Source organism: Hyaena hyaena, unplaced genomic scaffold (assembly GCF_003009895.1).
Source record: "Hyaena hyaena isolate Hyena2069 unplaced genomic scaffold, ASM300989v1 scaffold_54, whole genome shotgun sequence".
Taxonomy (NCBI): Eukaryota; Metazoa; Chordata; class Mammalia; order Carnivora; family Hyaenidae; genus Hyaena; species Hyaena hyaena.
Genome location: NW_024080685.1, coordinates 4,150,996 through 4,211,943, shown reverse-complemented (window position 1 = coordinate 4,211,943; position 60,948 = coordinate 4,150,996). Strand labels below are relative to the sequence as shown.

The window sequence follows — 60,948 nt, the reverse complement described above, 5'->3', positions numbered from 1 at the left end:
AGAAGGGTTCTTTCAAAAAAAAAAAAAAAAGGAAGAGGAAGCATTGCTATGCTCTGTGGTTCATATTCCTAACAGTAATTTTCCAAGCACTTAGATCTTGGTAGTACTTAATCCCACTGTTCATCCAACAGGGATGGTATTCTGCCTTTATCTGGAATGTTTTTGATGAGTATTATGGTCAGAAATGCTGGGTTAACATGTCTTGGGCTTTTCCTTAAAACACTTTGTCTATGGATATTAAACATTTAACGTCATCATTACATTTCATATCATCTATGAGTTTTGAGATGACATTGTTAAACTTTCATTTCAGGGATAGTAAGAAAATGTCACATAGAAAAGTAAGTGACTTAGCTATGTCACAAGTCAATGGCAAAACTGAGACCAATATCCAGTGTTCCTGACACCAGATGAGATTAATTGATCTTCTGAAAATGTTCTGTTTTTCCTTTTTGTATGTCCAAAGCCTCCATTACCTACAAAATAAATACCAGCCCTTTAATAAATACCAGATTCTATTAAGTATTTAATAAGAATCTAATAAGGAGCAGTTCTTTCACACTACATGTTAAGAGGTAAGCCAGCACCAACCTTCCCTTACAACTCCGTAGCCCAGCAAAAGCATTTGCATTGGAGTCAGAAAGCAGAATTTGAATCCCAACTTTGTCTTTGAATTTAGAGATAAAAAATCTTTTCACATCTGTCGGTTTTAGTTTTCTGTAAGATAATAGACACTGTACCTGCTCAGTATTTACTCTTCTTTGTGTCTTCTACCATAAACCTGACTTAGTTCAGAGCTGCAATGTGCCAGGTAGAAACATGGGCTGTTTCTACACTGCCTCACAGGTAGGGGTGCCCACTACCCATGTGATAAAGTTCTGGGCAATGAGTCATAAGCTGAGAGTTTCTGGGAAACTTTGCTTCCTTCAGTAACTGTTCACCCACTCCCCACCTCTTCTTCCTACTTGGCTTTATTTTGCTTTTTTTTTTTTTTAACATGAATATTCATTTCCATATATTTTTTCATTATCTTATTTCATGGATGAAATACCTAGTTAACTATTTGGAATTAGAACTCTTCTTCCCTTTGATACCAGCCAAATGTACATTTGCAAATACTCTCCTCTGCACCTCCCTGGAGAGCCTGCTGAAACTGCATCTTACTTGAAAGCCTGAAGTTTTTATCTCTTTGTTTCCAGAATCTCTCAATTTTTGAGGAACAGCTCACACCTCTCTTCAGAGGATCCAGACTTGATTTCCTTATCTCTCTCTTCCTTATTTTAGTCCTAAAGGTGTTGAGCACCATCTCTGCAAGGGGACAAAGGAAAAGACTGGGTATCTTCTCTTTGTCATTCAGATCCACTCTCAGTTCTTCTCTACTGTGCTTTTGACCCAGGAAATAAGATTGATGGGGTGTATAAAAGGGCTCTCCTCCTCTCTGGCTTCTAGTGGGGCCAATAGGGAACCCTTGCAAAGATCAAAGGGAGGAAGGAATATGAGATCCTGGCTCCCTCCTTTCAATGGGCTGTGTCCCCTCAACTGAGGTCACAGATCTCTCTCATGTCTTCTTTCTGCTTCATTTCTTCACTACAGAAAAACCAACCCAATAGGTTAGAGATTTCAAGTTTTTAATGTTTTAAAATCTGTTCCTGACTAGGACATATAACGTTACTTTGTCCTAAGGTTGTAATAAAGGCATTTCCCTTTGCTAAGATTGAGAAGGTCAGCCTAAGGAAGGACGCTGAATGAATATACATTATCACTCTTCTCAAGGGTTAGTCTTTACCTTTTCAGGCCTCAAAAGTAATGTTCCCGGTGTACTCAGTGAATATTGATTTCATAAGGACTAAGTCACTCTAACCTAAGTAATAAGAAATTGATGTGTAAAACAGAATGCCAACCTACAGTTTAAAATAAGATCTATGATACGGGAACTTTACAAATTCTATAGAAGTCATGGGGACCAGGCAATGAGTATATCACCTACAAGTAACAGGGGAAAAAATGAATTAAACCATAGGAACATTATTTATTGTTTATTCAACAAGAAGAGCAAGCAGTCTCATCAGTGTCACCAATGAATTGTACCGTTTATCATGTTTGCTCATGGCTTCATGGTTACAAGATGGCTGCTACCCTAGACATCAGTACTGCATTCAAAATCAGAAAACAAATAGCTGGTTGGGGGAGAGGGAAAATGCTTTTTTTCATAAGGTTTTGTTTGTCTTTTAGCCCAGTTAGCTTCCCATAAGTTCCATGGGCAAGAACTGGGTCTCATGGTTGTTCCAATTGCCAGGGAGGCTGGGAAAGCAAGCATCTAACTCTCCAGCCACTATTCAGTGGTAGAGTCAGCACTAAAAGAGATTTGGAAATGGCCTTGGATAGTGTAGCAGCTGTGGAGGGTGCGCTGCATAGACTTCTCTTCAACAGAGCTCATGGTTCAGCTTTGACAGAGCAGTTGGCTGACAGCTTCTAGCTGCAGTACCTTCAGGATGAGCCTCATGTTTGATCCAAGGCCATACTGTTCATGGGTAGCCCCTGGCATTATTGTACAAACTGGGAGTACTAGGGTCTGGTCATGTCCACTCCTCTCATCTTTGTTCCAGAGATCTCTATTGAGCTGGTAGAGACTCAGATCCACATCCACAGTCTGAAGCTCTCCCTGCACAATTCTGCTTCCTTCCCCATTTCTTTTCACAGAGGTCAGATCGGCATTGTGTCCAGAAGAGTTTCCCCGCCAGTCTTACTTCCCCCTCTTTATCTTTCATGGTCATTGCTCCCCCCCAATACATCTCTGTACTCCTAACTCTATCTCAGCATCTGCTTTCTACAGGAGCTGAACTGAGAGCAAAGGACTATGTCAGCAGAATTGTTCCCTAGAAGGAAATCTCCATGGAAATCAAATAATATTTGTGTGCTAAGAGAAGACAGGATCAGAACAAACTAGCCTACTCTGACTAATCCATTTTTACCATGAGGATATTCCTAATGTAGGCATTCCTCCCTTGTGTTTCAGAAAGGACATCTATGCTCTCAGCCTATACTGGTGAACACTGGCAAAGTTGGTCACTGATTCTCTGACTTCTGTTTTTCTGTTTCCATTCAAATCATCCCTGTTCAATTGGCTTTTTCTTTCTTGGCAATGTTGATTCCAACATGAAATGCTGGAACCAAACCCTGTTTTTCCCACCTTGGAACCTGGAAGACATTCTATTTTCTCTTCTGTTCATTAGTTTGCTTGTTTTGTTATTGCTTTAAGAATAACACTCCAAAAATCTGCTCTCTTCGATTATGTGTTGACTTTATAATTTCAATACTCTAGGTTCTGAAGAACTCTCACTGCCGCTCCCTTTTGTTTCTTACATGGTTCTGGTGCAGGTCTTTATTTACGTATTTATGTATTTATTTAATTTTTTTCTAAATGTAATTTATTGTCAAGTTAGCTAGTATACAGTATATACAGTGTGTTCTTGGTTTTGGGAGTAGATTCCCATGATTCATTGCTTACATTCAGAACTCAGTATTCATCCCAACAAGTCCTTCCTCAATGTCCATCACCCATTTCCCCCTCCCCCTGGTCCCCCTATTAACCCTCAGTTTGTTCTCTTCATTTAAGAGTCCCTTATGGTTTGCCTCCCTCTCTATCTGAAACTATTTTTCCCCTTCCCTTCCCCCATGGTCTTCCGTTAAGTTTCTCAACTTCCACATATGAGTGAAAACATATGATATCTGTCTTTCTCTGACTGACTTATTTCACTTAGCATAAGACCCTTCCAGTTCTATACCTGTTGGTGCAGGTCTTTAAAATAGCATCAGTTCTAGGGGTGCCTGGGTGATTGCATTCCCCCCCCCTCTCTTTCTCTGTAAATAAACTTCAAAATAAAATAAAATAGCATCAGTTCTAGAACATAATTTCCTCTGAAGAATCCTCAGGTAGCTTCATGTGTTTATTTGTTCATTCAACCTTCATTTATTAAGCAGCTACTAAGTGATAGACCCTCTAGCAGGTGTTAGGCATACACAGGCACTCTTCTAAGAAGCTCATAGAAGCTGTTTTTAAGTTAAACAAAGCTAGAAAAAGGTCAGAAGAGGTGAAATGTAAGCCAAAAGAAGAGTGAATCCCTCATCAGAGCATTTCTTCACCTTAATATTTAAATTTTCCATCCTCTATGAGAGGTAACTTCAGAGGTTTTCAGAGCAATAAGCGTCTCTACATACACTGGATATTAAATATGGATGTGGCTTATTTTCTACCAATCTATGCTGCCTATCACTCTCTGGTGCCACCTTTAGATCCCCTCTGCTGATAGCTGCCTGCCTGAGATGGCTTCTCTCTCATCAGGGCTTGAAAAATAATGCAGCTGCCCAACTGGTGACTATCTCTGCACAGGCACATTTGCAGCAGCCTCACAAGTATGTCCATGTTGAGGCATTTATCCTTGTCTTGGTTTCAGACTGTGTTTGTTCTAAATGCTCTCATTCCCATTTATTAATGTTTATCATTCCATTTTCCCACCGTAATTATTTATATCATTCTTTATCAGTTCTATCCTTCTACGTACAAATTAACAAAGCCCAAGACAGACTTGACTGGATCACAGACTGGATGTAATCCTGAAAGAGATTACAACTAGAAATAATGATAGTCCTCTAGTCTAGGATTTGAGAAATGCTCTCCCAGAAGACAAGAGTCTTGAATTGCTGTAGCATTTTCTTCTAAGTTTTGGAATGAGAATGGCAAACTACAGTGGACTTGAGGAAGTCACCCAGACAAACCTCTTCATTTTTTGAAGAGGAAAATTACCTCCTGACCAATAGATTAACTTGCTTAGGTCAGACGGCTTGACAGATATGGGACTAAAACCCAAGATTCCTTACTCGCAGCCAGGCTCTTTCCAACAGCTGTCCACACTGAATTTGCCTGGCCTCACAGGCTTCCAAGGCTAATTCTGTTTTTTCCATATTTTAATCCCCACTGCCTCCCCCTTTCTTTCATCTTCTGTCATCTGCAGTTTCCTTTCTTTCTCTCTTCCTTCTCCCTCCACAGGATTTTTTGCATTCCTGTCAGCCCTGTGTGTTTCCTACTCCTGAACCTTTTGTTTTTTCTGTCCTGGTGAGCAGCAAAGGAAGACAACCAATATGTGTGTCTATCTTTGTATAGTCTATATTTAGTACTTTAAAAAAAAAAAAGCTTGATGTATATGGAAATACTGAGCTATCTTTAAAATTACAATTCCACAAATATACTATAAAGTCTACTGGAAAAATAATGCTTCTGAATTCCCAGGGCATAATACTAATGCATTTCTGAGACAGCTGAATAGGTTTTGAAACAATTGCATGGGGTATTCAGGACTTCAAGAAGAGCTATAAAGTTCCTGTAAGGGAATTAGTCGGGGCGCCTGGGTGGTTCAGTCGGTTAGGCATCCTACTTCAGCTCAGGTCATGATCTCACGGTCGTGGGTTCGAGCCTCACACCGGGCTCTGTGCTGACCGCTAGCTCAGAGCCTGGAGCCTGCTTTGGATTCTTTGTCTCCCTCTCTCTCTCTGTCCTCCCCTGCTCATACTGCCTCTCTCTCTCTCTCAGAAATAAACAAAACATTTAAAAAAATGTAGGGGAATTAGTCTTCTGTAATATAATCAGATCAAAATGTAATGGATGATATTAACTCTCCATCTAGCAATGGAAACAAATGACTGAGAAGAGTTTCACAAAACACAAACATCTAAGTCCCATCACATTAACTGGAGAAAGCTGCTTGGAAACAAGCGAGGCATCAAAAACCATCAGGTCTGCATGAGATGATACACAGAACCAAAGTATTCTTCTTGGTACATCTCAGTTTCCTACATATTCTGCTAGCAGGAAGGGCATGTTTCTGATGGTAGGCATTAACATTCTATATCCAAGGGAGAGAAACCTTCTAATATAAATTAATTAGTTGGTACCATTATTTCCTTTCCGTGTGCTCCATGTGTTAGAATCTAGCTCTGGGCCTGCAGAACTGATATTCTGACCTTGAACTCTGGTGACCCTGTAAAAATGCTGTCACCATGAGCACAGCCCTAACATTCACCCAGCTTCCCTCTTCAGCATTTTGGGGCCCTTTATAGCTTCTTCAAGTTGATATATTAACAAATAACTACTGAGCATGATTGCATGGCTTTGATTATGGTGAGTTATTTGCTCTTCAAGAGTAGACAGTCTCCATGTAAATACACCAGTAGTGGCTACCAATGTTTTGAGGAAATGGATGATTAGGTCTGCATCCTTCTGTGCCATCTTTTTTCACATTTTTCTAATAGCATCAGAAAAAGGAAGGGAAAGCATTTCTGAGTCATGCTGGGACTGGCCATGGGTAAGCACACAATTCTCTCTGCTCCCCAGACAAAGGAAAAGCACCTCTTGTAGGACCATTTCACTTCTTGCTTGAGTGGCCCTGGCTGTTTCTGAAATCTCAGAGTCCTGGAAACTGTATATAGGAGCTATGTCACTGAACCTTGAATGGGACCCCTGGCCTAAGTCCAGGCAACAGCTGTTAAGCAGCTGTGTCATTGTGCCCTAAAGCCGCTTAGTGTAAGATGCAAATGAAAAGGGGACCAGCTCTCTGAACCTATGTGAAAAATTCTGACCCCTGAGACAACAGCTGGCAGGTAATATATATCATGAAAACATTCATGGCATTAGAATGGATACAAGATGGATGACCTTTATATTTGTATTTTAAGTTTTTTTTCCCCAGAAAAGTTATGCGCCTGAATCTTTTCAATTGAAGCAAAATTAATAAAGGGAATATAAAAGAGGGAAAGGGAAGGACCCTGCAGCTGGCACAGCATGAGCATGGAAGCGGGTAAAATGGGACTCCCTGTCATCCTCACCTCCTTCTGCTGCCTGGTACCCCACCCAAAAATAGCATGAAAGCCTTCCCTGGGGCAACGGGGATAATGTCTGCTCCTGGGGCCAGGCCCCAAGTTCAGGCACAGCACCACTTCTGAGAGTTGGCACCTTGTCTAGCCTTTGATCAACTTTCCTTTGTGGGACACGTCAACCTTGTTCCTCTTTCATGTACAAGATGGGACAAGAGCTCGAGCCGGGCAGGTATAGCTTCAGGCAGGGCTTTCTTCAACACTGGGCAGAAAGGCTTTTGCCTGCCCAGGCCCAAGGAGAGCCCCTACAGTTGTTTGCCTGGCACATCCTGCAAAATGGAGTCCTGGCGTTCTGGTGTCTTAGCTTGCGTGTTGCCCAATGGCAGGCAAGCTGGGACCTGGGACCAAATGGAAAGCAGGCAGCAGGTTATTTTCTAAGCCCAGCTTTGAGGGTCAATGCTTACCTCCCTCCCTCATCCCTTCCACAGTAGCACCTTCCTCTGAGCCTTTAGGAATCTAATGATCCCATTTGCTTTTTCTGACACCCTTCCCCCATCCCCATCAAAACCCTCTGGTGCCGAAGTAAGGAAATGTATTGACATGCTCATTAATGGGAGTATAAATCCATATAACCTCTCAGGAGAACAGGTCAACAATATAAAACGTTTAAGTGTGTATTCCCTAAGAATAAACCCAGGAATTTTACTTCTAGAAATGTATCTTAAAGAGGGGTGCCTGGCTGGCTCAGTTCAGAAGAGCATGCAACTCTTGATTATGGGGTTGTGAGTTTGAGATCCACAATGGGTGTAGAGATTACTAAAAATAAAGAAACTTAAAAATTTTTAATGTATCCTAGAGAGAATATTATATGGGTAAGCAGAAATGTATGGATATGAATGTTTACTGCCGCTTTGATTAAAAATACTGAACAGTTGGAAACAAAATAAGCATCCTTTAGAAGGGGATTTTAAATAAATTGTCACATAAGCATACAATGAAACATTCCACAGCCATTAAAAATAAGTAAGGAGAGGGGCACCTGGGTGGCTTAGTCGGTTAAGCGTCCGACTTTCGCTTAGGTCATGATCTCGCGGTTCGTGGGTTCGAGCCCAGCGTCGGGCTCTGTGCTGACTGCCGGCTCAGAGCCTGGAGCCTGTTTCAGTCTGTGACTCCCTCTCTCTCTGTCCCTCCCCTGCTCATGCTGTCTGTCTCTCTCCTAGAAATAAATAAAACATTAAAAAAAAATTAAAAAAAAAATAAGTAAGGAGATCCATACAATTGACACTGACTTATGCCCTGATACTTTAAGTGAGAAAAGTGGGTTATAGAAGTGTATATAGAGTGAATCCTACTTTTGTTAAAAAGAAAAAAAAGTTTACGGGTGCCGGGGTGGCTCAGTCAATTGTGTCCAACTCTTGATTTTGGCTCAGGTCATGATCCCACAGTTCATGAGTTCGAGTCCTGTGTCGGGCTCTGTGCTGATACTGTGGAGTCTGCTTGGGATTCTCCCTCTCTCTCTCTCCCCCTCCTCCACTCATATTCTCTCCCTCTCTCTCTCTCTTTCTCTCTCCCTCTCTGTTTCAAAATAAATAATAAATAAGTTAAGAAAACTTTTAAAAAGTTTCTATGTATAAAAAAGAATGAAATGATAAATACCATTTTGTTAACAATAGTATCTGTGAGGGGTAGCACTGTAGATATTATCACTTTATATTGTTTACATTTTTAGAAAGGAGATTTATTAACAGAAAAAATATTTTTGATGTACTTTTTAAAACTATCTCTCAGGAAAATATATGAAAAGCCTTCACACTGACAACCACTTATATTTGTAAAGAGCTTCCCAGTTTACAAAATACTCTATTTTCTCCATGAACTCATTCAGTTCTCACAGCACTGTGATGTAGGAAAGGCAGATTTTAGCATTGTCAAAGATTAGCAAAACTAGACATTAATTAAGGCAGTGAAAAGAGACATCAGGAGGAGAAAGAGCTAAGCAGAAGCTCAGTAAAAAATGACAAAGTTGGGGCTCCTGGGTGGCTCAGTCTGCTGAGCATCTGACTTTGACTCAGGTCATGATCTCATGGTCCATTAGATCAAGCCCCATGTTGGGCTCTATGCTGACAGATCAGAGACTAGAGCTCTCTTCAGATTCTGTGTCTCCCTCTCTCTTTCTGTACCTCCCCCACTCATACTCTGTCTGTCTCTCTCAAAAATAAATAAACATTTAAAAAATTAAAAATGACAGACTTGGTGACTGTAAATGTGGTTAGGCTAGCTGTGCCCTCTATCCAACAGCTTTTGAAGTTAGGATACTAGCCTCCCACAGACACTGGGAAACAGAGGCCCTACCCTTCCTAATAATTACATTGCATAGGTTTTCAGATACTTGAGAAAGATATTCCCATGTCAAAGGGTTAGAAAAAGGATTCACGATGGTAAGACCTTTTTAGTAAGGATTGTGAGAAAGGAGATCAGGTGTTGGCTGGAACAGACCATAAATTCTCTTCCCATCCATGGGGGCTGGGGTTGTCCCAGGGACATAGCTGCTAAAAGCCTGCTAAAACTTGCTCAAGTCTCTTAGTGCAGGGGTTTGAATGCAGTGATCTTGCGAAGAATTTTTGCAGTTCTCAGTATCTACCCTTTTCAGACTAAAACACTTGTTCAGAGATGGTAGGTAGGTAGGTAGGAGACACACCACTTGCATCTTTCAGGAGCCACCTCTGCACCAAGCCACACTCTTTGAGAACAGACTCCAGCCAGTGACTGAGCACTGGGGGTGCTGAGTCTGGCCATTTACACCCACCATGGGGCTGTTCTAATGGGCAACTGGAGCTCCCAGTTTGGGTGAGTCTTTGTCAGACCTGCCTTGCAGCCCCAGGCTCTCCCTGCCAACCCGCCTTCCTCCCACTTTCTCATTCACAGGCACCACCCCTAAACAAACCTACTGCCCTTCTGACTTCTTCTCAGCATCTGCTTTCTAAGGTATCCAAACTAAGACGTGCTTCTTGCTCAAAACTATACTCTCACTGAACAGGTATTCAAACCATAGTTTCTGAATCCCATTACAGTGTAAACCCTGCTGGAGATATTTGCATTTGCTCAGACTCAAAGTCTTTAGTTAAAGGAAAGATTTTCCAGAGTGAAAGTGACAGAATGCATTAGAGGGAAACAGGAATGTGAGGGGCACAGGTAAGAGGATGGACCGTCAAGGCCTCCATTGAATGACGGAAATCACGCCAAATGATTCTTCAGAAATCATTTAGGTCTATCCAGAAGATGCTACACTGTGCCTTTAACATATTTCTATTGTTGTGCTTCTTACTTTGCATAGTAATTGATATGTCTGCCTCTCCCTTTAGAGTATGAACTTCTCAATGGTAAGACCTGGGTTTTGATTGCTTTTTGCATTCTCGGTGCCTAGAGCAAAAGTCAGTACATCATAGCAGCTCAACAATAGTTGAATACAGTGAGTCTTAGAAAGGAAGTAAGAAGATAGGGCAAAAGTAGGGTAATAATTTTTATAGCCAATATTTAGTGAGTGCATATCAGACACTGTTTCAAATTCTTTATCTTGTGTCATGTCATTCAGTACACATTGTAACCCCACCAGGCAGTGTTGCTGGTGGTGATGTCCAGGAAGTAGACTCTGAGACAAAGTTTACGGTGCAGGGTGTTCCTTGGGAAGCATCTTTGGGATCAACATCCATGGCAGAGAGGGAAAGGAAGCAAGTAAGGGTGTAGGGAATTGAGCCACAATGCAGGCCCAACAGCAACCTCAGCCAATCCCCATGGGGAGCACTGAGACCAAAATGATCCATCTGGTTTGTCCTGTGTTAGACCAAAGTGACCAAGCCTTTATACCTCCTCTTACCTTAATCTGGCATAGATGTAGGCTCTTCTGGGCAGGGTATGACCTTGTGTGGGGCTGTTCTCTGGGTGTGTCACCCCAAAAGGGTTGTTAGCTGAAAATTTTGTGTCAAAAGCACTCCCAACAGCTGGAGCATCTAGGCAGCATACCTCTATGTCCAAAACAAGTAAGTAATGTTACTGAGCACTTTACACAGAGAAACTGAGGCACAAACACTTTAGTTAACAGTCACTCAGGTCACATACTGAATGGCCAAACCAGGATCAAATCTTGACAGTCTGGTTAGAGAGCCTGTGTTCCTGATCACTATATCTCACTGGTGAATAAGGGGTACAAATTGAGCAGTGGGCTATGGCCCCTGCATGCCTAGTAATGATGTGAAATCCTAACTTTGAGGAGGGTAAATTCATCTTTCCGTGCAAGGAAGTGCATCTCTACCAACTATGAATCACTGCAATCAGGAATGGAAAAGGCACCATCAGGTGTGATACATGTAGAAGATGCTGACACCTGTTTTACCCAGCATTATATGAGGCACCATTAAGGATAAAAAGGAAGCATAACACATGGTCTCTTCTCAAGAGAAGCTTAGATGTTAGGCAAAGAAAGAAACCGCAGACATCTGAAATAATTATTGGAAAAATCCCAGAACAGTAAACGAGTAAGTGGAAGATGATGGTTATGTTGGATAATAGTAAGACAAGCAAAGGGCAAGCAGGCCTTTAACCAAACAGTCCTTTATTAATACAAAGTTCCACTCCCCTTAACACCAAATGACTGTGGGCCTTGGGACCCAAGGTAATGATAAAGCATAAACTATAACCTAAGCATAGAAAGGAATCAGGGATTGGCAAGGGCCCACATTGGGAAGGGCTCAGGTGAGCACAAAGAAGTTTCCAGAGCAAATTAAAATCCCCAGCCTTTGAGGGACTTCATCTTCTCTACCAATATACAGTCTTGAGTTTTTGTATTATCACTTGGGGTTCCTGGGCAGTTAAAGACATTTTAACTCTAAATCTTAGCCACTTTTTCTTTATATGGGTGTGAGCACTCAGAAGTTGAAGAGAAGAATACTGTGATTTATTTTACTGGTATAATGAGTAGGGTTTTCTTTATAAAAACTTTTATTTCATTCATTCAACAACTCTTTAATGGGTGCCATCAATGCTTGGACAGTAGTTTAGCACCCTGGTTAAGAAAGAACATAGGGTTTGGCAGACAAACTTGGTTTAAATTTCAACCCTGCTACTTATCAGATCTATGTTAAAGCACTTCTCTAATCCTTAGCTTCTTTCCTTGTAAAATGGGACCAACAGCAGTACTTGTCTAATAGATTATGGCAAAATTGAAATAATTTGTGTAGGGTGCCTGAAACATATCAGTTGGCCAGTAAAGTTACTTGTTATGAGTATCAGCCAGAAGAGAAGGAGGGTCAGATACTATGCTGGGTGCTGGGGATGCAACAATACATAAGAAAGACAAACAGCCCCAGCCTTCCCAGATCAGACAGGTAAGGTATGCAAACAAGGGAGAGAGACAAGCAGAGTATTGACTGCCAGGATAAGAAATATATAGGTTTAAAACTATCCAAAAATTTGTATGGAACCACAAAAGACCCCGAATAGCCAAAGTAATACTGAAAAATAAAACCAAAACGGGAGGTATCACCATCCCAGACTTCAGCCTCTACTACAAAGCTGTCATCCTCAAGACAGTATGGTATTGGCACAAAAACAGACACATAGACCAATGGAACAGAATTGAGAACTCAGAAGTGGACCCAAAAGTATACAGCCAACTGATCTTTGACAAAGCAGGAAAGAATATCCAATGGAAAAAAGACAGCCTTTTTAACAGATGGTGTTGGGAGAACTGGACAGCAACATGCAGAAGAATGAAACTAGATCATTTTCTCACACCATGCACAAAAATCAACTCAAAATGGATAAAGGACCTGAACGTGAGACAGGAAACTATCAACACCCTAGAGGAGAAAGCAGGAAACAACCTCCTTGACCTCCACCGCAGCAACTTCTTACTTGACACATCCCCAAAAGCAAGGGAATCAAGAGCAAAAATAAACTGTTGGGACCTCATCAAGATTAAAAGCTTCTGCACAGCCAAGGAAACAACCCAGAAAATTAATAGGCAACCAACGGAATGGGAAAAGATAGTTGCAAATGACATATCAGATAAAGGGTTAATATCCAGAATCTATAAGGAACTCACCAAACTACACGCCCGAAAAACAAACAACCCAGTGAAGAAATGGGCAGAAGACATGAACAGACACTTCTCCAAAGAGGACATCCAGATGGCCAACAGACACATGAAACGATGCTCAGCATCCCTCCTCATCAGGGAAATACAAATCAAAACCACACTGAGATACCACCTCACGCCAGTCAGAGTGGCTAAAATGAGCAAATCAGAGAACTCTAGATGCTGGCGAGGATGTGGAGAAACGGGCACCCTCCTACACTGTTGGTGGGAATGTAAACTGGTACAGCCCCTCTGGAAAACAGTGTGGAGGTTCCTCAGGAAACTAACAATAGAACTCCCCTATGACCCAGCAATAGCACTGCTAGGAATTTACCCAAGGGATACAGAAATGCTGAGGCATAGGAGCACATGTACCCCAATGTTCATAGCAGCACTCTCCACAATAGCTAAAACATGGAAAGAGCCTAAGTGTCCATCAACAGATGAATGGATCAAGAAGATGTGGTTTATCTATACCATGGAATACTACATGGCAATGAGAAACAATGAAATCTGGCCATGTGTAGCAACATGGATGGACCTTGAGGGTGTTATGCTGAGCGAAATAAGTCAGGCAGAGAAGGACAAATATCATATGTTTGCACGTATAGGAGGATTAGGAGGAACTTGACGGAGGAACAAGGGGGAGAAGAAGGGGGGAAATGGTGGGGGAAAGGGAGAGAGGCAAACCATGAGAGACTCTTGAATGCTGACAAAAACTGAGGACTGATGGATGTGGAGGGGGGGGATGGGCATGGAGGAGGGCACTTGTGGGGATGAGCACTGGGTGTTATGTGGAAACTAATTTGACAATCAACTATTTGAAAAAAAAAAAAAGAATTACAAAGAAAAAAAATAAAGCAGAGAAATACTTCCTCATTAAAAAATAAATAAATACATAAACAAGCGAAAAAAAAAAAAAGGGAAGCTGCCAGTCTTAAAGCCTTAGGGTTGGACACACACCGAACTTCTTCCATCCACTTTGGTAAGCAAAACCAGGCAGTAGGCCAGCTGAAATTCAAGGGGAACAGACTCCACCTCTTGATGGGAAAGAGCAGCGTAGCGTGTATGCCTAGGGATGGGGAGAATCATTAGCTCTAAGGAAACTATCTACCACACAACCTGATTTGCTCAACACAAAAACAGTAGGCTGTTGATCAATGTCTGGTACAAATAATTAGAAAAACTCGGTTCAAAAGTGACAAATGCAAAGTACATGGTCTTTGTCCATGTTAGAAGCTGGTAAAAATGGGTTGTTAAATAAGCTAGCAATTTGTACAAGCACGGGGGAAGGTGGGAGGCAAGGGGGAAGATCACGTTAGAACCTAGCACTGAAATAAAAGGAACCGAAAGGAAAAGTCAGATCTTTGACCAAAAAAAAAAAAAAAAAAAAAAAGTTAAAACTGTCACGAGAGGAGTTCTGCAACCAATGTCTCTCTATAGCTGACCTGAATATTAACTGAGTGTGACAGGGTTAGAATAAAACATGTTATTTGTTCAATCTCTCTTCCTGAGGGTTACATGGGTGGAGACCAAGGGACCAGGCAGTGATACAACAATATGCAGCAGCAGAAACAACAGAGTGTACGTGCCACATCCCAGGAGCTGACTAAGATCTTGTAGTGACCCTGCTATACAGGGTTAAGTACAGGGTTCAACCAAGCCAGTGGCAGAAAAGAGGAGACAGAGTAGAGCTAAAAGCTCTACAGTATAAATGAAATAATATAAATGATAAATGGAAACCTCCAGTAAAGAGATAGGAGGAGATGTGGATATCACCTAAGTTTCCAACTTAAGTAGATGGAATACCTGTTCACCAAGATAAACAGGAATAGCAGGTTTGGAAATATTTGAAAACTTCTAAGTGGGGTGGCCAGTTGTGAAAAAGAAAGCTGGGAGCTCAGTGAAGAGGGCGAAACAAAATATACGGAGAACCAGAACAGGCAACAGATGAAAGTGTGTGTGTAGATTCACACTGTAAGAGCATCTAGTAAGCAAAGCAGTAAAATCCTGGAGGAATTGAATGAAGGTTTTGAGATTTGGAAAGCCACAAATTTCTTTTATGTTCCAAAAATCAAAATCTGAAAGCAGAATATATTGTCGATCACCCAAATTACTTAAGAAGGGGAGGGTCATCCTCAAGCCAAGAGTCACCCCTAGGGCCATGTTTTCCTAACCCTCCTATCTCCAAAGGAGAAGAGGTATTAGTAGTAAATGAAAACCACATTAGTAGATCTAATTTTCTAACCAACTAGAGAAAACAAAGGTCTACAAAATTAACTAGAGGGGTAACATATGCCCCTCCACACACACTCACTCTCTCTCACACACACACCCCCCCCCCCACCCACCCACCAGGACTTTCAAAAGCCTAAATCGTGGGGAAAAAAAGGTCCAAAGAGCCAGAAGCTGGCAGAGTCAGTCATAACAACACTCCTGTTTATTTCCCAAGCAACCTTCTGATTACTTTGGTGTGTCTGCAGAAAGTAAGTATCAATCTCCCAACCTGAGTATTCCAGTGTCCTTGATACCTGTTGCCTTTCGGTATAAATTAATAGGCATTCAGGTCAATATATCACTCTTGTTTAATGTAAGTCCACCCCAGAGAGAGCTCAATTCTCAAGTGACATATTTGCTTTCAGGATCTCCAAGGCTGAGGGCCAAACTGTGATGAAGAAATATTACCTAGTGGACTTCTGGTAACCAGATGAGAGCTTAACTTGGAAGCACTCCAGTCTCCGGCCAAGCTTTGCCACTGAAATACAGCAACGACTTTTTCTTTTTACCAATAAAAAAAGTTAAGATTGCAAACAAAGAGTATAATTCATTAATATTTTTATTTTGAATTGTAATCTATCATTACTTCAAAAAGATCCACTTCAGAAAACATCCAATGGATGTTGACTTACCATTTAAAAACTCATCAATGTATCATTTATAATACAGAATACACAATAAATTATATTTACATGCAATGACTAGACTACCACACACACAAGGTAAAAAAATACAGTATTTTTATGTACATTTTAAAAGATTTACATTTTCATATACAATTTATAAAGTTAAAAAATTCTCTGTACAAAATCTCAGGTGTACAGAGTTTGTGAATGCCTATTCTCATGGCTGTACCATCACACACATATGCTTAAAACTAGAATACTACAAACACTTTTTTTTTTTTTTTACTTCATGTTCAGTCTTGGCACCCATATACTAATACCAATATTTTTGAAATGTGAATTACAAAGGGAATGAAACAGAATCATGCAGACTTTTTTTAATATAAGAAAATGAAATAAAATATGCTACTAAGATCAACATTTACCATTCCACAATTACCTATTTCTCTCCAACTGCCAGCACTGCTTTCATACAGGTACAGGCATAACTAATAGATTATGGATTGTTTTAATAACATTAAAATAATACTATAGTCTGACAATACTTAGGCATTAGAAATGCAACTATCTATCAATCCTAGCCTGTCAATGATTTCTGCTTTAGCAGAAACCTCAACACATTATATACTAAAATTCACAGAAATGTCACTATTAATAATTCCAAAGTTTATAGAGTCTGCATCAGAGAGTAAGTGATCATTTAGAAAACAAGAACAAAGCAACAAAAAAAGGTGTTTGACATTTAAGAGTATATTCTCTGCTCTGAGAATGGAGAGTAGGGGAGATCTATGATAAACCGTAAAGGATTATCCAATGTCCCTGCTGAGGAAGCACTTTTACACTCCCAATCTGTTTAAAGAAAGACACGTGAAGGCTTTATAAAAAGTTTAAGATAAGCTACACTATTCATCTTTAAAAATCTTCTTGAAAAGTAGTAAATTGAAGGTATCAGCACCTTCCCTCCTCCCCCAAGTAGCTAAAGATCAATGAGAAAAATAAAGTGCCAATGTGTGAAACATTGTTAATTGTTTACGAGGCACTAACCCATTTGATGGCTTAGGATTAAACATGAAAATAGGCCAGATCTGATCTGAATAATAAATAGAAGGTAGGTATTCCAGTCTATGCAATTCCTGTCTAGATGGGGGATGGACCAGAAAACTACCTACTCCCCCATTTATTGCTTTGAAACCTGTACATGCTTTCAATTGTGGCACAGAACAATTAGATTTCTAAGATGGAAAGCACAATGTCTGTGCCACTTTGAAGTTGAAAAAGAAAGTGCACTCTTGATCACTGGAAGGAGAGTTGCTAAGACTCTCTTCACAACTCATATCTTCACAAGAGTCCTCACTAAAGGGAGAAAAAGAGACAAAGAAGAAGATTCCATTATTTAGAACATATTAAAGGTTTTACAGGCCAAATGAAACTGCTAAATGAGTATCTCTAGTCGCAGGGTTTTTACATCAAAATTTAAACTTTATAGAGACAAAATTTAACCTATAAGGACTTCCTAAAATGAACTGTAATCTATTGTAATCTCCTTAGAAAATATAAAGTTTAAGAGATTTAATAAATTATCAAACTATTATTCTTGTACCAATTAATACATATTAGCAACTAACTACAATCCTAAACATTTTAAATCCAGTAAATGGAAACTAAGGACAAAGTTCAATCACATGGTTTTGATATCTTTCTTGCAATAGTAATTATATCGCTGATGCTCCCAAATATCAAACCAAGAAACCAGTCAACTATGAAAATGAAACTTCTCATTATCTCTAGACCATAAAACAATCAAATTTAATAAAAGTATTCATTTTATGAACAAAAATTAACTCTGAACAAGACAGCAGCACCTGACAACACCATAAAGATACCTACATTAAGTCTGCTGCATTCATGGCGGTGGGTCCCTCTATTTTCCGGTCATTTAACCTGCAGTACCATATTAGGAATCCATACTAACCCTGCAAAGCTGGTAATGCCATTTCAGGTTTTGTTTATTCTTAAACTAGATTTCAGAGCGAGGGAGATGTGAAACAACCAGTTTTCAAAAAGGGAGGGAACGAAATAAGTCAGACGGAGGAAAGACAAATTCTGTTATGATCTCACTTATACATGGAATCTAAGAATGAAACAAAAACCAAAACCAGAACTCGTAGACGCAGACAACAGACTGGTGGTTGCCAGAGGCAGGGGGTGAAATAGATGAAAGTGGTCAAAAGGTATAAACTTCCAGTTAGAAGTCCTAGGGATAAGATATGAGCATCATGTTTTGCTTTTTTTAATAAAGAAAATAAAAGCGGGGAGGTTGGGAGCATAATTCTAAATCCTCACCTATTTTAATAAAACTACGTCTAGCTCATTTTCTCAGCTAAAGAGATGATGCTCTTGGCTTTCTCTAATGCTGTGTAATATTCGCACGTTCCATTTTGACTGTTCCCCACTCTGGGGAGGTCTAATTTGTCAAGGAACCTGCTTACCTTTCACTTTCATCAAAACAACCCCCTTCTGGTATTGTTGGCAGCTCAGGAACACTATAGTAGCTGTTGTGGAGGTTCTGGGCTGTGCGCCTTGAAACAATCCAAACCAATTTCTTAAGATCTGGTTTGCAACATTCAGGAGAAGAATATTCGGCTAAGCATTTAGAAACCAACTCTCTCCAGTAAATGAACTCAGTGTCATTAACCTGGGAAAAAAATTTTAATGAAAAGGTTAAATACCTTAGAATCACCCTGTGATGCTTAAAATACACTGATGCTTGGGTCCCACCACGGGACATTTTTATTTGATATGGGATGTGAGCTAGGCATCAAGATTTTTTAAAGCTACACAAGTGATTCTGAAGAGCAGTCAAAATTTGGTAACCACTGGTTTAAGGGAGGACTACCACAGGTACAAATAATTTACATAGAATCTAATAAAATGCTTTGCCTATTTTAAGAAAATACACTGACCTAAAACATTAGGTTTGCTAATCAGCGAAATGTTAAGTATATTTGTTAGTGGTCTCAATGAAAGGAATTTATCATGATTTAGATTTCTGTGACATAGCATTGTTTGGATTGCTAAAGACACCAGATCTATGCTAATGGCGAAGTTATTAGCAATTTGACAGGAGAGGAATTTCCCCAAAAGGGCACAGTTCCTCCACCACTGGAGAGTGCCCCAATTTATTTCAATGAGTCATTTTTCACTTACTTCCAGATAATGTCATTATAAAAGGTTGGATTAAAACTAATAAGTTCATTATTTAAATGAAAGCTAGAATCTATCTGCTAAAAATAAACACTTCACAAATACTTCTGCCACAAACAGAAGGTAATTTTGTATCATCTTGGTCTCTACTTCCACCTAATCCAGCTACATTTTAAACCCTTTGCAATCTGGCTTCTAACCACTAGCTTCTCATTCTACTGGCATCTCCTCTAGGTACAGAAGAGACCCCTTCAATTCTCATTAAACTTGGCCTCTCATCAAAATTCAATACTCCTGACCACCTCCTTCTTGGTAACTTTTTTCCAACCAGACAGTTGCACTTACTTGTCTCGTGTACCTCCTTCACTGGACTCCTAAGTGGAAAACCGCCAACACCAAAAACCCAGAGTTTCAACTGACTCCTAAGCAAAGAATTCCCAGTTTCTTATGGTTTCTACTACTATTTCTTCATGAGAAACTTCAAACCTCAATCTCCAACTACAATTTATCTTCTGAGTTTTTATTCCAGGCTGCCAAATATCTGCTAAATACTTACCTGCCTAAAAGATATACAAACTAAAATCATACTTCTTTGATCACAAATTAGTTTCTCAAGCTTCCTTCAATGGTGGCAACATTCTCCCCATCATTAGGTTCAAATCTTGGTCATTCGTGACTCCTTGTCTCATTTCCATGTCTGGCTTCCCAAAGCACTATTTGAGTTGGATCTCCTTACTTCTGGCTTGTCACCTAGACATTCCAACTTTAAGTCGACCTTAAAATGATTCCCAACCCCCTCTAGTCCACCAACGTCCTGGCCATAAGCCTTTGCTACCGAAACTTTCACTAAGATTCTTTTGGCCCAACGAGACTCCCAGTCATAGTGCCTCTCTCAGTCTGCCCTACCTCTGTGCTAACACAACCCTGAGGTACTCCTTTTAGTACTAATAGCCTTTACTGCAAAACTTACAGCGCTGGCTTAAGAGATTGACAAAGAAACACACTGTTGAAGTTATTTTGGTAATGCTACTAATGGGATAATGATTCAGCCCTACAGATGTCATGGGCTGCCATTAATATATTTACTAAACCCATTTCCTAGTATGTATTTTTGAACAATGCGCATGTTGCACTGTAGACCACTGTTACCAACAAGTGAGAATACCAGAGAAGGCACACCAACTGAACATAGAAAGAAGGCAGGCTAAGTGATCAGGTTCCCTTCCTGACAGTTCAATCCTGTCTGGGTCAAAGCTGCATTTTGAGAACTTCAACAGATGAGATACAAAAAAAGTGGAAAAGGTAAGAGAACCATACGGCATTACTTAATGTTTAAATCACCATCGGGGGAAAAACCAATAAATTAGATAACAAGTCTGCTTTAAAGAATAAGAACTGAAGATCAGTTACCTTGGAATGTTTTTTAACAAGCAAAAGAATTTCCAGTAATTCAATGGATTTCAAAGTTTCTACTTCCAAATTGAGAAGGCACAAAGCTAAAACAGATGGCTATAAAAAAAAGAAAAAATATTAAAAAAAAAATACAAAACAGAAACAGCAAGACATACGTAATCAAGAAATCAACTTACTTTTGCTTTTGAAAAGGTAAGTCGGCAGTTGCAAGCTTTCAGCTGAGCTTCTAGTTTATCTAGACTCAGTATTTCTTTCCTATACAATGAACACATAGGACAAAATATTTATTAACCTTCCAGAGATTTAAATGATTCTAAAAACTTGCTACTGAAAATCCAAGTTGAAAGTTTAGAGAAGTAAAAATATAAATTTCACTGGCATTACACCTGTTACCTAGACCAACGTTAAAGCACAAAATTTTTACTTTTAACCCCACTGACCTTTCTGATGTATGACACAGTACGATCGTATGGTATAAGTGCAAAAAGTTTAAGGCAGTAGTAGCTTCCAATTCATAGTGCAATTTTTCTGAAATTATTTTTTCCATCCGTTTTATGTCAGAAGCAGTACATTTACATTGACTGATCCGGATTACATCATGAGTGGATGGAATATTGCATTCTTCTTCAACTATTCTAGCAGCCAGCAAAAAACAACAGACTCCAATGCAAGACAAATGTTTAGGTTTCACCTGAAAAGCAAAGAACAAAAAGCTTCTTCTAACAACGGTCACTCTGATTCAGTAAAGCCGACACTTACTTACCCTTATTCACAATTATAATTAATCAATTTTATGTTTTAAACTGACTTAACTTCCCCTTTTTAAAAAAGGCATTTTAAGCATTTAAGTAATTTAAATGTAAATTCAAAAGCTATGTTTCTAACACTGAATTATACTTTGTATTTCAAACATGAAATTCTTAATAGTGCAATCTCCCCCAAAATAAATTAAGCCTTTCAACTCCAAGAAAATATATACTTCTTTGGATATAAAAATAATGCATGTGACTTAACTTTTTATTTTCTTCTCTATTTATCTTTAAATATCATCCTACATTTTGGTGCAAATTTGCCCAAGAGAAATATCGCATCATTGTGCAGAATGGAGCATATGTAAAAGCTGCCATGGACAGATGGCTGCCCTTTTCTTTTCACTGCCCTGAAAACTGACCCAACAGCTGACAGCAATCCTATTGGCAGAAGAACTGCCACATTTTTCTAACACTAGCTGGTTAATAAGACTATGGTTCCCTGCTTTGAAAAGACTTCTCACAGGGAAGGCAGTAGGTCACCTTTAACATCCTGCTATACTTCCATTTATCATGTTTCAGTATTAAAAATACCTAAGCTCCAAGAAAAACATGATGACGGATGAAAATGTGAAGACCTTATTTTGAGGACTGTATGCATATATAGGGAATACCTATAAACAGCGTTCTTCATTTTGTCACATCTGCAAAGAGAAGGTATAGAAAAGGTACCACAAAACCTAATTTAAAATCCAACAGTTAATTCTGTAATCTCTTAATCCAGCACAAAAGATCACAATTTCAATGAAAAATGCTTACGTATAGAGACATAATTACATTCACTTCTCAAACATTTATCAGACCCTTGTATGCTAGCACTGTGCGGCGCACTAGGTTTAGAAATATAAAGATACAGGGACGCCTTGGTGGCTCAGTCAGTTAAGCGTCTGACTCTTCATTTTGGCTCAGGTCATGATTTCACGGGTTCCTGAGTTCAGAGCCCTGTGTTGGGGCTCCGTGCTGACAGTGTGTAGCCTGCTTCGGATTCTCTCTCTCTTCCCTCTCTCTGATTTTTTCCCACTCGTTCTTTCTCTCTCCCTTAAAAAAAAAAGTGCATATACGTATATACGTTCATATATATACATATATGAGCGATAGGTTAAATACCTTCATAAGAGCCAAGAATCTGTCCAAAATATTGACAGCCAGGACAAAAGTTTCAGTGCAAGATCCAAAAAAGTTGGTTAAACTTCTTAAATCTTCTACTTTGGCATTTCTCAATCTGGGACACAAAGCGTTATCATCCTGCAATAAAAACCAAGAGCCAAAGTTATGACTTTCTCAGAACTAGATAAATACACACAATTGGATTCAAATAAGGTAATTTTTTCCCCTTAACCTTTAAGAATATCGGGGGAAAGAGTGGAATCATTTAACTAATGCTACACACCTTTTCAGATACAAAATATATATACACATCACTGCTTTTTAAAAACATACATTCTACAAGAGCTTCAGAAATCCAATATAAAGTGAACTGTTGTCACACTTCCAGCGGTTATAGCAAATATAACTCCCCTGTAATGGGGCTAGTTAGATTTTTGTTTTCTAATAAAAAACACAAAGACCCTACTATGAAGTATTTCACGGGCAAAGGCTATTTCCACAACAGAACTACTCAATTCCAAGATAAGAGTCACCCACCCAGAACCTGCAAGTTGGGGGTGCCACATTTGAAGACACACCTCTGTAGAACTAGTATCACTCTCATTCGTGCATAAGATTGTAAGATTTACCTTAGTACTCTAAAAAGCCCATTTTTATCTTAAGAAACTTTGCAGCCTTTAATCTTGATTCAACGAAAAGTTACCCTTCTCCAAGCCCTATCAGCTGTCTGAGCAAGACATCTTTTCTGGGAGCTTACCTCCGGTGTAGCCTCGATCAAACTCAGCCCTTTTTCTCGAGGTTGGAATCTCTGTTCTTGTTCTAAATAGAGGTTCAACAATCCGAAGAGCTGGACCCTTTCACGACCCGCCAAATATTCTGCCCCTAAATCCTTCATCTGTAGCAAAGACACCACGTACAGTTAGAGGAGGGATCCTGGGGAGGGGGTAGGGAGGGGGCAGAAAAGAGCTGGTGTCAATACCTCAGGCGAGAGAAGCCCCGGCACACCCCCGGCTGGGAGCGGGTGAGGGGATCAGTCACGTCCTCCAGACCCGCAGCGCGATCCTCCCCCACCGCCGGGGAGGTGTGGCAGGAGGAGGGGCCGCGCTCGCGTCCGCCGGCCGGCGCTGGGTCAGACCGGCCAGCCCCAGCCTCCCTGCGGTTTCACAAACCGGAAACTGTCCTGGGGCGGCGGGGTCCCCACGGTCCGCCCTACCTGAAGCCGTGGGGGAGGGGCTGCTCTCCGCAGAAAGCACCCGGGGCACCTAACGCAGCGGGTCTCGGGAGTGGGCGCTTTACACAATAAGGGGGAGGGGAGAGAGAGTCTCGCGACTGAACAAAGAACCGGAGGGAGGAGACTCCCGAGCCCCGCCCTCCCTGGAAGCCCAGCTCCTGAAGCCCCTCTCGCTGCAGTTCAGCCCCCAAGCCTCCATCCGCTGCGGCAGCGCCTATCCCCGCTCCACCCGAGTGGCAAAACCCCGCTCCGAGAGTGCTGGAGTGGCGTGGCCCATCCAGTCGGGGGACAGAAGTCCAGCCCACCCCGTGCCCGGACATCACCCGTCCATCCACTGATGCCAGGTTCCTCAACTGTGCGCAACCCTGGGGCTGTCAATCCAGGAAGCACCACCCCAGCGAGCCCCCGTGACAAAATGGGGGAGGGGGGTGCAACCAAGGAATTGTCTTCAGCCTCCTCAACTCACCACTCCTCCTTCCAACACCTTTCCGTCTCCAGTGCCCATTCCCCTGAGGCAGGGCTGAGGGCAGGACCGGAGTCGCTCCGGGGCCGAGCAGGTACTCCCACATCCCCGGACCAAGTACTTCCCAACCACGAACAAAGGAACCCCGCGAGCCCAGGCGAGCCCACTCACCGTGCCGGAGAGGAGCCTCCACCGGCCCGCGACGTCACGGTCCGGCAAGGACTAGGCGCGGCGGGGGCGTCCGAACCTGTCTTCGGAGGTCGGGCACCCGCCGCCTCAGCTGTGCCCCCGGACCGGCATCGGACCCTTCCCCCCACCCCCCACTGCCGCCTCCGCCTCGGCCTCACAGCCGGAGCTTCATCTCGCTTCCCGTGCGCCCACCCTCCGGCTGGGACGCAGTGCCGGCCCTTCAAGCCCTGGCCCTCCGCAGGCACAGCCTCCTCCACAGCGGAGGCCGAAGCAAATCCCTTGTTTTTGTTTTGAGTTCTCGACGCCCCCAAGGGGGCGGGGCACGTGACTCCCCGCGGAGGGATCCGCGGTTTCCGCAAAAGACTTTGAAAAAGAGTCCCACCCCGTACTACTGTCCCCAGCCCGATTTGTGCCCTCTTCAGCTCGATTTTGCCTTGCCGAGCCACCCCTCCTTCGCGGTCTCCGGGAGGAGGGTGGAATCTGGGCGTTGGCTTTCCGCGATTGATCCGGAGATGGGAAATAAAGGGAGTGATAGGTTTGAGAGGCGGAAGGAGATAGTTTCTGGTCGCATTGCACCTTTTAAAGGTCCCCATTTGTTTTGTTTTCGCTGTTTTGAAAAGTCCGCCCAAAGCAGCCGGCTCTCCGATTGGATACTGGTACAGAGATCAGAATGCTGAGCATCTGATGCACTCTAGAATCCGGATTGGCTAACTGATTAGCCTTTGAGCCCTCTGATTGGCTTTCATCTTATCCAGAGCCTCTATCTTCCTTAGGGCCTTAGCAACTCTGGGGTCTGGATTGCGCATGCCGTATAGCTCCGGAGGAATTTATAGACCAGACTGGAGGGGTCGAGTCCTTCCCCCCCAAAACTAGTCCTAGGGGTATGCCACTGTACGCTCTTCCTGTCCACAAGCCGTAACAGCTAGAAAACATTTATTTTGTTCTGCGGGTGCACCTTATGATAATCAAGTTATAAAATTTTGAGGGTGTTTATTGAATATTTACAAGTAAAATGCCATCATTTCTCTTATTTCTTCAAATTTGTTCCTACCAGCAGGAAAACAATGGAGATGATAGGTGAAACGAGACTGGGAAAACGTTGAGTTGATGAAGGTGGGTGATGGGTACAAGAGTGTTGGTTATACCTATTCTTTTTACTTTGATGTGCCTTCAAATTTTTCCATGTACAAGAGGGGACTTTAAAAAACAAAACTTAACCTGTTAATATTGATAAGGACATAGAAACTTTTAATAATTATAATCTCATGCCTCCAGAGGTTGTCATTGTGCTGTTGTTTTAATGAAGACTCTCCCAGAGGCTTCTTGGTCTCAGTCACCCATAAATTATAACTTCTTGTCCATTATAATTAACGTTATTAAGAGGCGACACCTCTAACAAGGCAGAGCAAAAAAGCAAAACAAAGGGTGCCTCAGGCCAGAGAAACAAACCTTCGCACAGAATGTCTTTGAGGGATGTTAAGAGACTCCTTTCTAACATTTATACTTTCTTTACTTTCTCTGTCAATTCCCAGTCACGGTCAGCCAAATACACAAATCAGTAAATAGTGTTCTTGAGTTCTTATCTAAGTAATCAGCCCCAAGGAAAAATTTTCTCTTTTCTGTTCATCTGCATGTTTTCTGTGAATTGTTTTATTAATGTAGAATACAAGGAATCATACAACACAGCTTTAGAAGCAGCTTTCTCTTTCCAGGGCAGCTAAGGAATTTTAGAAATAGCTCTCTTTAATTATTAGAGAGGACTAGACATAAAAGTCTGGAGCACAGAGCAACTGAGTGCAAGGAGATTTCAAAGAGCAAATCCTCCTATTTCAGGGAGATGTGACCTTATTCAGGGTTTTAGAAAAAAATAAAACTACATTAACAGACTATCTTTATTTTTTTTAATGTTTTTTATTTATTTCTAGGAGAGAGAGAGAGAGACAGCGTGAGCAGGGGAGGGTCAGAGAGAGAGGGAGTCACAGATTGAAACAGGCTCCAGGCTCTGAGCCGGCAGTCAGCACAGAGCCCGACGCGGGGCTCGAACCCACGAACCGTGAGATCATGACCTAAGTGAAAGTCGGACGCTTAACCTACTAAGCCACCCAGGCGCCCCATACATTAACAGACTATCTTTAAATGATTTACAGGCTGCATAATTTTGTGCAATGCCTGTGATCTTTTAAACATTAAAACTATTGTTTTAATTTGACATAAACTTTTGTGCTGGAAATCTGTGCTGAAAAACGTAAGTGAGCATATGCAACTAACATGGAAAATAAAGCTAAGATTAGAATTAAATAGGTAACAGCTCATTGAGGTATATAAAGAGGCTCCAGAGAGAGACAGAAAGTAGCTGGACAGAAAACATACACCTCAAGAGAAAGGAGAATTTGTGGCCAAAACATGAAGGAGATTGGGGACTTTTTTTAAGTAGGAGAGAAAAGGAACATAAGACAGAAAATAAGTGATGTGAAAGAGGAAATGTAAAATTATGTGGTAGAAGATTTTTTAAAATAGAGATGGTATAAGGCAAAAATAAAGAGATCAAGAAATTGTCATTGACTTGGATCACTGTTACAAAGTTATACAAAATGTATACTATATGATATGTCATATTTTTTTAACTTTTATGAGGCAGTCTTTTGAATGATGAGCTGTTCTTTAAAAGTAAGACAAGAAAGTTTGGTAAATTGTATTCAATTTCCTGCTCTTGGCAGGCTCTATTCAGTAAAGGAGAAAAGACTGATCAAATTGTCCAGTATGGAGCCCTTTATCCACTTCAATCCACTTACCTTTATAAGATAAAGAAAATAGCAATCATTAAAAATATTGGTCAGGTAGTTACCTCACCCTCTTTTTCAAAACATCTCCTTTGAACAATGATGATATTCTGATGATGCAAGTTTTCTCCTTTTGTTATACTGATTTTTGGCAGTTAACATGGCCTTTATGTTTTTATTTTATAATTTTTTTTTTTTTTTTAGAGAGAGAGTGAGTGTGTGCATGATAGGGGTGGGGGATAGGGACAGAGGGAGAGAGAGAATCTTAAGCAGGCTCCATGCTCAGTGCAGAGCCTGATGCAGGACTTGATCCCACAACCCTGGGATCAGGACCTGAGCTGAAACCAGGAGTCAGACACTCAACCAACTGAGCCATCCAGGTGCACCAACCCTTTATTTTTTAATCGTTAAATTTTTTAAATAAGTTATTTTTGAGAGAGAGAGAGAGAGAGAGAGAGAAGGGGAGGAGCAGAGAGAGGGAGAGAATCCAAGCAGTCTCCTCACTATAATGCAGAACCCAATGTGGGACTCAATCCTGTTAACCATAAGCACGACCTGAGGTGAAATTTCGAGTCAGATGCTAAACTGGGCCAGCTAGGTGCCCCAAATTAAAAAAACTTTTTTAATGACATACTTTCTTCAGGCTCCATTTGTCTGCCCTTATCATTTTAGTTTACTTTGCTGCAGCTGTAGGTCTTATTTATTTAAAAGATCTTCTCCCCTGGGTAACTGTTAGCTACCTTTAAGTCTTTTCTAAGCTTTCTTGGGGGCAGCTTTCCTGCATTAGGCACACATACAAAACAGGGAATCAGAAATCTGACAGTCCCCAGGGCACCTGGGGGGCTCAATCAATTAAGTGTCTGACTTAGGTTCAGGTCATGATCTCGTGGTTCATGAGTTCAAGCTATGTGTCAGGCTCTGTGCTGACAGCTCAGAAAAAGAAAAGGAAAGAAAAAAGCCCAAGAAGGACTTTGAGGGGATTTATTTCATGACAAGATACTTGGTCTCCTACAGCACAGTGAATAGGGGTGCAGTGTGATTGAGTGATACTCTGTTCCCAATTACCCATGAAGGTCAGACAGGGAACTTGTCCTCAGTGACATCTGAGACTGTGAAACTAGAAAGTGGGCAGAGAGCAGGAAATAAACAGTAGCACACCCACAGAAACACTGCCTTCATTCAGCAAATCCTGGACTCCTGAGGAGTGTCCTTCAAACCACTCAGCACTTAATCTTCTACCTTGAGAAGAAAATAAGAGTATTTCCATGAAGCTGCTGCACTGCTTCCCTTGGTGCTTTATACTTGGACTTCCCCTGAGCTTTGTAAAAAAATCTTTCTCCTTATAAATGAGAATTTTAAACAATAAATCCTAACTTTTTAACAGACATTTAACAAATATATACTAGATACCAGGCATGATACTAGGCCTTAGGGATATAAAAATAGGTAAATAAAACACAGTCCCAGAATAGGCCCTGGTACGTCTGAGGTGTAGGGCAAAAGCTCTAGCTAAGGGATCCAGATGCCCAATTTTGAATCCCAGCTTTCTTTTTTTTTTAATTTTTAAATGTTTATTTAATTTTTAAGAGAGAGACAGAGTGTGAGTGGGGGAGGGGAAGAGAGCGAGGGAGAGAGAATCTGAAGCAGGCTCCAGGCCCTGAGCTGTCAGCACAGAGCTAGATGCACGGCTTGAATTCACAAACTGTGAGATCATGACCTGACCTGAAGTCAGACGCTTAATGGACTGAACCACCCAGGTACCCCCTTACTTAGTAGAAGTAGCACCTTAAATATCTTGAATAGTGTGAATTGAACTGAACCTCAATTTTCTAATCTGGAAAAAACAATAGGGAGGAATAATCACCAGAACAAGAAATAATTGTTTCTTCTTCATATGCAAAGGTTAAATAGAAATATTTGTGAAAGCACTTTTACTATATACACCTGTATAGGCTGTCAGGACTTTTATAATGCTGTGACTTCTTGAGGGAAAAGAAGGGACCATCCCTCGCTTTGTCAAACGAATCTAACAGAAAACAGCCCTGCAAGGAAACGATCTCCGAATGAGGACTGGTGAAGCTGACATCATGCCACACTCCCTCTTCCTCTCATGCACTATTCCTGGCTCTAAGCCTTGGCCAGTTTCTGTCATTGAGGTGTTTTGCAGATCCAAACTTCCTGTTTAGATTAACCTTGTTAGCAGAACCTGGCAAAGGGGACAGGAATGCTTGCCGGAGGGAAAGGAAGAGGGAAAGCATAAACTAATCTGGAGTGCCATCTTGAAGTGATTCAGCGTTTTCAACCAACTGCTCATTTTTTAAAATCTGAACTTGAAAGAATGAGATGATTTTATATGCAATTAATTCCTTTCTTCAAGCAATCAGAATAAATGAGTGAACATCTCCTATATTCTGCCTTGTGACTTTCTTATAGACAAGCCCCCAAATCTGAAATTAGCAAATTCAACATTTACCATCTATTTACTATATAGATAACTCGTTGTAGTCATTGTCAATGATGGAAGCATATTGTATCTTTCAAAGGGAGTGGTTATCCATGCAAGTGTTAGTGATATTCATAATACAGTTAATCCCCAAATGGTGATGTGCTCAGCCTTGGAACTGTGGGACTGACCCAAACGGTAGAGAGCTTCTGAAGGACAGCAGTTTTTCCAGCCAGCCAGGTCGGGCCCTCCCAGTTCTACTAGTTTGCAAGTGAGTTAGCATTCAGACTCAGTGCACATTCGACCTCAGTGTCCCAACTCATGACTTTAGTATCCAGAACTCTTTCTGTTACGCTAAAAGTTACCTGAAATAAATGGAGTAGCTTTAACATGGCATGGAGAGACTGGTAAAGGAGCAGGCAACGGATAATTTGGTAATTCTTGAAATCAGAGATGATTATCTAAAAATGGTATGTCTGTCCCAAAGCAAATATATTTTAAGTGATCCAGGCTGCATTCTGGGACATTGTACATTATTATTTACATAACACATTCTTCTTTTATGATTTGTTCCAAGAACCATAACCTAAGTCAGATATTTCCTGTCTTTTCTTGCCATCTCAGTGCTCTGGGAAGTTGATACTGTCAGTAAAGAATCATTAGGAGACATCTGTTGAATACATCATCTTAATCCTAAAGGAAGTTTTCATTTTCTGTGAAAGTAATTATCTCTTATTTTGATCTCAGATGAAAAGGCAATTGACATTTAAGATGATATGAGTAAGTAATATAAGCTTAAATTTTGCTTTTGTTATTTTAAAGTGTCTTCAAAATGACGGATTTTTTTAATTTCTAAAAAGAAAGATTGCATAATTTCAAAGATCCTCAGGTCTGCTTAATTACATATATTATTATGTTTTTAACCACATTCTGAATAAGAAATTCTGTCTACATGCAAGGTCAGAACTATTTTTTTTAAAGGAGGAGTTGAAACTTTGCCATTTGGAGGAGTTCTCTCTAGGAAAAAAGAGTAGGATTAGCAAATACAAAATCAGATATGAAAGTGAATATTTATTTAAGATGAAGCAAATCAAGAAAAATTGTAAATTTTTTAAAGTTGACATATATTAACTGTCCCAGTTATTTATTTCTGTGCAGTGAATCACCCTAAAACTTTATGGCTTAAAATAATAATAATTTTATTACTGTCACTCACAGTCCTTGGTTGGGCTGAGCTCAGTGATGCAGTCAGTCCTTTCTCAGGGTCCTTCATGAAGCTGCACTGAGATGGTGGTAGGGGCTGGAGCCATCTTGTGGCTCCCTCCCTCAGGTGTTTGGAGTGGGGGCTGACTGCGGGCTGGGCTGAGGCTGGTGGCCAGAATGCCTATATGGATGGCCTTTCTCTATGGTCTTTCTACTTCCTCACAGCATGGTGACATGGTTTGAATAAACCAGGTGAACACTGCATCTCCTTTTATGAACTATCCCTGGCAATCATGTTGTTTCTATACTAGTTTCATATTGCTACTATAACAAATCACCACAAACTTAGTGATTCACAACTACACAAATGCATTATTTTATAGTTTTGGGGGTCAAAAATTTGAAATGAGTCTTACCAGGCTCAAATCAAGGTGTTGACAGACCTACGTTCCTTCTGGAGGCTTCTATGGAGGATATATTTCCTTGCATTTTCCAGCTTCTTGAGACCAACACATTCCTTGGCTTGTAGCCCCTTTCTTTATCTTCAAAGCCAGTTTCCTAGAATCTTCAAATCTTTCTCAACTCTGACTCTTCTGCTTTCCTTTTCCCCTCATGAAGATCTTTGTGATCTTTCTCATTCACAGTATGAGCTATAAAACTTCAGGGCATCACTGAAAACTGGGCATACTCATTAATTAACTTGTCTGTTTCCTTTTTGCAGAAGCATATTTTGAGTTTTATCTTTGTCAACATTATTTTATATCAAATCAGCAATAAATTTTTATTAATAAACTGCTTAATGCATGGTTATGGCTTAAATTAAAAAAATTGTTGCTACCTTAAGATGTTTCTTTCTGTTTTACGACTCATTATGAATATGACAATACATGAAAAACTGGGTAAAGTTTTTCTTAAATAAGACATGAATCCTAAAGTATAATATTTGCATGTTTCCAAATTAAAAATAGTTAAAATAGTGTGTCCCCAGATCAACTTTTCCTTAGCCAGATCCCAAAATTATGGTGGGCACTCAAATACCTCCAAACACAGGAGAAAATAGTACAGTGGAGTTTGACATGGAGAGAGACAGCTGCATTAACTGACTACAATTAGAATGTCTTCCTTTTGCAAAACTAGAAAAAAAAAAGTGGGGTGGGGGGGAAACCCTCTGGGCTCTGCTAGAGCCCATCCTGAGACCTCAGGAAGAGCCTGTGCAAGTGAGGTCCTTTAAAGCTACATTTCATTAGATTCAAAATAAATCCACACTTAGTAATCAATAATTAACTGTCAACCATTACACTAAGTGATTTATATGTATTGACATATTTTTAATGGCTGTAACACACATAGATGCAGAAAAAGAGGTCCAGAAAGTTTAAGTAACATGATCCCACACCAGATAGTGGTGGGTTCAAGTGGATTCACTAGCAGACTCCATGACCCACACTCCTTTTTCCTTTTTAAGATTTTTAAAAAAAAATTTTCTCTTAATTTTGAAAGAGAGGGAGAGAGAGAGTGTGGGCATGCCAGTAGGGAAGGGAGAGAGAGAAATAAAGGGAGAGAGAGAGAATTCAGTAGGCTTTGCACCACCAGTACAGAGCCTGATGCGAGCTTGAACTCATGAACCATGAGATCCTAACTGTAGCCAAAGTCAGCTGCTTAACTGACTGAACCACCCAAGCGCCTCATGAACCTCACTCTTAACCACTAATTTACATAGTGATTCTGATATCTATCAGGAAGAAGGAGAATAAAACTCCAAATTTGGAGATAAGCTTGCTCCATTTAGTGTATTTCTTCTTAAATTCATGTAAAATTGTTGCATCAATATTTTAGGTTAACCTAAATGAAGACAATTTAGATTTGGATGTTTTATTAAGAAAATTAATAAATTATCCACCTGCATACTTTTGTAATGTGTTTCTCTTTTGTTGTTGTAAGGGTTTCTTCTTAAATAACAAGAGAAATCTGGTTTTTCTCTACCAAACTAATCTGAAAAGAACTTGTCCAGGGGTGCCTGGGTGGCTCAGTTGGTTAAGCATTTAACTCTTGGTTTCAGCTCAGGTCATGATCTCACGGTTCATGGGTTTGAGACCCATGTAGGGCTCTGCACTGACAGAGCAGAGCCTGCTTGGGATTCTTTCTGTTCCTCTCTCTCTGCCTTTCTTCTCCCTCTCTCCCTCTCTCTCAAAATAAATAAATAAATTTGAAAATAAAGGGGAAAAAATTGTCCTGATAGAGACCAGGCCTATCTGGATTAATTCTTCCCTGGAATTTTGAATTAATGTGTTTCTAACAAATCAGGCCAATTGTTTGGGCACAGTTTACCACTCCAATCACAGGAAACCCAATAAAGGAAGAACAAAGAGGCTCTTTCTTCTCTGCCTGTCTTTAGCCATTGCAGGGAGATGTCTAAAGACTTAAAAAATCATGTGAAAATGTCATATCAGTAGTTGGCAAATGTCTAAGCTCTAGAGGGAAATTGCTGCTGTGTTCCTACTGGTCTTAATAAGGAGCTATTTTGCAGCTATCTGGGCTGTTTTCCATCAAACGATATGTAAATATTTTTTGTCTTTATAACAGAAGATTGTAATCAGCAAATACTCTGATTGCCCTGCCATGGCTACTTGTACTCTCCTATTCTCAGAACCTTCATGAGGAAGTCAAGCTCTCTGATCATTCACTGCTAAAAATAGCAGTTTTGAGTCTTACAGCCTGTTTGTAATGATGGACAAAATAATATTATCTGATCTTATATTTAAACCAGTAGAAATGTATTGACTCATTCTGCAGGAAGATTAGCCTCCAGAATATTCAGGTTTTTGTAACCATGTGTTTTATAAATGCAGCCCACACTGCATTTTAAAAGTTCTGCTGCTTCTTTGTTCGAGGTAATAAACAGTAACTGGGCAGCTGCTCTATAGAAGGCACAGTGGCGGAAATAAGAGATACAAAGTAACTATGGTTAGACCCTGCACACAAGGAGCTCCCAGCCTAGGAGGGGAGAACCAAGTGTACAAATAACAATATTACTCTTTGATCTGTTCAACCGTGCACCAAGTATAGCAAGCAAGACTGGGGAAGAAGTTGTATCAAGAGGGGGAAGGGAGATTAGGTAAATCTGTACAGAGGACTGAATTCTTGCTTCTAAAAAAAGTTGCCTTTACTATGCTACTCTATCTTCTCCATTCAACTCCGAATGTTGTATTTAGTTTTAAAACTGAGGGGCTTCTGCCCTAAGAACAGATTAGCAGCATCTGAACTCCTCAAGTGTTCATGTTGGTAGAATTTCTACCTGCAGGACGTTCTTTGAACACTGGCATTTGTCAGGTATTTGTGATATTCATTATCTTAACTAAAATTACTTCAAGTTACATTTTATGACTTATTTAGGCTAAGTCATAATATTGCCACTTCCCTATAGGATTACTTTACTATTTTTTAATTATGAAGATAATAAAAACACATTTCAGAAAACGTGGAAAAAGGAATCACCTATAACCAAACCATCCTATGCAACTAATATTATTGTGGTAATGTAAAATCTGCTGGTCTCTTTTCTGATTTAAAAAAAAAAAAAGTACTGTTGAAATATACATACAAGAGAGTTCATATAGTTTACACACAATTTAAAGACCAGCGATAAAACAAGTGATTATATATCCACCAGTCAAGTTAATAAATATAGAATATAATTTGTACCTTTGAAACCTCTGGATACTTTGCTAGGGTCACATCCCCCACTCCTTCTCTTTAAGTAGTTCTAGTACTAAATTTTCAGTTAATCACTCTCTTCTTTAAAAAAGATTGCTTAAAAAATAGATTGCTTTATGTGTATTCCTGAACAAAATATTGTTTTGTGTTTGAACTTTGTATAAGTAGATTCATATTAAATACATTAGTCTGTGACTTCTTTCAACATTATGGTTTGCTGGTTTGTTTTCCTTTTTAGGAGAAATCCTGAATGGGAGCCCAGCCTCAGAATACTGGACGCTGTTAGCTTTTGCTGCCCTCCTGGGTCAACTTTTTATTTTTTAGCTTCCTGCATGTTTGCCTATAGGTAACAATTTTAATTGCTACATAATGTTACATTGTTTGAAAATATCACATTCTATCCATTTTACTGTGGATGGACTTTGGATATCTTTCCAGTTTAACACCTTTATAAAAACTGCTGCAACTCATGCCCTCCCCTTCCCCACACATCTCTGTACAAACATCCAAGAGTCTTTCTATGTTAAATACCTGTAAGTGGAATTTTTGAGTCTCAGAGCATGAGCATTTTCAGCTGGATTGAGTAGCACCAGTGGTTTTCCAGAGCAGTTGAACTAACTTCCACTCCCATCAATTCTCTATGAGAATTCCTATGGTGGCACATCCCCACCAACTTGTTATCCGTTTTCATGATACATAAAAATAAGAATCAGAATGACTTATAAGTCTGTATCTTCTTCTTTGTGTAAAGCCAACCACAGATCAGATGCTCAGTAAAAATTCTCTGGTTGCTAGATTTTGGAGACTATGTTCTAGAAAATTCAAGACCACTATACTTAAACATACAAGTACTATTTTCCATATAGAAGAGAAAGCTTTGCTTTTATTTTTGAATTAACAAATACACACATACATAAACATATATGCAAACACATATACACTCAGAAACACAATAATATGTAATGCTTATTAACACACAACATGGGAGCAAAAAAACACTATTTCTTCAGTTAAAAAGAGAGATCCAGAAAATTTTCTACCTTACATATAAGCACACATATATGTGCATAGTGTATATGGGCATACATGTATATGCAGCTGTGTGTATGTTCCTCCTTAGATTTTTGAAGCTGTGGATAAAATGGGTTTTAAAACATTGTGATTTGAATATAGTAGTCCGTTTCATATGCTCTTCATTTGAAACCACTGATTAGAGGTTCAATTTGTATAAAAATCAAATTAAAAATACATAGTTTAAGGACATCTGGGTGGCTCAGTGGGTTGAATGTCTGACTTCAGCTCAGATCATGATCCCACAGTTCGTGAGTTCGAGCCTCACATCAGGCTCTGTGATGATAGATCGGAGCCTGGAGCCTGCTTCAGATTCTGTGTCTCCCTCTCTCCCTGCCCCTTTCCTGCTCATGCTCTGTCTCTCTCTCTCAAAAATAAATAAACATTAAAAAATAAAAAGGAAATACATAGGTTAGGGGTGCGTGGGTGGCTCAGTCAGTTAAGTGTCTGACTGTGGCTCAGGTCATGATCTCACGGTTTATGAGTCAAGCTCTGCATTAGGCTCCACGTCAATAGTGCAGAACTTGCTTGGGATTCCCTCTCTCCCTTTCTCTCTGCCTCTCCCCACTCATGTGGCTCCTGTCTCTCTCAAAATAAATAAATAATCTTAAAAAAATACAGACAGGGAGCCTGGATGGCTCAGTCAGTTAAGAGTCCGACTCTTGGTTTCAGCTCAGGTCATGACATCCCGGTACACGGGATGGAGCACTACATCAGGCTTGGAGCTGTCAGTGCAGAGACTGCGTCAGATTTTTTTCTCCTTCTCTCTATGCCCCTTCCCCACGTGCAAGCTCTCTCTCTTTATAAAAATAAAAAAGCACAGCTTAAAGTGATCTAATTAAATATGACTCTATCCAAGAAGAAATAGTTTCGGTGAATTACTTGAAACTGAATTTACTATTTCTCTATACCAGCTTTTCATTGTTCTGCCATTGCCACCAATTTAAAACCAAGTTTATTTAAAAATATAAATCTTTCATTCGTCTATCAATACAATCAGTTTCAACTTAAAACTTTGATCATTTTAAAGCTAAAGACAATGGATTCATGTAATGTTGACATATTTCAAAATCAGCAGAATATAAAAATTTTAAAGAATAATTGTAAAAAAATAATGAAAGCCATTTCTTACTAGTTAAATACATGATTCTTATCTAAAGTTTAAATGACTACTAAGTGATAATACATTAAAAGGAATAAGACAAATGCCTTTGTTATTTAATAATTTTGAGAATTATTAGGAAAACAATACTTTTCAGATATTTCAATTGCAGAGAGGTTGTATTTCACTTAGGAAGTTAGGAAAGATAATGAAATATGCAGCAGAGAATATAAGCTTTCTAGTATCACACCTGAGGAATTGTATTGGATCTCATATTTAAAATAGCATATATTCTGGAGAGCCTGGGTGGTTCAGTTGGTTGAGCAGCTGACTTCAGCTCAGGTCATGATTTCACAGCTCGAAGGCTTGTGAGTTTGAGCCCAGCGTTGGGCTCTGTGCTGACAGCTCAGAGCCTGGAGCCTGCTTTAGATTCTGTGTCTCCCTCTTCTCTCTCTCTGCCCTTCCCCTGCTCACTCTCTCTCTAAAAAATAAACATTTTACAAAAGTAGCATATATTCCAATTTTCACTGTTAACACTTCATTCATGTTTTTAATTTTTTATTAAACAAAAATGAAGTGGCTGGGCCTGATAGGGCCTGAATCATCTAGACAATTATGAAATCTACATTATACTTTGTACTGTACAGACATAAGTTTCACAATAAGTATGCATGTACCTGACCTCAGCTGTCTAATAGCTGAAAGATTCTGAAACCTCTAACCAGCACACTTAGCTCTGAATATTGTCTCCGACATGTACTAGCCGAGTGATCTCTTGGAGGCTCCATTCCCACATTTGTAAAAACAGTAAATAACTCCTGACTGTCTTACAAAACTGTCTGGGAAGATTAGGTGAAAGAACATATATAAATGCCATTAGTAAAACACAAAATGCTAAATAAATGTAAATTGTTGTTGTGATGGTGGTTGTTGTTATCATTATCATTTTGGGGGGGGTTTCAAACTCCAGCTCTATTGTTTAATATCTCTATGACTTACATGTCAAGTGATTTAACTTTTTAAAGCCTTTTTTTCTTATCTGAAAATATCAGTTTTATGAGGATTAAATGAAATAAAACATATGGAGAGCTTAAGCACAGAGTGGATGGTGAGGACTTAGCAAGGGTAACTACTAGCTCTTATTGTAACTTATTACCCATATCAGGAGAATAGTTTCCTAGAGTAATTCTTCCAATAATCATAACAGATAATACTGAACTGTCCACATGATCGATCACCTGCACATCAGAGAGATCTGAATTGGACAGCACACAAGCTACAGCAAAGAAACAGATGTTTTCTCTCTATAGAGCTAACCTGCCATTATGAAAACTGACCCTTGTTCTTATTAGTTAACGGGCTGAATCAACCTGGACATAAACTATATAAACAAATTTTACGTGCCAAGAATATTGTTGCAAAGTCCAAGTATCAACATCGCTATAATTTGATGACTCTTACACTCATAAAGTGTTTGGATATAAATTAATATTGCTTGTTTATTTTATACAAGGACAATTCGATCATGACCTATTTCTTATTCAGGGTACAATTCTGTACTCTGTCCTTTCTTATTGCCCATTTCTACAAAAAAAAAAAATGACTTTGGCTGTCTCCACCCAGCTGTCTTTTTTCCATGGTTTTTGAGAGGCGGACAAAATGGGTATCTATGGAGAAAAGCCATGTGCTACTTCTCACACACTTTCCCCTACATTTAATTCATTTTCCCCTACAGCCTTTGAGGTCAGACATCTCCAAGAAGTTTATGACCTATATTCAGATCAGCAACATGCCAGGGAAAGCGGACAGCTGTATGGGACATTTCTGGCTCCAAAAGATGCTAACTCTTTATGTGATTCCACTTAAAAAAAAAAAAAAAAGCTAAAGTGATATACATTTAAAAAGTATAAAATTTTTGGTATATTGTGGTATTTGGCATACAGACCAGAAAAACAGTAATGTAAACCAAGTATATTTGTTTCTCCATAAGTATATAGCAGTGTGTGTTCTCAGCAGCCACTGAATCATGGTAACTTCTGATCTTATCCCAACCAGTTGCACAAGTACTGGGAATCAAACACCTGTTTATTTGTTAATGCAACTGAAGAAACTTGATCGCTGGGTTTCAATGACTCTAAAGTACATACTCCCATTCTGTTTCAGACCAAACAATATATTTCCTTTCATTTATAGATTTGTTGTGATAATCTATTCCTATTTGAAAAATAAAATGGTGTGATTCATATATTTACCCCACTGTTGATGTTAATTCATTTTTTGTTCTCAGGGAATAATAAATTCTATATGAATATTATCAGCCAGCTTTTAAGTTTTAGGAATTGCATATGGTGTCAACAAATGACTTGGCCTTACTTTGGGGTACAAGACAATCAGTTAAATGCACTTATATCACATCGTATCCTAATATACAAAATATATTTGCTTACAAACTATAAATCAATTATAGACTCTGACCACTTCAATATTCTTTTGGAAGAAATTTTTCCCTACTGCCCACAGAGAGCTTCCCTGGGTTATTTATTACTTATTACTCTGCTGCTTCTGGAAGAGGTTTCTAAAACAGCACAAAAACATTGATGAGGAGAAAAACATTCACTATCGCTCAGTGAGCACTTAATAAGCAACTACTGCATACCAGGTACCATGATGGGCCCTGAAAAAAAAAAAAAGAAGAAGATATAGCCCTTCACCACTTGGTCAGAAGGCAAGCATATAGATAGGTCATTCAAATAAAACACTGTAAATGCTATAATATAGGTGAGCATAGGGCCATGGAAGTACAGAGAAAGAGCTAAAGTCGTCTTTACTGAATTTCAGACTCACTAATCCAACAACCTATGGGATATCATTCACTTCTCAACATGTTCAACACAGAACTCGGAAACTGTCCCATTCAAATTACTGTGTAGCAGAAGCTGCAGGTACCCTGTTCATTTTCTCTGGCCTCCAGAGTCTGTCCAGGCTGTATGTGAGAACAGCCCTGAACCAATCACTGAGTGGGTGGATACATAACCTATCTCTCTCCTAACACAGGTGGGATAGGTCAGAGATAGGATAATTCTTTCATATGTTCTACAGTGGTCTCACTGAATCTCCACACAGTGAGGACCATTATGGTAAACATGGGTCAAGTCAAAGGCCCCAGAAATTCTCCTCCTTACCAGGATTGTAATCTAAAATCAATACCTCATCCCTGATGGAACTTCAGAGATTAGCATAAACATCAAAGATTTGACAAAAAGCAGGGGTAATGAGACCTATAGTGTTCCATTTAGTTTGCCTGTTTGACCTATAGGGAAGCTGGATGGATCTACAAATGACTGTGCAGTATGGCAAACTTCATCAGGTGCCTTCAATTGCAGCTGCTATTTAGGTGTAGCCTCTTTCCTGGAACAAATCAAGAGTCTCTGGCACCTGGTGTGTGGCTATTGATTTGAAAATACATCTTTTCCCATATCAATGTGTACTGACCACCAGAAGTCATTTGCATTTATCAGATGTAGCCTCAGTACTATGTCAACTTTCCTGCTCTCTGCCACAACGTAGTGGGCAGAGATTATGATGATCTCAACAGTCCATGTAAAATCACATTGGGCTACTTGGTTGGGCCCTATCAGGACCTGAGGAGGAAGTAGCAGGTATTTTCTGTGATTTAGAAACACATATGTGAGTCAGAGAACAAGAGATAAACCCCATGAAGATTCAGGGGCTTATTAATACATGAAGTTCCTGGGAATGAAACAGTGTGGAATATCTCAAGATGTTCTTCAAAGTGAAAGATAATTGCTGCACCTTGTAAAAGTCTACCTCTAAAGAAGAGGCATCTTGTGGGCCTTTTGGGATTTTAGAGGTAATATATGCCATATCTGAGTGGGCTACTTAGGTCCCACTTACAAGTAATCTGCAAAGCTGCCAGCATTGAGGGGGGACCAAAATCAGTGCAGGATAAGAGGCAAGCTGCTCTTCTTGGTGCCCTAGAAGACTCAATGATACTTGGACTGTCTCTGGCAAATGAGAGGTTTCATGAAGTCTCTGGCAAGCAATAATTGGAGAATTGAGTATAGAACTCAGGGTTTTAAAGCAAATCCATGCCTCTTCTGCAGATAAAATTCTTTTCAAAAACCACTTCTAGTGTGATACTGATACTGAATGCCTTACATGTATTCTGAATTTCCCTTTATGAGCTAGGTGATTTTCCTAGCCATAAGATTGGGCATAAAAAGAAGCAATCTCTCATCAAATGAAAATGGTATGTAAGAGATTGAGCCCAAGCAGGTCCAGAAGGCACAATTAAGTTGCCTGAGCAGGTGGCTTATACTCCTCCAGTATCAACTCCTGGCTCTTCTTCAATCCATATCCATAGCCCCATAGGGGAGTTTCTTATTACCAGTTGAGTGTGGAGGAAGAAGATCAGTCCTGATTTACAGATAGTAAAACAATATCCTGGGACAAACTGGAAGAGACAGTCTCAGCATTATAGTTCTACTCAGAACCATACACCCCAAAGGCAGAATTTTGAGTAATACATTTGGTTGCCCATGTTTTCTGATCTGAGAGATGTCCAGAAGTATGGACATACCCTGGTTCATGGGCAGTTGATAAAAGTTTGACTGGATGTTCAGGGGCTTAGTTAAAAAAAAAAAAAAAAAGGACTGGAATAATGATGAGAAGGCTTCTGTGGCAAAAATGTATGAATGATTCTGATAATAAGCATAGAGTATGAAGTTATTTGTGAATACCTTCCAAACAGCATCCATCACAGAGGTGGCTTTCAAGGAATCATATAGGTAGAAAAAAATGACATAGTCTGTATATATTAACCTGTTTCTTTCATTAGCCATTGCAGGACTTGCTCTCTGGGCCCATGTATAACATGGTCACAATGGCAAGAATGGAGGCTAATTGTGGACTTAACAGCATGGACTGGCCTAGCCACTGTTACTGATGAGTCCATAATTGGTCAACACAAGGGATCAACACTGAGTCCCCAATATAGCACTATTCCTCAGGGGACCAGCTAGCTACCAAGTTCAGACTGATTAAAGTGGATCCCTATGTTATAAAGGAGGCAGAAACTTGTCCTCACTAAAATAGACATGTATTTTGGATATAGATTTGCCTTCCCTGGTTGTAATGCTTTTGTAAACATCACTGTTTGTGGACTTTAAGAATGTTTTATTTGCCATTGTGACATTCTGTACAATGTTGTTCCTGGTCAAAGAATTCATTTCACAACCAAAGAAGCAATGGGTTTACCCTTAGAATTCACTTGTCTTACGACATATCTATCAATCAGAAGCAGTTAGCTAACAGGAATGGTGGAGTAGCCTCCTGAATTCACAATGTCTCCTAAGGAATGCGGTTCTAGCATACAAGATAAAAATACTCTAAATCGGCAACTATTATATAATACGGTTCCTTCCATAACCAAAATACATGGGTTCGGGAATCAAGAGGGATGTGGGAATGCATCCTCTCAATATTACACTTCATGACTGTTCCCAGAAATTCTGTTACCCATTTGTAATGTACAGTTCTGTTGATTTGGAGATCTTGGTTCTAAAGGGCAGAATATTGTTGCCAGGAGAAAGAACAATGACTCCGTTGAATTGGAAGTTAAGATGGACACATGACTCTTTGGGACTCTTCTTACTACTGGCTGAATGCATACTTTAAATGACAGATCCAGATTACTGAGGTAAAACGGAATTGGTGCTAAACAGTGGAGTAAGGGGATGGGGACTATGTCTAGAGCCCAGGGGATTCTTTGAGGAGCTTCTTACTACTTCAATTTAATAGAAAACTATAGCCATAAAAAAAAGTCAGGACAACTGAATATTCAGATGCCTCAGTACTGAAAGTTTACATGATACTACCAGGCAAAGAATTCCTATCAGTTGAAGTCCTACCTGAGGAGAAATGAAATATAGAAAGGAAGAGAGAAATTATTAGTTTCAAGGATGGTCTTGTGACCGGTTTTAGAAATAAAGACTAGTAGCTTTGTATATTTTTCCTTGCTTATTATGAATGTGTGTGTGTGTATATATACAGAGAGAAAGAGGAAAAAAAAAACCTATTTTATTCTCCCTTCTTCTTCCCCTTATTATTTTACACAAGTTTTGCTGGAGGTTACCTTTACAAATTAGTCTAGAGTAGAAGAATATTCAGGTGAGACTATGACTGAATTTGAGGAATACTTGACATGGTCCAGATGTAGGTGGTGTGACCGACACCCAGAAACTGATTCAATGATTAGCACCTTATGTCTCCTCAATTTGACAAGAAGGGGAAAATATCTTCAATTCTACAAAGAATAGTTGAGTCTTGCTAAGTGGAAATATAGAGTTCTTTTCATTTTCCGTTCAGTAGAATACCAGGGTAAGTATGGATGCTGTGTAGCTGAGGAGGAAACTGTGTTAGTTACTAAGCTGTTATCTCTCAGCTGCAAATGCACTCTTCTATACTCTTGTTTTGTGACGCTGGTACAGAAACTCCCACGTTTCTGCTCTGCCAGCTGGCTTCCTGTTAGGCACCCCAAGAAGGTATTCTAGAAGGATACTGCAAGGCTGAAGGAGGATGAGAGGATTTTCTGCCTGCTTTCTGTGCTTGTGAGCATTGCCCTAACATCATGTCTTCACCCCAGCAGCACCATTTCCTTTCCTCCCAAAGCAGCAGCTTAACTCCATTTGCAGTTTTTCCTCTTCGTGTGGAACCATCCTCAATTTGCCCTGCTTTAGAGACAGCAGCAGGCAGGAGACACCCTTCCTTCTGAGATCTGGCTTCCAGCCCAGAGGGCTCCTCTTCCAAACTTGAGAGATACCAGCACCAACTGAGCAATCCCTCAGGCTATGATATCTGAATTTCAGCTCTAAGCTTCTAAGTTTTAATAAACCCAACATCTCTCTATTCCACCAGCCTCAAAGTGGTAGCTGCTCCCAGCAATGGTTACTTCCTACTAATTTAGTGTTTTACTTTTATCTTTTTTGGCTCACTAGTTAACAACTTTGTGCCTGGATAACAATTCCTTGTGTTATATTTTGGTGGGGATTTTTTAAAATCTCCTGACTGTCTGCTAACAGATACAGACACTTTCTTAGGATTCCCTCACCTGCCCCATCCCCCATTCTAGGCTAGAATTTTCTCTCCTACTGTCCTACAATTAACAACCCTCTAGCACAATAATTATCATATAGTTTTGTGGTTGTTTGTTTTCTTATAGCCCTGATAAATGGTGAACTCTGTATTTCCAAATTATTCATCTTGGCATCTCCATTTCCCAAAATAATGCCTAGAAAATAAAGACATTAAGTGGATATTTTTTGAATGAGTAAAGGAATACTCTAGGAAGTTTCCTGATGGGAACGACAGAGGAAAGAGCGAGAGTAGCCAGCAGACCAGTGGTTCACCAATATTTTGATCTCAGGATTCCTTTGGAGAGTAACATACTAGTAAATATTGAATAAACAGCTTTAAAAAAAAAAAAGCTCTGATTTGTAGCATTTGCTGATTTTTGTTTTGTAAACACTTCCTCCGTGGCTGATGTCAAGCCATCAACATGATGTCATTGAACACAGAGCTGGAAGGAGACCCACACAATTGGTTCTCGTGAGCCAGTGTCAGCAAGTTCCAACATACCATCGCTTTACAATGTTATTGAAGACTTTAAAGTACCTTGGTTTATGTGAATTACATCTACAAATATTTATAGTATTAGAAATTAGAACTGAGAAATTATTTGAATGTTTACTTTAGTTCTATTAAAGTAACAATAATCCTACTTGTTAACATAAATAACATTTTTGTAAAATATAACTATCCTTTTAAAATAAAAACTAATTTTTTATACTTTCAAAAAAATTTTTACATTTTGGCAAATCTCTTAATTATGAGTTATGAAAAGACAACTGGATTCTCACATCTCCTTCAACATTCATTCTATGGTGATGTGTTGTTTTGGTTTAAGTATATGAAGAAAATGTGGCCCCACACTGATATGTTATTAGAAAAAGGAGGGAAACTGTATATTTTAATATCAATTTCAGATAATTGAGGACGTTCTTCTTTAGCAATATACTAAAACTCAGAAAGCAGTGGTTTCTTAAAGTTTAGTTATAATGTGGAATCCAAAACCATACAACGAACTTTTAGACTCTATTACAAGAATAATCCATTGGTCTATCTTGCATTTTGAGTGGATCTTTTGCCCAGCATGATTTTGTAAAATAAAACATTGGTCATTTGGAAAGTATTGCTTCACTGAGTTATGCAGATCTTCCAAATACTGACATACTTCTTTATATAAAGTCAAAAATTATTTTCACTAATATCACCACCAATCTCATCAGTGAAGTCCTTAAATACTAGGAAACTATTAATCTCACTGTGGTAGAGACAAGTTTCCCAAAATTCTAATTTTCACTCCTATTTCTCATTGGCAAAAAGTACCATCAATTGTTTTCCTTTAGGTGACAGATTCACTTCATACATTTTTAATAAAATGTTTGGTAATGCCCAATTCTGAATAACCATCATTTTCTGTCAGCCATTTCTCAGTTCCATGAGAAAAGCAACTAGTTCAGCTTACATCTCCAGCGACTGTATGAATGCTTTTACTCAAGGCAACTATTGTACTCTTCTCTCTGCAACAGAAGTGCTTTATGCATATTTTCCACTTCTTTACATATTAAAAAAATATAACCAAGTGTCAAGATTCAATAAAATTTATTTTACCATTCCATCAAGGACATTCATAAGGGAAATTGGCTTTCTTTCTTGCTTGCTTTCTTGGTTTTTACTGTGAGTGCAATACAGTGAGAAAATATGACTCCTAGTACAATTTGGTGCCACCATCTTGAGTCATACTCAGATGCCAGCAATTTTAACCACTATTGCTTTATACCATTGGTGCAAATGTTGACACAGAGAAACAGTATTATAAAATTGTACTATCTTAGTATTATAATAAAAATAATTTGGGGGTGCATGGGTGGCTCAGTCAGTAAGTGTCCAACTTCAGCTCAGGTCATGATCTCACAGTCCATGGGTTCAAGCCCTGCATTGGGCTCTGTGCTGCCAGCTCAGAGCCTGGAGCTTGCTTTGGATTCTGTGTCACTTTCTCTTTCTCTGCCCCTTCCCCACTTGCACTCTGTCTCTCAAAAAGAAACAAACGTAAAAAAAAATAACAATTTTAACCTCACAGACTCTACAGAGGATATTCCCAGGAGTCTATTGACCACACTTTGAAAATTACTGCACAAGACATCTGAAAAAATATCTAGTCACAAGTCATTTTCTGAGAAGTTTGCATATATATAAGGGCCATACAAATGTGAAAGATTGAACATTTCTGGAAAGATGTTTTCCCAGGCCACTATGAAAGAAAGAAAGGAAAGAAGGAAGAACTTATTGAGAACTATGTTAAACAAATGAATCATGTCCACAGTCTCTCCTGAGAGAAAACAGCTCTAGGATCTCATGATTTACCATGAGACCATACAGCTCTTCCATAACACCTGGCATCCTGATTGGTCGGGCTATGACTTTGGACTGAGGACACCCAATATAGAGGCTCATAACAACCAGAATGTTATAAGGACATTAATCTAAGAGCTATTCTGAAACAGAGATTAACTAAACAGAAATCAGACTCCTTCTCTCCAAAATTTGAATGTAGAAATTAAAAAAAGAGTCATAAAAATAGACATATAGATCAAGAGAACAGAATAGAAAACCCAGAAATGAATGCACAATTATATGGTTGATTAATCTTTGACAAATCAGGAAAGAATATCCAATGGGAAAAAGAAGGTCTCTTCAACAAATGGTGTTGGGAAGACTGGATAGCAACATGCAAAAGAATGAAACTGGATCACTTTCTTACACCATGCACAAAAGTAAATTCAAAAGACCTAAATGTGAGAACTGAAACCATAAAAATCTACAAGAGAACACAGGCAGTAACTTTTTTGAGATCAGCTATAACAACTTTTTTCCAGATATGTCTCCTGAGGCAAGGGAAACAAAAACAAAAATAAACTATTGGGACTTCACCAAAATAAAAAGCTTTTGTACCATGAAGGAAACAATCAACAATACTAAAAGGTCACTTTCAGAATAAGAGAAGATATTTGCAAATGACATAGCTGATAAAGGGTTAGTATCCAAAATATATAATGAACTTATAAAACTCAATACACAAAAAGTGAATAATTTAATTAAAAAATAGCAGAAGACGTGAATAGACATGTTTTAAAGAAGACATACAGAGGGCCAACAGGCACATGAAAAGATGTTCAATATCGCTCACATCAGGGGAATACAAATCACAACTCCAGTGAGATATCACCTCATACCTGTCAGAATGGCTAAAATCAACACAAGAAACAACAGATGTTGGCGAGGATATGGAGAAAAAGGAAACTTCTTGCACTGTTGGTGGAAATGCAAACCGGTGGTGCCACTCTGGAAAGCAGTATCGAGGCTCCTCAAAAAGTTAAAAATACAACTACCCTACTATCCAGTAATTGCATTACTAGGTATTTACCTGAAGAATGCAAAAATACTAATTCAGAGAGATACATGCACCCCGATGTTTACAGCAGCATTTTCTACAGTAGCCAAATTATATAAACACCTCAAGTGTCCATCAACTGATGAATAGATAAAGAAGGTGTGGTATATATATATGCAATGGAATATTATCATAAAAAAGAATGATATCTTGTCAGTTGCAATAACATGGACGGATCTAGAGAGTATTATAAGTGGAATAAGTCAGAGAAACACAGGTACCATATGATTTCATTCATATGTAGATTTTAAGAAGCAAAACAAACGAGCAAAGGGGAAAAAAACAGAGAGGGAAGCAAACCAAGAAACAGATTCCTAACTGTAGAGAACTGATTGTTACCAGAAAGAGAGTGGGTGGGGTGGGGGGTTAACTGGGTGATGGGGATTAAGGAGTGCACTTGTGATGAGTACTGGGTGATGTATGGAAGTGTTGAGTCACTAGATTGCACACCTGAAACTAATATTACACTGTATGTTAACTAACTGGAATTTAAATTAAAACAAAAAGAAAAGAAAAGAAAAATATAAACTAGAGAAAAAAAGAATCAGCAAGTGTAGATGACGTAGAAGCTGAGAGTAGAAAAGATACTCAGCTCAGAAATGGGTAGTCAGGGCTATAACAGGTCACAAGTATACAAAAATTATAATAAGCTGAAGCTACAAGAAAAGAGACACAATGAGTGAGGAAAAACAGATGAAGTAGAGAAAGGAGGCTGAAGAGAAGGTGAGCAAGTTGGTCAGTGGAGCTGCAAAAGCAATGAGAGACAAAGAGGAACCAAGTCATCCTGATGGTAAAAGGGCAACAAATTCCGCTACTGAAAGGCTAACTAGAAAATCCAGTTCTTAGAGTTGTTATGCCAGGCCTCAGCTCTTCACCGAGATTCCTTTTGTCTATGTATTTCCTTCCAAGAACCCAGTGTTTTTAAAATGAAATCAAAACAACTTGAGTGTTCCTTGTAACCACTGGAGCCCAATGAACCCCTGACTACTAGGGAAGGCATCGTGCTAGGTGTTCTCATATCATTATCTCAATTTAAGCCATATTTCTTGGCTTAAGCATGTGTACCAGTAATGCTCCCATATATCAGGTACAATAGGAACAAACAAGGTTGACATGATTTTCATTTCCATAAGTCATAAAATACATAAAATATAGAGGCTACAAGCCAGAGGGAACTAAGTAGTTGGAGAATTTGTTTTTTCCTCCTCATTCCAAAACAGAAAAACAACTGAACAACGTATCATTAGGGTAAAAAGAGAAAAGGGTGTGTCCAGTTGGGATTATTTTAGTTGCAAAAAAACAAACCCAGTTGAATTAAATTAAGCTAACAGGGAGAATTCTTTATAAACTGCAGGGGTATCTCATAGAACCTTAAAGAGATGCTCAGCCTCAGAAGAAGCCACATCTGGATTCCTTGTGTGTCTCCATCATGTTTCTCTAAGTGCAGCGACTGCATTCTTCTGTCCTTGCACCCTACCTTTCTGCCTCCCTGGTAGAATAAGGCTATCCACAACTCCTGACTTTGCAGGTCAACATCTAATTCCCAGGGATATTGAACCAATTTCCTTCCTCCTTGTCTTCTTCGTTCTTTTTACTCCTCATCCAACTCAATTCCAAATTTGTAGAAAAAATGCTCTGATTGGTCTAGCTTTGGTCAAATATTAATCATTCATACAATGATCTATAACTGAGAGGCAGAGTCAAATAACCACCTTACACAAAATGAAATTGATGGTGGAATACTGTGGGGGTTGGGGAGTGGTTTTTTTTTTTAATGTTTATTTTTGAGAGACAGAGAGAGAGAGACAGAGAGAGAGCAGGGGAAGGGCAGAGAGAGGGAGACACGGAATCTGAAGCAGGCCCCAGGCTCTGAGCTGTCAGCACTGAGCCCAACGAGGGGATCAAATTCACAGACTACGAGATCATGACCTGAGCTGAAGTCAGGGGCTTAACCAACTGAGCCACCTAGGTACCCCAGGAGTGTTTGGTTTTATTACCCTGGATCACCAGATGGGGCAGTTAGGTAAGGAGTGGTATTTATTATTAGTTGGCTGATTCCAAAAGATGTCTACTACAAAGAATGAACCATATGTCACCACCACGTTAAGCAAAAACAACTCTTTAGTGATTCCAAATTGATGAGGCCCCCATCTCATCCAAATGTCTTTGGAAAAGGACATTGTAGATCTACCACCCTCAAAATACAAACAACAACAACAACAACAACAACAACAACAACAAAAACCACTTTTTTTAAATTTTTTTTAATGTTTTTTTATTTATTTCTAGAAGAGAGAGAGAGAGAGACAGCGTGAGCAGGGGAGGGTCAGAGAGAGAGGGAGTCACAGACTGAAACAGGCTCCAGGCTCCGAGCTGGCAGTCAGCACAGAGCCCGACGCGGGGCTCGAACCCACGAACCGCGAGATCATGACCTAAGTGAAAGTCGGACGCTTAACCAACTAAGCCACCCAGGCGCCCCCAAAAACCACTTTTTGACACCCAGCAATAAAGTCAAAATAATGTTTTGAGAAGTCTCTCCCTTTGCAGATTTCCCCCAGCATATTTCTTATGCTTCCCCAGCCCACTTTGTCACTAGACGCGGGCTGCCCATCACTCATGCACTACTCCACATTCTAGACATGTTCTTCACCCAAGTATTATTTATCTGTTCTATATTGCAGCCTTTGCCTCCATGATAACAGCTGAAAAAGTAACCTGTGTTAGAGTTTTAATGGTTGGATACTGTTAACCATTCCAAATAAGACATATGCTCATTAGATATATATATCTCTCTCATTTTAGAGAAGTGATTTTGACAGTAGCAACAACCCTGGGCCACTTAAAAAAAAAAAAAGATATATTAAGAAAGGAGGCCCATCAATGTACTACTTATAATGTAGCCCATTTCTCTTAAAATGTGGCTCTTGACCTTTCCTTCTGTTCCCATTCCAAACAGTAGTCTTGTTTTCCAGACCTACTTTGTAATTGTTATCTGTGTGTTTGCACATCTTAGCCATCACACTGCATTCTTTGCAGAATAAATAATTTTATAAACAGGAGGCACTACATGCAAAATCCTAAGGAGACTGCATTTGTGCAATACCTTCTAATATCCTCAAGAATGAACAAATTCAGTTTTTAATGAACCCTAAGAGAGTTTTCAAAGATGGGAGGTTTCCAAAATTTGCAGTTTCTGTCCTCTTAAAATGCAAATATACAAACGTCCAGTAAAAGCTGTTTTTTTTTTAAAGGAACATTGGTGTTTATATGCATTTTAATAAGTATTACCCATATTTTCAGCTCCCTTCTCATTTAAGGGGCTGCAAATCATCTTAGAAACTGATCTACTTAATCTAAAATTCTGTCTGTAACTATGGGACAGTAACTAATGAAAGGAAATTATAAATTATTCTGTCAGAGCTTCCATTCCACTCCGTCAACTATAAAATCTATACTCAGATCATAGACTTCGATTCTGCTTCTCTCTTGCGCAAAAAAGCAGTATGTTTTACTGGTTAGACTATGGACGTAACAAGACTTCCTAGGTTTAAACCCTTCAGTCAGTAGTTGGGAGGCTTAGGAAAAGTTGCTTAAACTCTCTGCACCTCACTTTCCTCACCTGCAAAATGGGAATAATAACATTATCCACTCTTACAAATATTGTAAATATTAACTAATATTGTGAAGCTCTTTGAAAAAACACTGGTCACGGGTGCCTGGGTGGTTCAGTCAGTTAAGCATCTGACTTTGGCTCAGGTCATGATCTCACAGCTCAGAGCCTGGAGCCTGCTTTGGATTCTGTGTCTCTTTCTCTCTCTGCCCCTTCCCTGCCTCATGCTCTGTCTCTCTCGCTCTCTCTCTCAAAAATAAATAAACATTAAAATTTATTTTTTAGAAAAGAAAAACACTGGCCATATTAAACATTAGTTATTAATGCACTAACTTTATAACTTCCATTGACTCTTGGTTATAATTCTAACCAGCATCCTATGAGCTCTGTTGGACTAGGCCAGACCTTGGGTTTTACTCTCGGTCCTGTAGAATCCAGTTTAAGCAAGAATCCTGCTAAATCAGTTTAATGATATCTTATCACCCTCACCGGCCTTCAGCAAGAGTTCTATTGAACCTGCTAGCAAGAATCCTCCTTAACCCATAATGTTTCCTCTTGGTAATTTTCCATCCACTGACTGCTCTGCCTTCCTTGGCTTATCCTTATTAGAGTCACAGTTGAGTCAGATCTACTTCCTCTACTATGGAACTTCACTGAGGTAGCCCTAACTTGAATAAAGTCTGCCTACCGTCTCTAACAAGTGTCATGAGTAATTTTTTTAACACTGCCCTGTGTTTGTCTTTAAATAATCAATCATCCTTGTGCAGTGTGGGAGAAGAGATGCATTTTGGAAATGGTTCTAATATTTTAATCTTGTTTTGAATAATTTAACCTAATTTATTAATATTTAGGAATTAGTAGTAGAATGTTTATGCCTTAACCAGATAGAAAAGTTGAAAAGGAGTATGTGATTGTTTAGAGGGACTAGCTAGCCTGTGAGAGTTAGAAGAGACAACAGGAATTACCTCCACCAGAAAAAAAAAAATGGCCTTATGATAAAAATAATTCTAATTTTAATAAGGTTTGCATTGATACTGTTCTTTATCATGCAATCATAAGCTTATTTGTTGAGATGCATGAATAAGGAATATAATAGCTAAGTCTCCCAACACCATGTTAGAGCTGTGCTAAAGATGATTGCCTCTCCAGGAAGGTATCAGCTTCCCCTAGACAGGTCTTATTCTATTATTTTCTAAGAAACATAAAAAAACATTTCTTGACTGAATAGTTTTTAATGACCACACAATTTTGAGAAAGTGCTAAAACATATATCATTCATGTGGATGCATACATTTTTACTGTTCTGTTAGAGATATTCTTTGGAGGACAAAGTGCCAAAAATATTTAAAAAGTCACATTGAAAATCTAGATTATTAAGTCTTTAGAAGAAAAATAGAGGGGATATGCGGCAACATGTTAAATGTTGAAGTCTCTATTAAAACTTTTAGAGACCTACATAACGTTACTAATCCTACCCCAGACAATGCATACAGGAAACTATTCAATAACTTACAACAACACCTGTTGTCTTAGATCAGGTTTTGCAGGTGCAGAGCCCAAGAAGGGGTCCTGATATGTATACTTTATTGAGTGAATGTTCCTTAGGAAAAACCTGTAATGTAAGGAGGGGAAGAAGCAGGATAGAAAAGAGCTGAGTAAGGTTATGATCCAGGGCAAAACCTGGGAAAAATATGAGAGTGGGAATGAGAGAGGTACCATCTCTCAGGAGTCTCCAGTGAAAAGAGCCCTACTTAGCTCAGGTCAAGTCTCTGGCGAAAATCACAGCTAGAAGCTTTTAGCCAAGGCACTCACAGCTGCTGAAGGATGGCTGCCCCAGTCTATAAAAGGGATCTGGGCTGGGACCATCTACCACATTGCTCCTCATTGTTCTTTAGTGATGATTTTTAGCAGATGACAGTAGAGACTTCATTTTGGGCATGCTTTGTATCCCTGGTACTTATCACAGTACCTAGTTATAGCAGTTTTTTTTTTTTTAAATAAACTGTTTCATTGATGAAACTGTTTTATCTCACATAGTGAGTGGCCTATTGAATTTACAAAAGCAGTTTTTTAAAAGAGCCATTTAAATTCAGATTTTATTGGGATGTCTGTCAGTTAAACATCTGACTTCAGCTCAGGTCATGATCTGACAGTTTGCAGGTTTGAGCCCCACATCTGGCTCTGTGCTTACAGCTCAGAGCCTGGAGCCTGCTTCAGATTCTGTCTCTCTGTCTCTCTCTCTCTCTCTCTTTGCTCTTCTCCTGCTCATGTTATCTCTCCCTCTCAAAGATGAACATTGAAAGTAAATAAATAAAAATTAATTTTTTTTCGGATTTTACTTTGCACAATTACTAAGTAACATTGTGGTGTTTTCCTTCATGCCCTTGTTACCACCCCAGCTGCTTACATTTTATGTTGTTCTCTGCATATCAGTAAGAGAGGAAGGAAATGTGGTATTGTGGTTGGAAGAGTAACTTCAGAACCCAGAGATTCTAGCGTTACTTCTCTTATTGGATGTCCAAGTGAAGTCACTGAACCTCCCAAAGCCTCAGTTTTAGGAAGGGAGAGTAATGTCTCCTTAAAATGGTCTGTTTTATTTCAGGTTGACTACATATTTCGAACCTCTCTTTTTATGTTAACCCTTTTTATGGTACACACCATGAATGAGAACTATCTCAAACACCTTTCTACAGGAGAGAGAAGTCTAGAAGCTCTAATGTTTAGAGAACACATTCCTGGAAACTTAGAATCACACACTCACACACTCTGCTGAGGATAGAGAAGAGCTCAGATGAGCTTGTCTTTGCTTATCCACCTTAATGCACATGGGCAAACTGGCCTCGTTCTGTATGTATACACATAGAGGGTTGAGAGATCTGAATGGTGAATCTGATGAAATTACTGCCAAAAGAACATTGCTCCCTCACTAGCAAGGGCACTGGGCTTCTTTGACTCTGCCTTGGGTTTTGTCCATCCTCCTCCTTAGATCTACAGAAACTGGTGATCATTTTCTCCCTGCCTACAACCATCTGACCATACCTCACATACCTCACAGAGTGGGGGGTTAGATCACATTTGAGAAAGTCCTTGTATTTTGAAGGGATTGAGATAGGCTGGTCAAAATATCATGTTATATAAATTACATAACTGAAGGCCTTAAAATCAGAGAAAATTGAGAAATAAGGGCCAATCAGAAAAGTGCAAAGATCTTACTGTATAGCAAGCACAAATGGACTTAATAGCCTAATTAAAATGTTTGCTCATAAATTACATATAAATTAATTTATAACTTAATAAAGGCTTTTATAACCACAATTAAGCCAGGGATTTACATCAAGAATAATTATCTGGCTCTGCCAGGACTGAGGACTTGGGGGTAGAAGCATAGAAGGCCTTGGAAAATGATTTAGAGAGAGAATTTCTGAAGTTGATTCTGTATTTGTGTGTGTTTTTACTACAAGTGTAAATAACTACATGTGTGAAGTGGGAGGGAAAGCTGGGGTTGAGGAGGCAGGGATAAATAGGTATGGGCAAGTAAATGGAAAGTTCATCGATCTATAAATCTTAAATATTTTAAAAAACTTCCTATACCATTGTCTATTTTCCTCTCCCAGACCAGGTAGAAATCAGATTCTCCTCTCTGTAAATGAGTGCTCATGGGAGAAAACCAAACAATCCCATCATTATGCAGTGACAGGGGCAGATGGAGAGTTCTACTACCCCCATTATCATATCATGGTAAGCTAGATGGCAAATAGGTTTAGGGCAAGGAAAATTGGTTTCTACTCACTTCTCTCTTCTCAAACATGAGAATCTTATCCATTAAAAGATTTATTTCCTTACATATGTCATACCTAGTGTCCAAGCCCTCTCCTTTTTTAGCCTCTAACCTAACTCAGCTAGCTTACTGCTAAGGAGAGTCCTCAGGAATGGGTATAGAGATACCTACAAACAAGTTAAGGACATTTGGGGTCATCACTGCTGTGTGCATGAGTACTGGGATAGAAGGGAAATTAGGAAGAGAGAAAATATGGTAGAACCTTAGTAGTGGTCATCATAATTGGTTTCCCACTCAGTCTTGGGCACACAGAAACACTTTCCAGTCTCTCTCCAAGTTAAGTAGGGGCCATGCATGGGCTCTGGCCAATGAATTGAGAGTAGGAGTGATGTGTGTTATTTCCAGTCTATAGCAGCAGAGAGCACATGTGTGTTCTCATTCTCTCTCATCCCCTGCTTCAGTGCTGCTGGATGTCTTGTGTTTCAGGTAGAGTAGCTGTAAGATGAAAGCAACCTGATTCCTGAGTCATCACTTTGAAGGGAGCTCCCTGAAAAGCTACTGGACCTATCGTACACTTTGCACAAGTGAGTGAGTTAAGTGAGGGTTTAGGGTTTATTTATTGCTGCAACATAGCAGAGCCTCCTCTGACTAATGAAGAGAAAGATGAAGAAACAGATGCAAGGAGGTATCTGTACGCAGCCCTGCTTTCCTTGCCACTTTCCAGAGCTACAAAGAAAGGGCCTCTGTTCCAGAAAAGGCATAAAAAAATCTTCAGTGAAGGTGGACTTTCATATCTATCTGCTTCTGTACTTTTACAATAAGAACATACTTCCTTTGTAATTTTCAAAATAAAAAGTTACCAAAAAAAAGTCTCTGGGCAACTTTCAGAAGGCTTCATAATAAGGAATTTGGAAGACCTCCACAGCCCTCAAAAGTGTTTCCTCCATTTATAGAAAGATTTATTTGGGTTACCAAGTGCTCATTTAAAAAAAGATGAGTCAGTGAGGCAGCATAAACAAACTGAATTCTTGGATTAGTAGGACTTGAATCACAAATTCTGATTGTTGCTACCTGAAGTCACCCAGTCTCAGGTCAGCTAGATTTGACAGGTTGATGGTGTAGAACACAAACTCACTCCATTTGAACTCCGGCTCTTTTCCCCCTCATAGTGATTAGCAACAAGACCCCAAACTTCTTAAACAAAATGACATGGTTTACACTGATAAATTGTATTTCCTGCTAGCAGCCTGAAATGCTTTGTAGAAGGAGGTAGGATATAATAAAATACAATTGTATGTAATGAGTACTCGTGGCCTGTTAAAAAAAAAATGTGGGATGACCACTGTGTTGAGTAAAGCACAAGAAATTAGAGAAGCTCCTCTGAAAGCATTCCATGAGACATCAGCTCACTGGACTCTGTGAAAATGACTTCTTTATTAATACTGTTGGTGGCACTAGCAACAGAATAAGACAATAAAAATCATCATAAATTCCGCTTCACCACCTTGGTAGCACGATGGGGCCTAGAGGCAATACTCCCAAGTCTCCCGCATAAAAATACCTTCCCAGACACTTGTATTTGTCAGCAAACACTGACAAGAAAGAGGCCCAGATAGACCAGAGGAACCTGACTCTCCTTCCTCAGCTCTGCCCACTCAACCCCCCCTGCTGCCTACGCTGATTCCCTCTTTCCAAAACTCTGCAAACTGCTCTAATCAGTAATTTATTCTCTTCAGTTGATTAACTGCTCACACTTGGGTAGGAATAAATTTCTCTCAGGGAGTTACCACAACCAGGAATTTTCCCTGAAAGTCTTTTATCTCTGTTTGTGGAGCCATAAAGCTGTTTGTTATGGGATTTTACACATTAACACTCAGAATGTTTTGGGGACAAAGGGCGTATGAAATCACACAGGATTATTGGTAGGGTGGCCCAGAAATGGGAGCTAGTCAAGACCGTGTCATGCTCCTGAAGTGAAGGTCAAAAAATCACAGCTCTGCGGGCGCCTAGGGGGCTCTGTGGGTTAAGCATCCGATGTCAGCTCAGGTCATGATCTTGTGGTTCCTGGGTTCAAGCCCCACATTGGGTTCTGTGCTGACAGCTTGGAGGCTGGAGCCTGCTTTGAATTCTGTGTCTCCCTCTCTGTCCCTCCTCCACTTATGCATGCATGCGTGCGCACGCTCTCTCTCTCTCTCAAAAATAAATAAAACATTAAAAACATTATTTGAAAAATCACAGCTCTTTGAGTCTCTCCTCAAAAGGCTCTCCTAAATGAAGATCTGACAGGTTTCTAGGAAGCCTGTCTCCAGGCATCCTCAGTGGTAGCCAAGCTTTCTCCCCACCCTGGACCTTGCCTTGCCCTAGTTGGATTTTTTTTAGAACACCCCTTCTTCTAGACCTCCCCTTTCTCAGATGGCTGAGCAGGAATTTCCACTGCCCTCCTTATTTCCAAATTTTAACATTTCTCCTTCCTAGATTCTGAAGAACAGAGATTCACAGTTTACTTTTTCTGGGAAATCTGATTTTATTTTCATTACGGAAATATATTTTTATACCATCTCTTTTCTGAAATTTCCCACACATGTGCTACAGATTGGAGGTTCCCACCACCCTCTCCTTGAGGTCCATTAATTTACTAGAGTGGTTCACAAAATTCAGAGAAATATTTTACTTACTAGATCACAGGGTTGTTGTAAAAGGATATAACTCGGGAATCACCAGTCATATGAAAGAGATGCAGAGGGCAAGATGTGGGAAAAGGGTACAGTGGTTCCGTGCTTCTCCAAGCATGACACGCTCCCCAAAATACCTATGTGTTCACCAACCAAGAAGCTCTCTGAACCCCACCCTTTTGGGGTTTTGTGGAGGCTACCTTACATAAGCACACCTGACTTAATCAGGCAGTCAGGGCCTGGGACTGAAAGTTCCATACCTCTAATTGCATGGTTGGTTTTCCTGGCAATCAACCCCCCTTCCTTAAATACTTTCCAGAAGTTACTTTATTAGCATAACAAAAGACACCTTGATCATTCTCAACACTTAGAAAGTGACCTGGGTTTGGGGAGCTATGAGCCAGGAGCTGTGGAAGACCAAATATATATAATAAATATATTTTGGAGGGTGCCTGGGTGGCTCAGTTGGTTGAGCGTCTGACTCTTGATTTTGGTTCAGATCATGATTTCACAGTTCATGAGATTAAGCCACACATTAGGCTCTGTGCTGACAGAGGGGAGCCTGCTTGGAATTCTTTCTCTGTCTCTCTCTCTCTCTCTGTCTCTCTGCCCCTCCCCTCCTTTGCTTGCTCTTGCATGTACTCTATCTCTCAAAAGAAATAAATATTAAAAAATACATATTTTGGTTATTCAGATGACCAAAATATATTTCTTATAATTCATAGAATCAAACACACGTAAAGACTGTTTTATTAAGCCTCAGTAATTATAATAAAGTTAAACTGGTCTAAAAGAACAGACTTTGTGACTTGGTACTTAAGCCCAATTCCAACTTACTTTGCTAAAACAAAATATTTGCTTTTGATTCCCCATCTGTTTCTGTGTTATTATCTCCAAAAATAATTTAAAAATTTTAGAAAAGCCTGCATCAGATTTTCATTGAGGAAAATTGACTCATTGCCTATGTTGTAAAATTGCAGCTAATTTGAATAATAAATTATTCCTTCAAGTTTTCTAAGTATTTGTTAAAGTTCCAAAAATTAGATGGACTAATGGGTGTTTTTCTAATTTAAAATATCTGAATAATATAACTACTCAATACAACTGCCTTGATGGTTTATTGTTGCAACTTTACATTGCCATGTTATTTGAGTAGCTTAAAACCCATGAATCTTCGGCAACATACAATACACTGCAGATGTTAAACATAAGACAACAGGCCCGAAATAGAGTCACTTAATGCTAACCCCCATGTCACCAAACCTATACTTTAATATAGTTCCAGCTCTCCCTGGAATGGAACTCAAACCAATCAATCAGAAATCACCTAATCAGCGCTTCTTAGGTAATCTGTATGATAGACCCCTCCCATCCTCTTCCCTTAAAGAAAAGTGAACTTGCCATAGCCATTTGCTCTTTTGCCTAGTATGACTTCCTTATTCCAGCTCCCATCTGTCTATAAAAGTCTTTCATTTTGTACAGCTCCTTGGAGTTCCTCTCTGGATCCTGCCTGATTTGTGAATTATTGAATAAAGCCAATAATGTTGTCGAAAACCAGCCTCCATGCTTCTAGCCAAAAGATAACTCGAAAACAGAGTTTGGGATAAAGAGGAAATAGAACTTTTTTGCTTTGCCAGGCAAAGGAGGCTGCAGCAGTCTAAGTCCTTCAAAAATGGCAAACCAGCCCAGAAGAAGGCTGGGGGAAGGAGGGGGGGGATGGGTTACAGGGAAATATAGATCTAGCCAGTTTGACAGCAGTTGTGCACATGCTGCCAGCCAGCTTCATTTATCTTGTCCTCAGGGTGGTATGGAGTTCCTAAAACAAAAGGCTAAGAAAGGAGGAGAGGTTTGCAGAATAGAGAAGAAAAAGTTACTTTAAAATTGAGCTTCGCTGAAGCATTAGTGCAGCCATTTTGACTTTTGTTCATCTTTATGCTTTTAGGCAGTTTCCATTTGATCTTTAAAATTGAATTGACTCAATTCAATTTTGCTTTTTAGCATAGATTACACATTGACTTATGTAGTATCATTCATAACCAATACAAGAGGCTGATTATTAAAATATGTGGAGCCATGCAGAATAACACACGGAGGTGTGTAAAAACTTCACCTGGTCTAAACTTCCTCCCCTGCAACATCACCCTAATAACTTGAGATGTGAACTAGGAAGGACAACAGAAGAAATGGGGTTTTCTTGCCTCTATTTTCCTCTTTCATGTTGTGGATAAGTGTTGAAGGACAATGAATTGGTCAAAAGTGGGACAGCAGGAGAGAAGTCAGAAGAAACATAGAAGTTGCAAAAAACACAAATTGAACAGCCAGTCCCTTAATAAATTATTAGTGATGGTGCTCTCAACTATTGATTAACCACATGAACAGGAGGGAGTTCCTATACGAGTCTGCTAGGGCTGCTGTAGTGCAGTACCACAGACTGGATGGCTTAAACACCACATTTGTTTTCCCTCACAGTCCTGGAGACTAGAAGTCTGAGATCAAGAGCACCTGAGTGACTCAGTCGGTTAAGCATCCCAACTCTTGATTTCAGCTCAGGTCATGATCTCACGGTTTGTGAGACAGTGTGGAGCCTACTTGGATTCTCTCTCACCCCTTCTCTCTCTGCCCCTCCCCTGCTTGTACATGTGCTTGCTTTCTCTTTTTTTCTCTGAAAATAATAAATAAACATTAAAAAATAAAAAAGTATGAGAGTAAAGTGTTGGCAGGGTTGATTTCTCAGTGAGCCCTCCTCTCTCTTTGGCTTATAGGTGGTTGTCTTCTCCCTGTGTCTTTATATCATCTTCCTTCTGTACATGTCTGTGTCCAAATTTCCTTTTCTTCTTTTTTTTAAATTAAAAATTTTAATTCTAGTACAGTTAACAGAGTGTTATATTAGTTTCATGTGTACAGTAAAGTGATTCAACCTTCAATATGTTACTCATTACTCATTGTGATGAGTGTATTCTCTTGATCCCCATCACCTGTGTCACCCATCCTCCTGTCTAGTAACCATCCATTTGTTCTCTGTAGTTAAGAGTCTGTTTCTTGGTTTCTCTCTTTCTCTTTTCCTTTGCTCACTTGTTTTATTTCTTAAATTCCACACAGGAATGAAGTTGTATGTATCTTTCCCTGACTGACTTATTTTGCTCAAAATTGTGCTCTCTAGTTTCATCCGTGTCATTGCAAATGGCAAGATTTCATCTTTTTTATGGCCGAATAACATTCCAGGGTATATATACCACATCTTCTTTATCTATGCATTTATTCATGGACACCTGGGTTGCTTCCATAGTTTGGCTATTGTAAATAATGCAATAAACATCAGGGTGCATGTGTCCCTTTGAACACATGTGTTCATTTGTTAGTGTTTTTGTATTCTTTGGGTAAGTACCCAGTAGTGTGATTGCTAGATTATAGGGTAGTTCTATTTTTAGCTTTTTGAGGAAACTTCATACTGTTTCCCAGAGTGGCCATACCAGTTTGCATTCCCACCAACAGTGAAGGAGGGCTCCCTTTTCTCCACATCCTTGCCAACACTTGTTGTTTCTTGTGTTTTTGATTTTAGCCATTCTGACAGGTGTGAGATGATATTTCATTATAGTTCTAACTTTATCTTCTAAAAGACGCTAGTACCATTGGATTAGAACCCATTCTAATTATTCATTTTAACT

General features: G+C 39.5%; 1 protein-coding gene across 3 annotated transcripts; it reads right to left on the bottom strand.

The window, feature by feature from the left end:
* Positions 1-15,818: 15,818 nt before the first annotated feature.
* On the bottom strand, positions 15,819-24,612 carry CCNG2 (cyclin G2). Of its 3 annotated transcripts, none has more exons than XM_039230989.1 (8): positions 24,302-24,612; positions 23,194-23,369; positions 22,437-22,574; positions 20,961-21,211; positions 20,697-20,775; positions 20,518-20,616; positions 18,393-18,598; positions 15,819-17,256 (listed from the first exon to the last, which is right to left on the bottom strand). In XM_039230989.1, exons 2-8 carry the CDS (start codon positions 23,329-23,331, stop codon positions 17,136-17,138), a joined length of 1,032 nt encoding a protein of 343 aa, XP_039086920.1. In that variant the 5' UTR covers positions 23,332-23,369; positions 24,302-24,612; the 3' UTR covers positions 15,819-17,135. The 3 variants fall into 3 exon arrangements, with proteins under 3 accessions (XP_039086920.1, XP_039086918.1, XP_039086919.1); XM_039230987.1 differs by having other exon boundaries at positions 23,194-23,331; XM_039230988.1 differs by lacking the exon at positions 24,302-24,612 and adding an exon at positions 23,416-24,216 and having other exon boundaries at positions 23,194-23,331.
* Between the last annotated feature and the right edge of the window lie 36,336 nt (positions 24,613-60,948).

Excerpts from the sequence above, each read along its gene's own strand:
- CCNG2 (XM_039230989.1), bottom strand. The coding sequence starts at position 23,331 with ATGAAGGATTTAGGGGCAGAATATTTGGCGGGTCGTGAAAGGGTCCAG. Across the intron at positions 22,575-23,193 it reads TGATCGAGGCTACACCGGAG|GATGATAACGCTTTGTGTCC; the intron begins GTAAGCTCCCAG and ends TTTTTATTGCAG. Across the intron at positions 17,257-18,392 it reads TGTTTTGATGAAAGTGAAAG|TGAGGACTCTTGTGAAGATA; the intron begins GTAAGCAGGTTC and ends TTCTCCCTTTAG.